The 61,322-nt window shown below is 44.4% G+C and overlaps 1 protein-coding gene across 3 annotated transcripts; it reads left to right on the top strand.

Moving 5' to 3' along the window:
• The first annotated feature begins 11,004 nt into the window (after positions 1–11,004).
• Positions 11,005–21,734, top strand: LOC307182182 (C2 calcium-dependent domain-containing protein 4A-like). 3 transcript variants are annotated; one of them, XM_079913409.1, is made up of 2 exons: positions 11,005–11,079; positions 11,263–12,619. In XM_079913409.1, the coding sequence occupies exon 2, from the start codon at positions 11,303–11,305 to the stop codon at positions 12,413–12,415; it is 1,113 nt and encodes a 370-aa protein (XP_079769535.1). In that variant the 5' UTR covers positions 11,005–11,079; positions 11,263–11,302; the 3' UTR covers positions 12,416–12,619. The 3 variants fall into 3 exon arrangements, 1 of the variants encoding a protein (XP_079769535.1); XR_013827141.1 differs by lacking the exon at positions 11,263–12,619 and adding an exon at positions 20,385–21,734 and having other exon boundaries at positions 11,018–11,079; XR_013827142.1 differs by lacking the exons at positions 11,005–11,079; positions 11,263–12,619 and adding exons at positions 17,887–18,295; positions 20,385–21,734.
• Positions 21,735–61,322: the final 39,588 nt, after the last annotated feature.

Raw genomic sequence — 61,322 nt, forward strand, 5'->3', positions numbered from 1 at the left:
ATCTCTCAAGAGATGTATCTACTTCTTGAGGGGGAGGGATTCTACTGTAGAAGTAATACATCTTCATTTTGATAAATCTAGAAAATACAGACCAGCAGATAGAGAAAGATTAGAATCGTCTGTAATCCAACCATCCAGAGTCAACTTCCTGGAAACATTTTAGTGGATATCCCCACAGTGTTTGCCATATATACATTTTTCTTTTTCAGAAATGAGATCATTTCGTACAATTCTGTCTTAGAGACATTTTTCTTTTAATTTTTCTGAGCTTATACTCTTCTACGACATTGATTTTTAATGGTCTCTCACATAAGTGTGCTTTAATTTATTAGCAAATCTTCTGTTGTCCACAGGTCCCATTCCAGGAGGATTTTCATGCGGCAGGTGAATGGACACCAACTGGGGACTAGAGACACTGAGAACAAGGGCCCCCTGATACGATGTTTGGCTGTCTCCTGAGTGGGAGGGCAAGTGTGCTTTTGTGGTCAAGTATGGGATATTTGGGTTCTGTCATGTGAGGTTTCTTTGAAACTGTGCATTTCCACTCATGAAACAAACGGTGCCATAGTATGCCCAGCACCAAAGTATGTACATGTCTTATTGAAACCTGCTTGAGGTATGTGGTGTCTCACAACGTAAATACTTCAAAGTGATGCTAGAGCATTATTAGAAAGTAGACTTTTGATGACATATGATCTGACGAAGCATTTATTTGTGTGAAACACCTTTCAAAAATGACACAAACTGAATAATACTTAGTACTTTATGTATTAGATGAGGTTTTTTTCATACTATTTAGGTTACAAAAATGTCATATAATTTGAAGCCCTCGCTTGTAAAGGGCAGCAAGAAGTGTTATGTATTAACCATTGGAGGGTCCCTCAGTATTTAGACTGTACCAAGACCCAAAGTCTTAAATTTGAGAAAATAGGGGAACGTGGGCAGCTTTGTTCTTTAGTCCACTGGTTTGCTTTGAAGATGCCTGAACTCCACTGACCCTGGGCTGGGCTGCCTACAGTGAACTTACTTCACTGCAGCTCTCAAAAGTTATGCTCATGGTATACAGCCTCCGATGGGGCCGTTATGTTTTCTCCCTTCCCACATGCCTCTGCTTCAGGGATGCCAAATGTGAGTAGAGTGATGATATTAGCCACGATCAAAACTGGAAAGCCCAGCTACCTCAGTGGATCCAGAATCCATCTTTTCTTCAACTTGGACAGTTCATCCTTATAGCCTTGTTGGATCTCTGTCATCCAATCAAACAAAGTGGTGAAGAAGTTGGGGCGGGGGGTGTTCCTTCAAGCTGGCTGGAAACATGCACATGGTTTCATTTCAACTGTGAGCCAGAAAATATGACTCAAGACAAATGTCAGACTGCACTTCTGTAGAGAGAGAGCCTTTCAACTCTTCTTTTATTAAAACACCCCAGTCATCTGTCTTAAAAAAGATCGCCTTTACAGCACACGGAACTTTAAAGAGTAGAAGGCACAAGGGACATGGCAGATTATACTAACCGTAATTGAATAAATTGTATTTAAGGGAAATGCTAATTGCAGAGAACATCTGACATTTTAAGAGGAAAAATTTCTCTAAGATGAACCAACTTTTATCCTTTATAACATTTATTGTGGAGAAGGAAAAATATTTTCATAGCCCTTTAAATTTCCTTAAGGAGCAACTGCTGTTCTTTAGCAAATTTGGGAAAGCTTCAGGGATGAGGGCCCTGGGAAAATTGGTGAGCTTTCATGTTTCCCTAGGGAAAGAAATAGATTTGCATAGCTTTCTCCAAAAGCAGAGATGTAGAGGCGATCTCTGGTTGCTCTGCAGTGGACAGTTGATTCGGTTCCTATGACAATTCCTGTCTGTGTCCCAGCACTGAAGCAACCCCATCTTCTCAAGTTGACTCGAATGGATATTGCTGACAGTAGTAATAGCAACAGGAATAATGTCCCACTTTTGTTTGCTGTGTGACTGAACCTGGCTGTTGTCATGTATCTCTAAAGTCCCAGGTCAAATATGACTCTTTCCTGTAGTGTTTTCTGTCTTCCCAAACAAAACTGGCCCTCTTTGGGTTTCCCAAAACGCTTGTCTTATACCTCCAATGCCTTGACTCAATAGTCCTGTTTTCTCTCTGAAACTAAGCTTTTTGACAGCAGAAACTAAAACTCATCTCTGATTTTGCAGTACCTGGTGGCATGTTGTGAACTAAATTGTTGATGTGACATCTGTCTTTAGGGGTTGTCACCCAAGTTTCTCAAGGACTACCCTTTACCTCGTGCTTTGTCCCTGAAATGCCTGTGACCGTCTGCTCCTAGATTCTTCACTCTTGGGCAAGGCTTCTCAGGCTTCCTCTGGAGACATCAGAAATAGCAAACATTTGCTAGCTTATACCTTTCAAGATCTGGAGATTTGGTGCAATCTGAAACTTCTTGGAGTTTCATATTTCCCCTGAAAAATCCATCTACATTTTATGTTTTGTGTGTTCCATTACATGTGAGAAGTTTTCTCATAAAACTTATAGAAAATGTACATAATTCCATCATTCCGGAGAGAGTAGTTTGAGAAGCATGGTGCTAAATAGTAACTGATTACAGTGTACTGTGAGCACTTTCCTAGTAAGGCATCAGATGGCACTCTGTGAGGAGGAATTTCTGAAACCTGGAATCAAGGGGGATTTGCAGAGCAGTACCCAGGCAGCAATCACCTTATTAGTTGTATCTTATTCTAATAAAAAGTTGCTACTGACAGAGACTTTGGAATTAGTTCTGAGCCCAAGATTCACTCTTTTGTTAATTGCTGATGGAAAAAAATACCTCATAGACAGCTGAGAAAGTGAAATGATAATTGAGATGTATTTAGTGTTCTCTGAAAGTTCTATAAACATTACCTAATATTATAAGAGTTTACCCAGGTTTAGACTGTTTCGTATGAATTTTAAACTAGTTTGTGCTTTTCCATATAAACATCTCAACTTGGGGTAACCATTGACTGCATCTTAATTTTGGACACTGACCAGTATTAAAAATCAAGAAATAAATTAACCAAAGACAAAACTATACATGTCATTAAGAGTAAACCATTCCTTGGACTTGAGGACACAGGGAGTGGGAAGGGTAAGCTGGGATGAGGTGAGAGAGTGGCATGGACATGTATACACTGCCAAATGTAAAATAGCTAGCTAGTGGGAAACAGCCGCATAGCACAGGGAGATCAGTTCATGCTTTGTGACCACCTAGAGGGGTGGGATAGGGAGGATGGGGGGGAGATGCAAGAGGTAGGAGATATGGGGATATATGTATACATATAGCTGATTCACTTTGTTATAAAGCAGAAATTAACACACCATTGTAAAGCAATTATACTCTAATAAAGATGTTAAAAACAAAAATAAGAGTAAACCACTCTTCCTTAAAGGTGATTTCCCAAGTCATTGATCTTTATCCTTGGGAATGAGTCAGAATCCTTCCATCAGATGCTCAGTTCAGCTCAAGTCAACATCTGGTATGTAGGTGCAGTGGGCAGTTCCCGTGCAGCACCCCATGACAGGCATGAGGGCTTTTCCTAGGGGAAGACGTTAATGGCTGTCTGCAACGACATGGTGTTTCCTTAACTTTCCCTGACATGTAATCTCTTCAATTACATAGATTGACATACACACAATTAAGTGGTTGTATTTTTTTTTTTTTTTTTTTTTTTTGCGGTACGCAGGCCTCTCTCTGTTGTGGCCTCTCCTGTTGCGGAGCACAGGCTCTGGACGCGCAGGCTCAGCGGCCATGGCTCACGGGCCTAGCTGCTCTGCGGCATGTGGGATCTTCCCGGACCGGGGCACGAACCCGTGTCCCCTGCATCAGCAGGCGGACTCTCAACCACTGCGCCACCAGGGAAGCCCTAAGTGGTTGTGTTTAAGTAGCACCCAGAGCTCATTTGATGTGCTCATTTTTCAACCAATTCCCCTTTTCTGTGGTAGTCCTATGAAAGCACCAAGTAAAACTGCAAGGTTAGTGGGTATCCTGTGAGACAATTACTTCTTCAAATTGTTTGTACTTTGGGGAAGTATTTCGGAGAATTTATGCTTCCCGCCAAAGTCTAGACCAGCACTGTACAAAAGAAACAGGAGAAATTATATTTAATATTTTATTTTATTTTACCCAATAGATCCAAATTGTTAACATCTCAAGATGTAATATTAAAAATTATTAATGAGATATTTTACATTCTTTAATACTAAAGCTTTGAAATCTTGTATTTTACACTCATAGCACATCTTAGTACGAACCAGCCACATTTCAAGTACTCAGTAGCCACATGTGGCTGATAGCCTCTGTTTTGAGCAGCACAGGTCTAGACCTTCTTCTCTTACTCAGACTTGTCCTCTCCTAAATTTCCCAGACTCTGAAGTGGTCACTATTAATATACAAATTCCATTTACAGTCCTGTTCCTGATTTCTGCCCCTGGTGATTTAACAAATCACTATTTGATTAACGTGGTCACAAGGCCTACTCCTCACAAGGTGTATCTACTCTTTAGAGGAGAAACAATTTTTTCCCTATTACAAAAGTAACACGTTTATTGGGTTGATCCAGAAAAAAATACATTTAAGCAAAAGGAGAAAAATTAGAAAAATCTATAATCCTACTGTCCAAATATAACAACACATTCTGTTTTAGTGGCCATTCTGATAATTTTTTTTCCATAGGTATATCTTTCCCCAGAAATGGGATCATATGGTGCACACTGTTTTATTTTCTTATAATTATTGTGTTCTATAACTTCAGTTTTAATGATCTAACATATGGATGTGCCTCAGTTTATTTAACCAGTCTGCCCACAGGTTACCAGACCTAAGAACTTGCCCTAGACAAGGAGTGACTATCACCTGGATATACCCTAAGAGCAGCCCCACAGAGTAATGCTCACTTGTCTTCAGCTGGGAAGGGCACAAGTGCATATGTGATTAGATGAGTGGTGGGTAGATTGTGTTAAGTGGAGGAGTCTTTGGGATTAGATATTTCTGCTAATGGAGTGGAAGACGCCAGCCTGTGCTGAGGGGCCATGGTGTGTATTGAATGTATCAACCCCTCCGGTAGTGCCACCCCCTGTCACTCCAGAGTGAGAGCACCGTCACGTTGGAGGCTGTGGTGTGCTGCCCATACCACCCCCCACCCCCGGCTTCAGTTCCTAGGCACTCATTCTCCTAGCTGCTAACAAGTCACAGATAAATTCTTCTCCAGGAACTGTCTTAGTTAAGGGACCACCGTGATCAAGGTCATGTCCCCTTCCCTGGGAGAGCTCTCAGTCAATGACTGATCAATGGGTGGGGGCGGGGTGTGGTGGTGGCTATAATCGCCTGCCTCCTTATCCCTCCCTGAGACAACTCTTCACGGCTCTCCCAATTCCAGAGCTCTTTGTGGAATCTGCAGAGGCCTGTGTTGGGACTGCGTTGCAACTCTTCTCCCTCTGCCCAATCCTGCTTTCTTCTCTTCATCCCCTACAGGCGTATCTCTCGAGAGCATCTTCCAATAACCTCCTTATGTGCACATCTGTAGTTCAGTCTGCTTCTCAGGAAACCCAATCTGTGACAGACACTAAAATAAAATTTACTGATCTGACAAAGAGTTTATATGTATGATATATCTTACAGAGACAAGTTAAATAATATTTAGTTCTAATTGTAATAGTTACAGATTTCTCCACAATACTGGTGTTGCTAGAAATGTAACATTTCCCTTGTAAGGTAAATCAGATCTGGCTTAGACTTCCTGCTTGAGAAGTCAACCAAAAGTGTTCTGTATTTGTCCTTCTCTATGGCTCTTTCCTCATCATTTGGGCTGTGCCAAGATCCCAGGTCTCTGGTCTGAGAAAAAGGTTCTGGGGAGGTGGGGAGGCCCTGCTGAGGCCTTCGCAGTCTTCTCCCAGGCAGGCCATTCCCCTTGTGGCACCCCTCGCCCTGCGCTGGCCTGGGATCCTCCATGCTCCATTCTGTACTGGTGTGGCTCCACAGCACCCCATGTGGAGGAAAACTACTTCTACAACCTATTTCCTTCCTGGAAATTCCAGGCTTCTTTCATCCATTTGCTTGTTCATAATGAGAGGATTTTATTCTTTAAACAGCAACTCTTGGCTGGCAGCCAGACTGGAGCAGCCTCAGGAAAGTGGCAGAGCTTTGAGTTGGCTAACTTTCATATTTCCCCTAGAGAGGAAACAATTATAAATTTCTCTACCCAAGAAGCAGAGGTGTAGAAGTGACCTCTGGTTCCTGTGCTGGGAATAATGGGTGGTTCAATTTTTATGAGGATTCCTAAATTTTTTCCTGCTCTAGGTCCTGAAATTACTGCCCGCCTCCACCATATTAAGTTGGGAAGCCATTGCTGACAGATGGATCAGACAAGATATGATTCAGTCATTGTTATGGGCTGAATTGTTTCCCCAAAAAAGATTTGTTGAAGATCTAACCCCCGGTACCTCAGAATGTGACCTTAGTTAGAAAAATAGCATCTTACAGATGTAATTAGTTAAGATGAGGTCATACTGGAGTAGGGTAGGCCCTTAGTCCAATAAGACTTGTCTTTTTAAGAAGAGGAGAGACACAGAGGCACAGACACAGGAGGGAGAGTGCCATGCAATGAGGCAGGCAGAGACTGAAGTGTTGGCAGCTGCAAGCCAAGGAGCTCCAGAGGTTTCCAGCAAGCAACCAGAAGCCAGGAGGAGGCAAGGAAGGGTTCTCCCTTACAGGTTTCAGAGGCAGCATTTGAGGAAGTTTTCAGCTCTGCTGACACCTTCATTTTAGACTTCTCACCTCCAGAGTTATAAGACAATAAGTTTCTGTTTTCTATTTCTCAAAAGACATCATAAAAATACGAAAAACAAGTCACAGGGAGATATTTACATACTTAAAAATGACCAAGAAGTAGTGTTCAATGTGTGTATATACATACAAAAGAAGGAAGCAACACAATGAAAATATCTTTCTAAAAAATCTAAAAGAATTTTATAGAAGAAAGCTGAATGGCTAATTGGCAAAATTGCTAAACCTCAATTATCAACAGTAGAAATGCAAATTAAAATTATAATAATTTACCATTTTTATACTAAGGTTTTTTGTTTTTTTGCGGTACACGGGCCCCTCACTGTTGTGGCCTCTCCCGTTGCGGAACACAGGCTCTGGACGTGCAGACTCAGCGCCCATGGCTCACGGGTCCAGCCACTCTGCGGCATGTGGGATCTTCCTGGCCCGGGGCACGAACCCGTATCCCCTGCATCAGCAGGTGGACTCTCAACCACTGCGCCACCAGGGAAGCCCAATAATTTACCATTTTTAACCCACTGTGTTAGTTTGCTAGGGCTGCCATAACAAGGAGCTACAGGTCAGGGGGCTTAAATAACAGAAATTTATTTCTGCATAGATCTAGGACTCCAAATCCAGGTTTTGGCAGGGTTGACTTCTTCTAAGGGACTCTCTCCTTGGCTTGTAGATGGCCATCTTCTTCATATTGTCTTCCCTCCATGCATGTCTGTTCTAATCTAATCTCTTCTTATAAGTACGCCACAATGAAGATCCTGCATGCCACAACTAAAGCCGGCCCAGACGAATAAATAAATAAATGTTTTAAAAAAGAATATACATAAATAATATATATATATACATATATCTGAATCACTTTGCTGTACTCCTGAAACTAACACAACATTGTAAAACAACTATTTTTCAATTGAAAAAACAATACTATTCCCAGCCTTCCCACTGCATCTTCTTCAATGTCTCCCACACCTTGTTCTTCTCATCCTGGGGGCATAGGTATTGGTATGTGTCAATTTGTGACCTCACTCAGGGTCCTTTACTTAGCTAAGTGCACTTCTTTTCCATCTTCACCGTGTCAGGCTCTAGCTGACAATAAATTCCCCGAGTCTTTATTATGTAAGTCACCTCAAGTCCTGTTTTGGAACAAGGTATGGTATAAATAAAGAGAATCAATACACTTCCTGAGAGGACAAAGATTCTGTCTACAAACAGTACAGCACTACTATGCATAACCAGTAATTTCCTGCTTATGACAATTGCATGCTTTAATCATTTAGGTGCTGGTATAATCAATAAGGTGTACAGTTTCAATTCAAGGCCTTGCACCAAAGGTCTCTTTTTCTTTTATCTAACCACTTAGAGAGGAGATGGAGTCAGGAGAAATAGCTTTGAGGCAGGCACTGTGGGGAAGTGTTTATAAGCACACAGAATAATGAGCCAGATGGATATGGGTTTGAGTCCCAGCTCTGGTCTCTCTGGATGGGAGACTTTGGACAAGTTGTTTATTCTCTGAGCTTCACTTTCTACATCTCTACCTTCTTTAGGGAGTTGTTTAGAGATTAAATAAGACCCCAGTATATAGTGAGGGATCACTAAACGTTATTAATGGTGTAGTTTCTTTAAAATAACAGTTTCAGAGCTTGAATACAAACGAGATGATAGTGAACCTTTTGTGGTCATAAGGCACAAAATAATGAAACAACTGGTATGTTCAGAGTTTCCACTGAGGGGGTTGTTTTTCACTTTTTCCTATTGTGATTTAAGAATCAGGAGGGACACCAGGCCTCTGACGGCGGTTACAGCCTGCAGCTATGGGTTTAGATGAATGAATGACTGGAGTGTATCCCTGCGTAAGTAAGTTAAGTTCCCTGTATCTTATTTCTCTTCTGTAGAATATTGATCCATGGAAAACTAATAGTTTTGGAAAACCCTCTGCATAGAGATTGCATTTATAGCCATGCTTATGGTCTTCTGTGAACATGGATGTGGTGGTAGCACAGTTTCTCAAATCCCATGTCCTGCTTCCAGTGGATTTACTCACTGCTGAAATGTTTGTGTGTTCATGTCACGAAGGCCCTTTTCACTGAGGTCTCGTTGGAAGCGGGCTGGCACATAAGCAGGCTATAATGCTAGTTGCTCTGCTTCAGAGAAGACCATTGGCTCACGGATTTGCAGACCGGCCTGCAGAAGCAATAGGAAAGGATCCAGTCCGAGATCCCCTGGGGACTCCTCCGCTTGCAGGTGTGGCTGCAGCGGGTCTGGTTGCTGCTCTCCGGCTGCGTAGGGATTCATGCTTGCCGTATCAGAAAGCACACAACAGAGGGCAGCAGTGATCAACTTAAAAAGAAAGTATTACTTATCCATGGAAAACACTCACTCTCCTTACCTTTAAATGTTTGGAAATGATGGTACTTATTCCAAAGCAGAGATAATGGAAAATACTTAGCACACTGAGTTGCTTTAAGAATTAACATTCTGGGTGTCAAGTGCAATACAAACCATGAACACGTGCCCTGACACACAGTGAACTCAGTGAATGATATTGAACTGAGTGGATGGTTGGAGTGAGGAAGGCAGGAAAGAGAGAAGGAAGAAATTAGCAAAAAGCTAGGACTTACAATACATGGGCTGTGACTCATAATTTGAACGACCTTAGACAAGTCTCTTAACCTGAGCCTCAGTTTCTTATATCGTAAACAGAAGCAATGTCCACTGCACTGGTTTGTTGTGAGAAAGACATTGAATAAAGCAGTTAGACAGATATGTGGTTAAAAGCACATGACAGTCATAAGACCTGGATTGTAGATCAGGCTGAATTCAACACGGTATAATTCATCAAATATTTACTGAGCAATTACTATTTGCCTGGCACTGCATCTCCAGATGCTGAAACTGGAGGAGTTGAATAAGACAACCAGGCTTGTCCCTTAGGTCTGCTTTGGGATGGAGGCAGACCCAGGTTCTGGATCACAGCACTTCTATTTATTTTACATGTATTCATAGTAGGTCCACCAGACTCCTCTCCGGTTGCATTACTGCAGTCCTTGCCCTCAAGAAACTCACAGTCTAGTAGGGGAGACAAACCTGTAAACCAAAAATTCCAAAGCAGCCTGCTAAATGCAGCAATGTGGTCCATAGAATGTGCATGAAGCGGCTGAGAACTGTAGTGGGGGAGTTGAGTAAATGTTCTGAAGGGGATGATGTCTGGCTGAACTAAAAAAAAGGAGTTCCTATAGAGAAAAAAAGCAGAGGAGGGCATTTCAGATAGCAGGAAGCATCACATACAAAGCCAAATAGACAGGAAATTGCTAGTTCCAGTTTCTGCCATTTACTAGCTCCACTGAACTTTTATGGAATTTCCTCAAGTCCCACTGGACTTCAGTATTCTCATCTTGGAAAATGAAGGTTGGGGGCGGGGTGGGGAGAGAGGCCATCTGGGTTTTCTGTGAAGTGCTTTCTAGCTGGATACCTCCATGCTGGAGCAGAGAGAAAGGGGTAGCTTTGGAAATACCAAGTGTCATTTTTAGGGCGTGAGCCGGAAACCCCACCTTTTGTGACCATCAAGATGATAGGCAGAGCCTGTAGTCATTCAGAAATTTTTGCATACATTAATTCACCCACTCCACCAATATATATGGCACTGACTGAGCCAGGCCCTATACTACTAAGAAGGCCACTGTCTAACGGAGGGGGACAGACGCATAAATAAGTACACGAGTACCATGGGAACTATATGTGTCTACACACTGCAGGTTCGTGGGGGCAGTAAAACGGAAGATGCTAGTACGTGTAGGTCACCTCCGGGGGGCCGGGGGGGGGGCAGGATTTAGCTCCCAGCAAAAGGGAAATTCTTGTTTCCGTATCCAGCTGCACCTTCTCCAAGAAACCTCCAACATTTTCAGCCGCCGATTCTCCCTTGGCAGGCCGACTAGGCAGCCTTCCTCCACCGGCAACCTTTCACGGGCGGTTCCCTGCACGCACAGCGGATGTAGGTCCCAGGGCTGAGCAGAGGGTGCCGGCTCTCGCCACAGCTTCGCTCCCAGGAGAGCCCCCGCGACAGGGCCTGGTGCTGGCGAGAAGGGGCGGCCGGGAGGGCGGGCCGTCCAGCGACTCCAAGGGTTGGGCTCCGGGCCAGCTGGGCGGGGCTCAGCCTCCGATATAAGTGAGGAGCGCCCACCTCGCGGCCACAGTGCTGAAGCTGGCGCGCCTGCCTGGACCGCAAGGGGACGGGCACTGAACTTGCAACTCAGGAACCAGAGGGACTGAAGAAGAGGCAAAGGTCTGATTTCTACTTCTTCGTTTATTTAGTAACAATGAATGGAAGGCGGGTGGCTTTGTGGGCGCGCGAGAGCTCGGCCCGGACTGGCAGGAGCATTGGCACTCCCAGAGGGCTCCGGGGAGGGGTCCAGGCACTGCCGAGAGGCCCCGGGCGTCCAAACTTAGTAGCTTCTCTCCCTCGCAGGAGCGTTTCTTCCCCCCACTCCCAGGCCCAGCCTCGGAGGATGCGGCTCCTCGGGAAACTCCGCGCCTCGGCCGCGGGCCGCGCGGCTCTGGAGCCTGCCTTCTCCAACGTGCTCACCCCGGACCGCATCCCCGAGTTCTGCATCCCACCGCGGCTGCCCGCGCCCTGCGCGCCAGTGTCCTCGCCCCAGGCCGCCGCCCTGCCCCGGCGGTGCGCTGCAGAGCCGGACCTTTGGTTTCGAGGAGCCTACGACGGCGCGGGCCGCACAGACTGGGACCCACGCTCGCAGGCCGCGCTCTCGCTGCCGCACCTGCCCCGTGCGCGCACCGCCTACGGCTTCTGCGCGCTACTCGAGAGCCCGCACACCCGCCGCAAGGAGTCGCTCTTCCTTGGGGGCTCGGGCACCGCCCCGCTCCTGCCCGCGCCCCGCCCCCGGGCCCGCACCTTCGGCGGCGGCGGCGGCGGCGACCCCCTCGCGCCCCCGGGAAGAGTCCCTGCTGCGCCTCCCGTGGCCCCCGCCCGCCCCCTCCCGCCGGTTGCGCTCGCCCCGCGGCCCCACGGCCGCCGCCTCCTGCGCGCTCCCGAGGGGCTGCTGCGCCGCGCACTGCGGGCCGGGAGGAGCCGAGGCCTGGCCCGCGCCCGCTCAGTCTCCAGCGGGGACGGGGATGACGACGACGACGACGGGCGCCGCTCCGGCTCCTGGTCCCCGGCCCGGGCCCCCGCCACGTCCCCTCCGCGGCCCCCCGACCCTCGGCCCGAGCGCCTGGAGGCTGAGGGCACCGTGACTCTGGACCGCGCCGGCGGCGCCCTGCGCCTGGCCGTCGAGTACAGTCGGGACAGCGGGCGCCTCCGCGTCCGGCTGCTCCGCGCCGAGGACCCGGCCGGAGGGGCCGCCGAGCCCCGCGTCCCCGTCGGCTGCCGCGTCAGCTTCGTTCTGCAGCCGCCGGGCCAGACGCGCCGGCCGCGGGGCGCCGTGGTCCGGCTGAGCCGCCGGGCGGTCTTGGAGCAGGACTTGTGCTTGGACGGGCTCTCGGAGGACGAGGTGCGTCGCCTGGCCGTGCGCGTCAAGGCCGAGAACCGGGGCCGCGGGCTGGAGCGGGGCCGCCTGCTGGGCCAGGGCGAGCTGCTGCTGGGCCCCCTCCTGCTCCTGTGAGGGCGCGCCCTGCCCCTGGGGCCTCTCGGACACCGCCAGCCGCTTTGTACCAAATAAATGTTATTTATTCATTTTTCTAATCATGTTCTCGCTTTGTTGCCGTTTTAGTTCTTAGGAATCTGCTTTTGTCATCGTTTATTGGTAGGGAAGGATAAAATAATGACCCCTTCCTCTATTCAAAACAATCCTTTTTTCCAGAACATTTTTTACATAAAAAGGTTGTCTTGTATCTGAAAGAAGAAAGAAGTACACCCCATCTGCGTTGTTTTCCCATTCCTGATTTATATCAATGCCAAACGGCTTATGGGTTTTAAAAAATGTCATTCCTTCAGGATCATGCCCAACGCTAAGATGCGTATAGACGGCTTTCCATATTTGATGTGGTGTGGATTCATATCCTCATTTGTGCACACGCACATCAGGGTGGGAACCTTCCTGTAACACGGATACCTTGATGGGAAAAGAATTCCTTTTCCATGAAGAAAGAACAAAATTCTTTTGAAAGTGAAGTCTTCAGAAATTGCGGAGGAAAAAGAAAACAAAGGAAGTGAAGGATCTTCCAATGGATTGTACGTGGGGAGTATATTCCTGGCCTATCCCTCTACCTTCTCCAGAAGGAGCCCTGGGAAATCTTGCTATTTCAGAAAGGAAATCATTCCTATCTCTGTAAACAAGGTGATACTTTTTGTGGCTTTATTTCTACCCAGCTATGTATATGTACATAGTAATTAATGACTCTGCAATAGGATTTCCCAGATGAGTTGAAACGTAAACTGTCAGTTTTTTGAACACGGGGTTATGAGAGAGTGTTTCTTAATCCAACTTATTTTCATTTGTTGATTCAACAAATAGACCTGAGTCCACTGGAAACTGATTATACCCAAGGGGGTATGCCCTTTATTAGAGGCATCTATGATGTGGTGGAGAGCACAAGGAGGGTGGGGGGAGATGTAGATTCCAACCTTTTATCTGCCACTTGTCACTTGTCTGAACCATGGCAAATCAGTTCATCTCCCTGAACCTCATTTCCTACATCAGTGAAAAGGGGGGTATTAATACCCACCTCACCCGGTTTTGTGAAGATATGCCTTAATACCCAAATAACCCTTAAATACATGTGAAATAGCATCCCTGAAAAGGCTTGAACTGGGCTAGTGAGCAGGTGCTCAATAATGTTCCAGAAAATGAACTCCTTCACTTATTCTCCTTCCTTTCCAACTGTTTCTCCCTGGTCTTGGAGGCCAACAGAATGGATGGCTACCTGAGACTGAGGACTTCCGGTGGCCCAGAGTGGGATTACAGACCCTCCAGGATCTCTGTGGCGAACTTCCCCAGAAGCAGTAGTTTGAGCGCATGCTACTTCAAAAATCCCTTCAGCATTGTTATTACCAGAATGAAGTTCTGGGTACAAATTTGGTTAGAGTAAATACATAAAAATCCTGGATTTTAAACATACTTTCAAAGTGGACAAATTAACCCTTAGAAATCATCTAATCAAACGACTTCTGAAACTGAGAAAATACCACAGAAGTGACTGGTCCGAAGCCACATATCTAGTTACTGGCTGGGCTCAGACAAGAACGAGGTTGTCCTGACTTCTCCAGAGGACTGACCTACCCTTTGCTTTTTCATTCAACAATTAGTTGTTGAGTTCTTCCATTGTGACAAGCACAGTACTAAGGCCTGGGAATAAAGCTATGAATAAGGCAGACCACATTCCTGTTCCCCCCAGGACTTAACCTTTGTGAGAGTAGCCAAACAATAGCCAGGTTCTGTTATTACAGATTGAGGTGACTATAATGAAGACAATAAACTAAGGAAGGTGCTAGAGATTCTGTGGGCTAGGGAGGTGGCCGGTAGGATGTTCTCAGAGACAGAGTGGTCAGGAAAGGTCTCTCTAAGACCTGAGGAAGGAATCATCCACACCAGGAACTTAATCTATCCAAATAACCACTTAATGTGTCCCTATGACCTATCGATGCATCCAAACCAGAATTCTTGATTTTCCCCTCCCAAATCCCTTCCTCCCCTAGGCTTCCGTATTTCAATAAATGGTACCATCATTCTTTCTTTCACTGAAACAAAAAACCTGCAGTCATCTTTAACTTTTCTCTCTCACACTCCACTTTCCTCAGATGTAAATGTTACCTCCTTATCACATCCTCCCCTGGCCATCTTATTTTTAAAAAGCATCATTGTCACTGGCACTGCTTTATTCTTCTCCCTATCACTTATCACTACTGGACATTATATTATACACTTATTGCTGTTTTTGGTTTATTTTCTCTTCCACTAGAATATATGCTTTATAAAGGCAGGGATTTGTTTGTTTATTCATTTCTCTATTTCCAGTGCCTAGAACAGAGTCTGGCATATAGTAGATACTCGATAAGTATTGATTTAGTGTTGAATGAATATAGGAAGAGATGGAGTAAGTAGAGGAGAGTAGAGGACCTAGGACAAAGCCTTGAGACAGTCCAACATTTAGAAATTTAATAGAGGAGGAAAAGTCAGTCTAGGGGACAGAGAAGCAGCAGCCAGTGAGGTAGTGGAGAGGCCAGGGTAGTGTGGAGTCCTGGAAGCCAAGATAGAATGTATTCCAAGAAAGAGGGGATGTTCAACTCATTTACATCCTGCTGGAAAGTCTAGATAAATGAAAACAGAGAAATGCCCATTGGCTTTGGGAAGGTGAATGTCAGTGATGAACTTGACAGGAACACGTCTAGGAGAAGACTGACGTCAGGAACCAGACTAGAATGGGTTAAAACATGAGTGGGAGGTGAGAGAGTACAGAGTTTTGGAAGAGGGAAGGAGAGAAAAAGGGCTGTAGCGGGAAGAGAATACAGAGTCAAAGGATAATCATTTTGTTTTAATATGAAAGAATCCAACACATGTTTGGAATATCCAGAATGGAGGGAGACATTGATAATAAAGCGAAAGAAAACCAGCAATAATTATAGGAGCACAGTCTTTGGAAAAGCAAGAGACGGTCTAGAACACAAGTGAGTAGAAGCAGGATAAAGAACCCACATTCCTGATGCATACCTTTTTTCCATCGCTCCACCTATGCATCATTCCATTCTGGGATGGCTCACACTTGTAGTCCTAGGATGTCCTACCCCTACAGTTTCTCATCAGAGACCAGGCTGGAGAGAAGACCTTGCTTCTACAAACATTCCCATAAGACCGAGAAAGAATTTCCCTGAAAAACCCCCAGCGAACTTCTCCATGTATTTTATTAGCGCAAATTGCATCTGTAGCTGAGTGTGAGGTCAGCGTCTGCTGAGGCTCATGCTTCTTCCTGTTAGGAAGTAAGATGGGAAATGATGTGGAGTATAAGAAGCAGGAGAAAGTCTGACGCCGGAAAGACGTAGCTTCAAATCTTGGCTCTGCTGCCAACTAATTGTATGATCTTGGGGCAAATGTTTAACTTCTTTGAGCTGAGGTTTTGTCTTTTCTAAAATATCGGGTGTGAAGATGGCCAGGGTTAAATATGAGAATTGCATTTTGTCCCAGCAAGCTTCATATTAACGTGAGGTGCCCTTCTGTTTTCAAATATGATGTGAACACCCTTCTTTAGTGCATGCAGATGAATATCATTTTGCCGAATGGCTTTATGCTCACCTGTGTTTCTAGTCTTAAGTCTGTACAAAGGGCAGGCTACTGAGAACTTGTCTGGGTGGCTGCACTAAAGGACACAAACACAAAGAATTGCATCTTTCCATCTGCCGTGTTCCTGAGAGGGGAACTGCAGCTCAGCTGATGTGTGCTTCTAAAGTCCAGCCATTACCATGAGGAGGTTTTCATCATCTGTGAACATCAAGGCCTTGATAAATATCCCCGGGTGATCAGACAGTAGTGTTTGTGCTGACAGGGAAAATCCATACTTTACTTGGCAAAAAGAATATGATTTATTTTGCAGATTGATAACAACTCGATGTAGAAAAGAACCAGTGTCTCCTGTCTTCACCTGTCTGTCAGGAGACGGTGCCTTGATTGTCAGCACTGTCCTCACAGCACTCAGGACCCTTGTCTGTTCCTCCTCCCAGTCCCCGGGCTGGAGCCACCCTATCTTCACCTGCGTACGCTGCTCTACACTGCCTCTTCACCATCATCAAATTTTTAATTTGAAATAATTTCACATTTACAGAACAGTTGCAAAAATAGTACTAAGAATTCCCATATACCCTTCACTCAGATTCTCGAAGTGTTAACATTCTCCATATTTTTTATCATTATCTATATCTATATATTTATATATCTACGTATCCATCTGTTTATCTTTTTTTTTTTCATGAAGGATTTGGGAATAAGTTGCACATATGTGCCCTTTTTCCCTAAAAGCTATTGTAAGGGCATAATATGCTGAAAGCTAAGCACTGAGGAGGCTCCCACGCAGCCCCTCTGTGTACAGAACCCATGTTCTTTCCTGAGAACCTCTGACACCTGGACCAATGCCAGGCACCAGTGACAGTGCTTACAGTTCATGTTGGTAAAACTTTATTTCTTGCTTTTAAGATGAAAATATAAACAAGTGTATTGATATCTTCTTCCCTGCAATGGATTATCATGCCCCTAGGGCAGGGGTCCCCAACCCCTGGGTCACAGACGGATGGATACCAACCTGCCTGTTAGGAACCGGGCCTCACGGCAGGAGGTGAGTGGCGAGCGAGCGAGCAAAGCTTCATCTGCCGCTCCCCACCGCTCTCATTACCGCCTGAACCATCCCCAACCTCCCCCCACCCCTCGGCCCGGTCCGTGGAAATATAGTCTTCCAGGAAACCAGTCCCTGGTGCCAAAAATTGGGGGACCGCTGCCCTAGGGTGCATAGAATACATTTTGAAGACCAGTACTCTAGATTTTCAATTATCAAGGAGACCAAGTACTGTCATTAGGGAGATAAATCTATCTATTCCTTGAAAGAAATGAATTTGATCTTTAATAGAGAAATTGAAGAATTCGAATACAAGCAGATGAATTCCTAGAGAATGAGCAGATACTTAGTGTAAATGTTGGCCCTTTTTGAGGCTGCTAAACATGGTAATTGTATGAGACCTTGTACTTGTGACTTGTCTGACAAGTGGTCCCTGGCCATTCTCTTCTAATGAGCACTCTGTCCCTTATTTGAATCAGTAATGGATATTTACTGGTCTTGATCACCTGGTAAGTAAGTACTCCTTGAAGCAGCAACATCTTGATTTTCTTAAGTGGAATCACTCAATCAGTTCTCTCAGTTGATACGTTTCAGATGATAGCGATTCCGTATCGTTTCAGGGACGGGTCTAACTCAGGCCTGGCCAATGAGAATATTTCATACTCTTGGCCGCAGTGATTGGTTCAAGGATGTAATTGTGATCCAGTGAGATTCACGTTCGGCTCAGTGAGATTCACGTTCGGCTCAGTGAGATTCACGTTCGGCACAGTGAGATTCACGTTCGGCACAGTGAGATTCACGTTCGGCTCAGCGAGATTCACGTTCGGCTCAGTGAGATTCAGATCCAGTAGTTGTATTGAGAAAGAGAAAAACTTTTCTGCTGAATTTGAACCTGACGGGGACAGTCCTGGAGCTCTTGTTTGCTATCTTGCCAGTACATGGAACCCAAGGAACCAAAGCCAACATGGAGAAGAGCGGAGTGATAAATGGAGAGACTCTGTCCCAGAGACATCACTTGCGTTCTGAAGCTGTGACTGTAGTCGGGTTACCCTAATCTCTTTTCAGTTGAGCTGGGTTTGAATTGGACTTTCTGTCACCGAATCAAAAAAGAGCCTTGACTAGACCCTTCACGAGAACCTGAGCTCACCTTATTTCCTGTCTCCTACCCATTGTGGACGACACTCGTATCCTTGATTTCTAACCCAGGAAATCAGCAATGGAGTGAGGTGAGGGATAGAGCAAGACTCAAGGACGGGGTAAATATGTATATTTCATGCATTGATTGGTCACTAAAAAAAACGTCTAGAAGCTTAAAGGTTTGTTTTGTGGGCCAGGTCAAAACATGCCCACATCAAGATGGCTGTCAAAATAGCAAATACTTTTCAGGTAAGACTGCACCTGGCAGCAGCTTACCTGAATTGCATGCATCACATCTTGTAGGAAACAGGTCTCTGAAAGTATAATCTTGGAAAATTCGACTTGCAAAGTGACAGAAACCTGAGAGGTGCTGTTTTGAGTTGTGAAAACATTTTGTATGAATAATAATAATAATTTTCTGAATATCACTTTCTGGTCTGTAAAGTGCTTTCACAGAATCAATTCCTTTTTTTTTTTTTTGCGGTATGCGGGCCTCTCACTGTTGTGACCTCTCCTGTTGCGGAGCACAGGCTCCGGACGTGCAGGCTCAGCGGCCATGGCTCACGGGCCCAGCCGCTCCGCGGCATGTGGGATCTTCCCGGACCGGGGCACGAACCCGTGCCTCCTGCATCGGCAGGCAGACTCTCAACCACTGCGCCACCAGGGAAGCCCAGAATTTATTCCTTTTGATCTGAACAGCAACCCTTTAAGTCAGGTGTAGGTACTATTATTATTATTGCTATTTGCCCTATTTTACAAATAAAGAATTGTAATAAATTACTCTTGAAGACCCAGTGAGTAAGTGAGGGAGCCAGGAATCAGTCCCAGGTCATCTTATTATTACCACTGTGTCGCAGTGGAATTGTAAGTTCCTTGAATCAGGGTCCACTTCTTATACGTCTTTATATGTTCCTACCAACGCCTGCCAACCCAGCTGTATGTGCAGGAGGTAAGCCTGCAATGAGTACAGATGAAATGTTTCAGTGCTGGGCATTTGGTGACTAAATCAAAGAAGGCTAGAATGGAGAAAGATCACATGGAGCTTCAGGTAAACAACAAAACTACCCAAAAAACAAACCCCACCCCCCCACCAAGAAAACCAGACTTGATATGCTTGGTTAATAATACAGGGGAAAAAAGAAAGAAAGAGAACTAAAGCTCATATTTTAACTTTGGTTTTGAGTTACTGAATACATTAATAAATATATCACTGGATTATGTGCTTACATAATTTTAGCAGTTCACATAGAGCCTTTGGCTACAGTGTAGTTCAGATTAAAAAAATAATGGCTCAGGGACTTCCCTGGTGGCGCAGTGGTTAAGAATCCACCTGCCAATATAGGGGACACGGGTTTGATCCCTGGTCCGGGAAGATCCCACATGCCGTGGAACTACTAAGCCTGTGCGCCACAACTACTGAGCCTGTGCTCTAGAGCCCGCGTTCTACAACTACTGAGCCCGTGTGCTTAGAGCCCATGCTCTGCAACAAGAGAAGCCACCGCAATGAGAAGCTGGCGTACCAGAACAAAGAGTAGTCCCCACTCGCCGCAACTAGAGAAAGCCCATGCGCAGCAACAAAGACGCAACGCAGCCAAAAATAAACAAATAAATTTATCTTAAAAAAATGGCTCAGAGATATTGATCCTAGGGTACAACTTTCAGTTATAAGATGAATAAATTCTGAAATCCTAATGTACAGCATGGTGACTGTAGTTAGCAGTAATATATTACACACTAGAAATTTGGGAAGAGAGTAGATCTCAAGTGGTTTCACCACACACACACACAAACACACACACACAATAACTGTGGGAGGCGATAGGTATGTTAATTAGTTTGATTGTGGTAATTATTGCACAATGCATACATGCATCAAAACATCACCTTATAGGGAATTCCCTGGTGGTCTAGTGGTTAGGACTTTGGGCTTTCAGTGCTGGGGCCCGGGTTCGATCACTGGTCAGGGAACTAAGATCCTGCCTGCCACACGGTGCGGCCAAATTAAAAAAAAAAAATCACCGTATATACCTTAGATATATACAATTCTTATTTGTCAAAAAATAAATTAATTAAAATACTTTTAAAATTAATGGCTCAAAGAGACTGATTTGTATCTAAAGGGCCGCTTGCTTGATTCAATTATGTATCCATGTTTGATTATATATTTTTTTCTCTCAGGGTCAAACTGGAGTCATTCTGGATTTATTCCATGGTCACACTAGAATCCTCAGGGAGTCTTTCTGGGCCAACCCAACACTGCGGTGAGCAGGGCTCTCAGCTGCTCCACGGAGACAGTGAATCAGGAGAAAAGCCAGTCTTTGCAGAGATGGACAAAACTTGGTGAGTAATGCATAACATGAATATCACTGATATTAGGAAAGTGGCATTGTGGTCATGCTGTTCTTTATTCATAATACTTTTTCAAAGCTGAGCTTATAATTAAAAAACAATTAAATCAACTATACGTCCACAAAAAAATAAAATTATTAATAAAAAACAATTAAAGCACTCCACTCGATTTTAGAGATCTGTCTTAGAACCTGAAAGAATGATCTTGAGCAACGTACTTTTAATCTTGCTAAGCTTCAGCTCTACTTACGTTCATAATAGCCTGAAAACTAAGGTGGAGGCAGCCTGGGAGTAACTGAGCTGTCAGAGGCCTACCTTAGTGCAGGGAAACAGGCAAACCTGGCAACATGGACCTCTGGGCATTTGGCACTTAGTAATAGTAATGATGATGGTGGTGTTGATAGCTCACATTGGTTGTGTTTACCAGTAAGGCATCATGCTGAGGACTCTACATGCTGAGATTTATTTAATTCTCACAACAAACTATGAAGTATGGGTGTGAAGAGAAAACTAAGCCTCAGAAATAAAAGCGTAGATTTTCAAGCCAGGCAACTGCAGGGCTGGGCCTCTGAGGCAGGTTGTACAAGGTAGTGGTTAAGAGCATGGATTTTGGATTTCAACCCTCTCTCTTCTACTTATAAGCCATGTGACCTGCAGAGATTTAGTTTTTTCCCTGTGCCTCGGTTTCCTCGTTTTGAAACAGAGATGTAATATCACCTCCTCTGGAGACTTCTTGGGAGGATTATATCAATTAAAATGTAAAGTACTCGCCTATTCCGAGCACCTGTCAGATGGTTCCCGTTACACCAGGGCTGAAATGAAAGGACGTCTGCAGACTGAGAGTCCCAGTGGGCCCTCCTTCTTAGCTGGAAGTCTAGAAGCCAGCTCTGCTGGCTGACTCTGCCCACGGTGGACTTGTGTTTTGGCGCCCAGCCCTGTCCTGATGTATCCCCCCATCCTCTGACTCTGGTACCTCTGCTGTGGAGATGCTGAGGCTGACTTTGCATATCCTATCAAGTCCCTGCCCCTGGAGTGATCACCAGGGACTACAGGTGTCAATCACGTGGGTGCATGTGCCTGCCTTTGGGAGAACAGAGTGTGGGGAGAGAACCCCTGTGTGCTCCCCACACCATCTGCATCAGGACCTCAGGCACTGGATGGGGATGGGAAACAATGCCGGGAGAAGAGACGCTGTTACTGGACAAAACGCTGAGCTGGGTGCGGGGTAGATTTTCATCTATGGAGGGGTATGATGAAAAGGTAGAGAACATTTTCCCCTTTGGGGTGGCCTGGGCTGTGCCCTCCTCAAAGCCAGGAGAAAAAAATCAGTGATGAGGGATCTCATGCACTGGGACGACCTAGTTTCTCCCCAGCATCTGAGCAAGGAGGTCTTGGACTCTGTCCCACTTTGCAAAGGCCAAAACTTTTACCTCTGGAAGTGAGGTTCTCTGAGTAGGAGAAAAAGGGCAGTGCTGGGGAATCTCTCAGACTCCCAGAGCAGAACCAACCTTGGCTTCACAGGATCAGGCTTCCAGCTTACCTCACTCCCCTCTGCCAGCTAGCAAGCCTGTCCTGAGGTCTTATCAACCCCCCTGGGGATGAAAGCCTTCTGTGGTGGGTACCTTTTGGGATGGGCTGCAAGCTTCCTGGTGAGCCTGGCAGGAGAGGCCCAGCTGTGGCTGGTGCGTGTAGCCCTTACCCAGAGCTGCCTGGGAGCAAAGAAAGACAAGGGAGCGAGGGAGCCGAGGGCAGTAGCAAAGGAGTGGGTGGTGCCAGTGCACAGGGACGTGAAAAGGGGAGGGTTGATGGGCAGAATACAGCAGCCCTGGAGCCGCTGTGTCCTTCTCCAGCTGCCAGAGCGTGATTGGAGGAAGGGTGAGAAAGGAAGGAGAGGAAAGTGTGATCAGGGGTGGGAAGATCTCTGTCGAGATGGACAATTCTTGGCACTGCTTTGAGAGGTTTTATTTGGGTGGAGGGCCACAGTTTTTAAAAGTAGTATTATTTATCAACTCATTCAGAGTACAAGGCATTGCTCTAGGTGCTTGAAATTTATTCAGATATTTCATGCTCGTTGGCAACCTATTATTGTTCCTGCTTTGCAGATGAGCAGACTGAGTGACAGTGGAATCTAGTAACTTGCCCAAGGTCACACGACTAGGAAGGGGTAGAGCTTGGCTTTGAACCCAGGCAGGCTGGTATGAGAGGTCAAGCTCTTAACCCTAGCTCCTCTCTATGGAAGACTCCAGACGTGGGCTAGGTTGCCTGCTGCCGGCAGGGACAGTGGTTTGGCAAAGGAGAGAGCATTTGAAAACAAACTTGACCCACCTCCCAACTTTCTTCCAGGCACTAACCTGAAAAAGTAAATCCTGCAGAAATCAAGGCTTAGAGAGAAAGTCCTAACGCAATTTACCCTGAGATATTAGTGCTATGACTACACCAGGAATCAAACACATGTCCACATTCCAGAAATTTTTTCTGAAGATGGATATCCTAAGGATGCTTTAAAAAAAATAAAAGGAGATACATTCTTTTAAAGGGGGACAAATAAAAATTATTAGTAAAATAACTAACGTGCAGAAGAAGAGGCTAAAAAACTTAAAGAGGTGTGAATGGAACATTTGATGTGGATTTGTTTCCATGTACATCATGTGACAGTAAACTCCAAACAGTTTAATCAGTTCTGTTCTTTGTGTTTCCATTCACTGTAATGTGGTCATGGTCACAATGTCATTTCTGTTCCAAGGAACAGAAATCCAGAAAGGGAAAGGATCAGGTGAGGAAAAGAGGAGAGGGTGAGGGCAGAGAAGAGGGAGGTTTCCTGACGCTCTGAGCTTACCCTAAAGTGCCTTAGTGTGAACTGAGTTTTCCTTTGACAATAGGCCACCGTTGGTTCCTCCTTTTCTAAAGAGGAGAGCATGTTTATGGAACCTTAGAGGTTTATGGAGCACTTCCTCCGAGCTGCCTTCAAGAAACTTATAATCTTATGGAAGAGAAGGCATGTCTACAAGGCAAGACAAAGTGAGAGTCCAACAGGGGCAGAGGCCAAGATGCTAAAGGGCTGATTAGCTCCAAGGCTCCCTCAGGGGCAGGACTGGTCTATGCTCTTACCTTCTGCTTTCTCCCTCGGGGCTTCACAAGTGGGAACACAGCACCCAGGACTGGGCCCAGTGGAGTTTAACTCAGTTCCCAGGGTACTTTCCTTGCACACACTGGAGGGCACCACAAAGGAAGGGAATACAGGTGGAGAGTTTGATTTTCATAGAGCTTAACCCAGGACATGGGGAGGCTTGGGCTAGTGAAATAGCCTGGGGTAACCTGCATGTGCCTGGGGGGCTGAGACCAGGGCCAAGACCAAGGATGCAGGGACAGAGGTTGCCATCTTTTTGGGACGCTGACTTCCTGGGGGCTGGAGAGGGCACGCTCAGTTTTTGGGGTGTGAGGAACAAGGGAAGAGAGCATGGTGTGGACAAGGGTTGTGAGGTAAGGCCTGGTGCAGGATCTATGACCACACAAAGGATGCCCTGGGTGAGCTTTCTTATCTCCTCTCCCACCTCCTCAAGATCTGGTCCCAGAAACTTATATGGGAACTGAATATTTGCAAAATGGATTCTATTTTTACACCTTCCTGTATTATGCTTCCTAAGATGTTTTACCATTTCTGTTTCATCCTCAGTTGTCAGTGTTTCCACAAACTCCAGCTTTAACAAACTTTATTTCATCCTCTCCTCTCCAAGCCAAACTTCTCCCTAATTCTTCCAGTTCACATGTACACACTGTAAAATACAAAGGCACGGTATTGTTTAAAGGAACACTCCCAGAATTCCTACTTAGAATTTTGCCTTTCTTTTTATGCATTTCCCTCCTATTTGTATGGAGGCAGAGCGATGTCAGACCATCTGAGTCCCATTAAGCCTCATCCACTTAATACCTGAGTGACCTCAGGTAATTTACTTAACTTGTATCAGCCTCAGTTTTCTCATTTGCAAAGTGGTGCTACTAATAATAACAACACCCACTTAATTTAGGATTGCACTGAGAATTAGAGATGATACATGCAAAGACCCTGGCATCGTGCCTGGTACGTAGCAAGCAGTCAGTAATGGATAACTATGTTATCTCAAAAGAGGTCATTTCTGCACTTTTAATACCTTGGTAGATAATCCACAGCACAGTCCTGGGAATTTGTAACTCTTACATCGTGAGAATTGCTCAGAGCTTACAGAGCTTTTAGGCATGTCCTGTTTGGGGGGAAGTTTAATATTTCATGGGTTGTTTAGAGGTAAGAATTAAAACAAGTTCTGTTTTCACTGTGAAATGAGATCCTGTTTATTGTCTATCTTGACACATTAGAATCTAATTTCCATGAGATCAGGATTTTTGTCTTGTCTTGATTATTACTGTATCCCTGGTACCTAGAATAGTCCTTGGCACACAGTAGGCACTCAAAATATTAGCTGATAGATGCATGTCAGGCTATTTCCAGGAAACTGTTTAGGGGAGCAAGGAGACGTGTCTATATCTGTACATCTATATGGCCTTCCTTTTTGGATCTCTGACAACATCAGTCATCACTTTAAATGTTACTAGATGAATGCCTCATCTTGGGGCCTGCTTGGGAGGACGGCAGAGGCTGAGGGAGGAGTGCCAGCCTGTGGAGTTGGGGAAAGCTCACTACGTGTGAAAAGGCACAAGAAAACACATAGAATTCCCCAGGGCACCCAAAGAGGGGCTCAGCAGTGACTGAGGGCCATCCAGTCTACCCAGAAAGGCCTGGTATTGGAACCAGGAAGAAGGAGAGTGAGTGGGCCCAGTGAGCAGAGGCCATGGTGAGGCATGACCATCTATAGAGAGGCCAGTTCATAAAAACAAGGACCAGCTGAGGACCACGAAGCCACCACTCAGCACAGCCAGCCACCCCTGACAACAATTCTTGGTGCAGATACCTCCCTGTTGGAAAGAGGAATGAAGGGTAGAGAAAGGTGGGAAATTTTGAACTGACGGAGTTTAAACTCTGAATTCACCATGTTTAAACATGGAATTGTGGAGTTATCTTCAGCCCAACACATATGTACACGCACTATGCAGGAATCCCACCAGACAAAAAGCTTTCATGGTATCTAAAGTCAAGTGTTTAAAATCATGTGATTTTGAAAATGACAGGGGTAACAAAAGAAAATCTCAAAACACGAGCTTTCTAAAATCCTTGCGAATTGGTTGGGCCTGGCAGGTGTGAGGGTCACAGTTAATTTGATAACTAATTATTTATTGGAAATGCAGCTGCTTTTGGGAATTATAAACTGTTTGAACTTTGGTCTGAGTTGGCAGTTTCTGAAGAAACAGGTGGCTGAGGTGAAAACCTAGGGTTGGGTTACACAAGCCAGTGTCTGGCTTTACTCTCTCTTTTTTTTAATTGAAGTATAGTTGATTTACAATATTGTGTTAGTGTCAGGTGCACAGCAAAGTGATTCAGATATCACTTTGTGATATATATATATATATATATATATATAGACACACAATATATTTGTGTATATATATACCTTTTTTCAGATTCTTTTCCATTATAGGTTATTACAAAATATTCAATATAGTTCCCTGTGCTGTACAGTAAATCTTTGTCGTTTATCAATTTTATGTATAGTAGTTTGTATTTGTTAATCCCATACTCTTAATTTATCTCTCCCCCATCCCTTTCCCCTTTGGTAACCATGTTTGTTTTCTATGTCTGTGAGTCTGTTTCTGTTTTGTATATAGATTCATTTGCATTATTTTTTAGATTCCATTATAAGTGGTATCATATAATATTTGTCTTTCTCTGACTTACTTCACTTAGTATGATAATCTCTAGGCCCATCCAAGTTGCTGCAAACGGCATTATTTTGTTATTTTTTATGGCTGAGTAGTATTCCATCGTATACATGTACCTCATCATTTTTATCCATTCATCTGTCAATGGACATTTAGGTTGCTTCCATGTCTTGGCTATTGTAAACAGTGCTGCAATGAACATTGAGGTGCATGTATCCTTTTGAACCATGGTTTTCTCAGGGTATATGCCCAGGAGTGGGATTGTGGCACCCTATGGTAGCTCTATTTTTAGTTTTTTAAGGAACCTCCATACGTTTTCCATAGGTTTTCCATAGTGGCTACACCAATTTAAATTCCCCCGAACAGTGTAGGAGGGTTCCTTTTTCTCTACTCCCTTTCCAGCATTTATTATTTTTAGACTTTTGATGATTGGCTTTACTTTCAGTGGAATATTATGACTCTGAGGGCAATGCCCTGCAGCTCTGCAGGTATTATGATGCTCACATGGGTGACATGAGACCCTTTAATTTCAATAGCTACTGTATCTTATCATTTTGTTGTTCTTGCTTTTCCACAAGAGCCCCACAAAATTCATTGTTCAGCTGTAGATAAAACATGTGGACTGGGAATCTGGGTTGGGGGACACTCAGGAGGTCACAAGGACAAGTGGATGGCATGAATAGGAGCCTGGAAATGGAGGAAACTTCCATGCCTTAGAGTAGAATGGGAAATACACAAGAAATGAGGGCTGAGTAAGAATTGGGGTGTTCCAAAAGGGGACTGGTTAACACCAACAGTAACCCAGTTATCAAACCTGGGGCTAAACTAGTTGCCAAGAAGACTTGGTGCTGAACTCCACAACGTGTGGCTGGTCTGATTAAATCTTTCTGCCTTGGATCGAGATAGGGCCCGGGATCTGGGAGGAAGGGTGACCCTGCTGGTGCAGATCCTACAGCTTTGGCCAGGCAACAAGCTGTGTCCAAGAGTCTGTGCCAGCACCTGCTGCCTTGAATTGCAGTGTAACAATGTGATAAGAGTCCCGCAGGCCTGTGTCCTGTCACCCCAGCTAGACTGGAAGGCAGTGACCATGCTGCATACTTCTTTCCATGAAGCCCACCACTCATCTTGTCGTTGATGCTCAGTGAATGTGTGCTATGGATTGATGGGTCTTGGTTCCTTCAAGTCACAAAAAAAGATTGAAAAATCACCTTCTAGGTAGCTTGGCTCTGGTTAAAGAAGTCGTTTTCCCGGCTTGCTGCACGGCAAATGACGAGACAATAATCATGGAGCTGGAAGCAGGGTCTAGGAGGCCTCCCTGGGGAGGGGATGTATGTGAGGTGGCGAGGCTCACAGTCAAGTCAGGGACACTTTGGAGATGCTCTTAGTGTTCCCTGCCACAGACTCCCATGGGCTGCATTCCTCTGGAAGTTGGATCTAAAGCCCCTGCTGGACTTCAGACTCTGCCTCACTTCTCAAGTCTCCAACATGTACAGTCTTGGCACATGTGCCTTTCATTTTAGGTTTTGCTCACCAAATACTTCATGTCCCCTGTCTCCCAGAATCCTCATGCTCAAGGACCCTCCCTCCTCCCCTGAAACTTCTGGATCCCACCAGTTTGAGTGCGTAGAACAAGGCCCAGGCGTCCTTGATTCCCCATGATTGTCATTGTAAGGGAGGTCTAAACTTGGGCTTGGTGTGATTCAGAGATAATGGGAGAGAAGGCAAGATTCTCCATCCAGGCCCAGCAAGTCCAAAGAACTTGGTGCTGCCCTCTCCTCTGAAGCCCCTTGAAGGGGCCACAGCCAGAAATTCCAGAGCAGGGTTGGGGAGGCCAAGAGAAGCTCATGGGCCCTGAAGAGCTGGAGGCAGAAGGAATCAGGGAATGGATGTGGGTCTTAGGGAGAGCCTGAGGTCAGACCAAAATCGGGACAAGGGCTGGAAAGGAGGGTGGAGTTGGTCAGGTGGGTTGGCTTGATTCAAAGGCAAAGGTCCAAAGAGACACCAAAGCTCTGACAAGATCACGGTTGACTTTTGAAACACTTCTGTCCTTGGAAGGTGGAAAGAAACTATATGAAAGTCCCAGTGGAGAATATATAGAAATAGTTGAGATTTACACCTGCATCGATTCTTTTACTGTTTGTAGCCTCCATGTTATTGCCATGATAATGCCTAACTATGCCCAGTGTGGCAGTGTGGAAACAGTCCTAGCCAGGTTTTGGGGGGCCTGGTCTCTTTAACAGAAAGCCACTTACCTTTCTGAGCCTCAGTCTACTTATCTGTAAAATAGGACAATAATAATGCTTTCAATGTGCTGTCAGAATTGGAGGTAATTAAAGTTATTTCTTAAGAAACCCAAGGGCCAATACCGTTGTAAGAGAAAGAGTTTTAATTATTTATTACCCCAGCTATGGAAAGATGTGGATTGAGAGGGGCTGTTATGCATGGAGATCATGGACAAAATACTAAAATTTTAAATTTATTTCACATGTTTGGTTTTTCTTTTTTGTGTCAGATACTAGTTGGGGCCTCTGAGGCCAAATTTTAAAAGGTAGAGAAGGACATCAATAAAATGTCTGATAGGCTGTGAGCACAGCCCAGTCTCCTGATAAGATATTTACATTTCCACTGGATATTAATGGACATGTGTTTTAACAGAAAAAAAAAAAAGCACTTTTCCAGGTCTTAATAACAGGCTACTTGAACCGTATTTCTTAACCAACTGTATTTCTGCTTGCCCAGAGGAACAAGATCTCTTTTCTTGTTGGTTGTTATTGATTTTTTGCTAACTTTGTTGATAATCCTGTTACAATTTCACCTCTTTTTAATATTTTGTAAATAGTATCTTTATGGCATATTTTACACTACAAAGGTTTCAAAGAATTCTGATGACATCATTGTGCAGCCAGGGTTTACAGTGTGGACCTGTATCAAAATGAGGATTTGTGATGGAATACAGGGTTTAGGGTCTTAATCATAAATTGTCAAAATGCAAAAGAGAGTGAAAGAAATTGTCTATTAATTAAAATAAAAATAGTTCTTAAAGAGCTGATTTAATCCTAATGAGAAAAAATTTTAATGTGACACCAGGGGGAGATCTGGTAAAAACACGAGGAATCCTAGTAAAAATTTGAAGAATTAAGAGAGCAAGAGTGGAAATGATGCCCAGTAGAAAAGCTTACGAAATGGGATCAGAAGTTTCAAGGCCCCCAGCTGTAAATAATATGCCTTTGTCTGTACTGTTTTATCACAAGTAACTTATTGAAATTATTTTAATTTGAAGGCTGGACTAACATTTCAGGAAGTTGGAAAACAAAGAGGTGCTATCAGCCACAATTCTACCACCTTATCACAACAGAACGTTTTCATATTTCCTTCCCTCTCTATTTGCTTACAACAAAATTACAGTTGTACACTTCCTACAGTGTTGTACATTTCCACATTTTACAGTCTTCATAATTATAGTTTTCGTGGGCATGTTTTGCTTTTTTTGTTTTCTTCACTGTTTTTTTTCCTTGTCCCACAAACATATTCAGATTTCTTTTTTGTTGTTGTTGAAGTATAGTTGATTTACAATGTTGTGTTAGTTTCTGGTATACAGCAAAGTGATTCAGTTATACATACATATATATATATATATTCTTTTTCATATTCTTTTCCATTATGGTTTATTATAATGGTTTATTACATATAGTTCCCTGTGCTATCCTCAGATTTGTTCATTGTAAAAAGAAAAAAAACAGGTATTCCTTAACTCTTTACTTTAAATAGAAAGATTCAACATACAGTATATTGCCAGGTGAAAAAAAGCAAAGCTCAGGGAAAAAAAATGTGTAAGGAATGCTCCTTGCCCCTTAGAAGTAAGACATCCTCTTTGATTATAGCCAGTATTGATTTTTGAGATTCCTCTAGATAGGAAGGGTTATAATTCTACCAACAGCAAAGCTTTTATGCTCTTTTTAGCAATTCTTTGGCAGCTTTCTCTTCTCCCTAGGAATTCCTATGTTTCCCATATTGCTTCTTAATTTAACGAAGTATTATTTCCATGTTCTACCTGGGGAGCCAGATCCATAAAGTCACAGCCTCAACTTCCTGATTCAACATCTAGTAGGTGCCCATTGTTAAAAGATAAAGTGAGGCATATTAAAAATTTGAAGAGTGTATTTGAGCAAAAGTCTATTCCAATTGGGCAGTGCCAGACTGGACGTGGTTAGGAACCCTCTACCGACAGGAGCTCAGGGGGAGGATTTTACAGAGAAAAGGCGGAAGCAAAGTAAGGAAATCATTGATCGGCTCTAACTGAAAGCCTCCGTGGCTGTTTGTGATTGGTTGTCCTTAGGTTTCAATTTTGTAACCTGGAGACGTTCACCAGCGTAGACTTCGGTTTGCTTACATAGGCTGCCATGGCATTAGAGCCACCTCAGTCTGATGGTCTCCCAGTTTAATTGGCTTAACACCATTTAGAGGACCCAAGGGATATAAACCCCTTAGACCTGAGCCCAGAACTTCACCTTAGTACGGTACTTCTGTGTACTAAATTGCTTCCAGACTGCAGTCATTGCTCTGCCCGAGTCCCTTTAAGCCTCAGAATTACTCTCTACAAACGTCTAAGGCATGACAATACTTTGCATTTTAATTTCTGTATCCTATTAGTACGTATACTTAGGCCAACATTTCTTTCTTTTTTTTTAACATCTTTATTGGAGTATAATTGCTTTACAATGGCGTGTTAGTTTCTGCTTTATAACAAGGTGAATCAGCTATACATAGGCCAAAATTTCTTGAAAAGCAGAAATGAGCCAAGTATTTTAGTGAGATACCCCCACCAGTTAGATCAAGTATCATCAGTACTTGATAGAATCAACCAGGTATGGCTTCACTTTTCTGAACCATTTTTCCAGTTCTAGAACCTACTCCTTTAGAACAGCCAAAGCCCTTGCTCTCTCCTGCCTTCCCCTCTATTTAGCAATGCGTATTTCAGCACTCTGAACGCTGCCTGGGACAGAGTAAGTATTTACCAAATTTATCAAGTGAGAGAATGAAAAGTATGAATTCTTACAAAGCGCTTACTGAGGTGCTATACAGTGTTTCACATCAGACCTCCTTTAAGTCCTGTAATCTTGTAAAATAGGTATTATTATCCCCATTTACAGAGGAAAAAATGATTCAGAAAATAAATTAACTTTTTTCAAGTTCACTGCTTGTGGTAGGCTGGATAAGGGCCCCTCAGAGATGTCCACATCCCAATTCCTGGAACCTATGAATATGTTCAGGGGTCTCCAACCCCCCGGGCCACAGACCGATATTGGTCTGTGTCCTGTTAGGAACCGGGCCGCACAGCAGGAGGTGAGCGGTGGGGCTGAGCGAGCGAAGCTTCATCTGTATTTACAGCCGCTCCGCATTGCTCGCATTACCGCCTGAGCTCCGCCTCCTGTCAGATCAGCGGTGGCACTAGATTCTCATAGGAGCGCCAACCCCACTGTGAACTGCGCATGTGAGGGATCTAGGCTTCTCGCTCCTTATGAGAATCTAATGCCACCGCTGATCTGACAGGAGGCGGAGCTCAGGCGGTGATGCTAGCGCTGGGGAGTGGCTGCAAATACAGATTTATCATTAGCAGACAGGTTTGACTGCACAGAGACCATAATGAATCAACTGCTTGTAGACTCATATCAAAACCCTATCAGTGAGTGGCAAGTGAAAACACGCTCAGGGCTCCCACTGATTCTGCATTATGGTGAGTTGTATAATTACTTCATTATATATTACAATGTAATAATAATAGAGATAGGGACTTCCCTGGTGGCGCAGTGGTTAAGAATCCGCCTGCCAAAGCAGGGGACACGGGTTCGAGCCCTGGTCCGGGAAGATCCCTCATGCCACGGAGCAACTAACCCCGTGCGCCACAACTACTGAGCCTGTACTCTAGAGCCTGTGAGCCACAACTACTGAGCCCACGTGCCACAACTACTGAAGCCCGCGCGCCTAGAGTCCGTGCTCTGCAACAAAAGAAGCCACCGCAATGAGAAGCCCGTGCACCGCAACAAAGAGTAGCCCCCACTCACCGTAATGAAGACCCAGCACAGCCAAAAATTTAAAAATGTAAAAAAAAAATAATAGAAATAAAGTGAGCAATAAACATAATACGCTTGAATCATCCCAAAACCATCCCCCCACCCCCGGTCCATGGAAAAATTGTCTTCCACGAAACTGGTCCCTGGTGCCAAAAAGTTTGGGGGCTGCTGAATATGTTACCTTACAAGGTAAAGGAGACTTTGCAGAAGATTTACATGAAGGGTATTGAGATGGGGAGATTATCCTGGATTATTTGGAGGGTCAGTGGAATCACAGGGTCCTTTTAAGAGGGAGGCAGGAGGGCCAGCTAGATGGAAGGCAACATAATGATGGAAGCAGAGAAAGAACCAGAAGCGGTGATCTGATTTGAGACCACGAGCCAAGGAATGTGGGCAGCCTCTAGAAGCCGGAAAGGGTAAGCAGACAGATTCCCTAGAACCTCCAGAAGGAACATGGCCTTGAGTTTAGCTTGTAAAACCCACTTTGGACTTCCAGTGTCCAGAATGGTAAGATAATACATTTGTGTTGTTTTAAGACACTAAGTTTGCAGTCATCTGTTACAGCAGTCGTAGGAAGTTAGCACACTGCTGTATCTGGTCATCAAAACGGCAGAACTCATAAGAACAATGCTACAGCAACTTAGTCTTTTCTCACCACACATGAGATAAATCTCATGCCAGTGCCATAACTTCTCCTTTGTAATAAAAGTCCCCAGTCACCTTAGCCCTTTAAATGGTCTCAGATAATAATTAAAATGTCCAGTGCTATGTAATTTAATTATTAAAACACAAACCCTAAACTTTGAACATGAATCTTCTCCCTCTCCCCAGCCAGGACCTACGGTGGGAGCAAAGCCTGCTGTGGACGCTGGCTGTCCTGACGTCACGCTTCTTCCCGCATCAGACTTGCTCCAAGTTCTGATGGCTGCAGAGTTGCAGTGGCGAGAAGAAGGAAAGGCAAAGGACAGGAAGGGTCTTATTTGACCAGCACTTGTCTGATCTCAGTTTCCTCTGACCTGGCAAGTGTTTAAGGATGATTTTCTCTTTGGTGGATTTCTTGGAGATAGGCTTCCAGGCTGAAAATCCTTTCCCTGCCATTCCCTTGTTGGCACTGGATATGTCTCTTCTGGCTGGTCGCTTAGTAACTCTTCCCTCCACCCCTCTGTTGCTCAGTGCAACTTTGGCCTTCGTTCTTCCAAGGTGAACCCCTGGGGTGGAACCCCAAGGTCTCCAGGCAAGGTCTTTCTGCCAGGGCCCCCATCTGATCCTGGGCAGATGCCAACACATCTGGGGCCTCCAGGAGTGCACTGACACCATAACAGCAGCCCCTTCTGCTGCCCCAGGCTGCTTTCAACACCTTTCCTCTTTCGCTGTCTGTCTCCCTGGCAAATGCAGCCCTCTGAGCAAGGCCGTCAAGCCCCCCTCCCCTCCGCCGTCACACACATACCCCTTCCTCTTTGGCGTGAGGGCTGGGACTCACAGCACACTGGCATTTCTCCAAAGAGCTGCTCCAATCTCCAAGTTCCCTCCAGCTCTCCCATGTTAACTTTTTGGTTTTGCAAGTGGTAACAGAGTTTGAGCTACCTCCTGTAAAAGCAATATTGACACTTTGCCCTGCTGCCTTAAGTAGTGTGTACCTCATTTTTTCCACAACCCAGGAGGGAAAAAAGTACAAATCAGGTTGCACTGGGAGATAAAACAAAAATAAATAGATCACCACCAGTTCTGCTCCCCTAAATAAAAGAAGCCTTGACCTTCTCCAGGAAAGACAGGTTTCCAGCCTCTGTAATCCCTTCCTCTCCCAACAGAGGTAGGGCTGTCATTTGATTCTTACCTGACTTGAACAAAAACTTTACTCTGCTGACATCTGACCATAAGCTATGACTTTTGAGGATATGACAATCACGTGAGAAAGTTGCTGCTTTTCTATCATGACAGCTAATGTAAACTAGGTAACTTTGCTGATACTGAGGGGTTTTTTTCTCCTTAACTATATGTATTTTTTTTTAAGTTTTTATTTTTGCCAGCCTGTCCTTCTGAAGCCTGACTCCCTTGAATTCTTTTTAAAATAAACTTCTTTTCTTTCTTAAATGCTTTTGTCTCTGAATTTTTTCTCAAATCCTGCATAGACTGTCTATGCAGCTTATGTGATGGGCACCTATTCACTTGGACAAAATGTCTTGTCTTAACCGGAACTGAGACTGACATTATTGCACTGTTAAATCGGCCCACGAGTCAGGTGCAAGCCTGGGGTTCATAGCTGGGTCATCTGAAGCCAGTCCATTTTCTCCCACACTTTGGTCTCCTGGGCATCATGGAGAGCACGTGCCCAACTCTGTCTCCTCAGTCTAATTGTGTTGAGACTTTCATCCCTCCTGGTGCTGGATAAGGTGAGCTGTTGTCACCAATGCCTCCATTTCCCTTAGGTGACCTAATAGCTTCATCGGAAACACACATTTGCTTTTCGAGCTGTGGGCTGAAGGGGGCAAGGCAACTTCGGGATGATGTGCAGTAAGAACGGACCAGAGAGAACCCTCCCCTGATGAAGGGTCATCCATTGGACCTTAGTGAACGCAGGCAGAATGCCTGGCATGGTGTCTTCCAGGTGCTGTCACACCACTGCCCTCTCAGCGTTGCCCATCAGTGCTGCCATCGTGCAGTTTGGGCCTCTGCCCTGTGTCTTCCAAGACGTCTCCTGTTGAATTTCCTGTCTCAGGACTGGCTTTGCCCCCGGCCTGCCTCCCCACCCTTCGCTTGGCACCCAGTCCCCCGATGCCCCTGGTGCTCTTCGCTATGTCTCTGCTCACCTGCTCAACGCACCTCCATCATACTGGCCTGACCTGAGGGGCTGTGAGTGTGTTGTTAACTGAGCAGCATTAGCATTAGCACAATAGCCTGAGCAAGGTGACCGAAGTGGCAGTTTATCTGTCCTCATGCCTTTCATTCTCATAACTTTTTTTTTTTTTTTTTTTTTTTTTGCGGTACGCGGGCCTCTCACTGTTGTGGCCTCTCCCGTTGCGGAGCACAGGCTCCGGCCTCACAGGCTCAGCGGCCATGGCTCACGGGCCCAGCCACTCCGCGGCATGTGCGATCTTCCCGGACCAGGTCAGGAACCCACGTCCCCTGCATCGGCAGGCAGACTGTGAACCACTGCGCCACCAGGGAAGCCTTTTATTTTATTTTTTTTTAATATGTTTTTAGAATCAGTGGTGTGCTGAGAACTATGGAGACCTGAGTAGCTCACAGCCTGGTGAGGGGAGCTGACCTGCAGACAGATAACTGCCATTCAGTGTGATAAAATACTGTCAAGTTCATTTGTAAAAACTGATGGTGATCTTAGGGTGGTCTCCTTCCCAGATGAAGGCACTGTGCTCAGTTCTTTGGCTCATTCAATATGAGGTTCTTTTTTTTTTTTTTAAAGATTTTTTTTTCTTTTGTTTGATGTGGACCACCCTTAAAGTCTTTATTGAATTCGCCACAACATTGCTTCTGTTTCATGCCTTGGTCCCTTGGCTGCGAGGCATGTGGTATCCCAGCTCCCCGACCAGGGATCGGACCTGCACCCCTGCACTGGAAGGCGAAGTCTCAACCACTGGACCACCAGGGAAGTCCCCAGTATGAGGTCCTTAAAGTGGAACAGGTGCCATGATAGTTGTGAGAGTGTGTGTGTGTGTGTGTGTGTGTGTGTGTGTGTGTGTGCGCGCTACACGTCTCCTGGGGCTTCTCAAAGCCCTCCATCCTCTCTGTGATGCCAAGGGTAGGGCAACGCCCACAGGATTTAGGCAAAAGTCATAAATGCAGGTCATCTGCATTTAGCCAGATGACCTGGGGAAAGCCATTTAAACACTCTGAGTTTCGGTTTCCTCACCTTTGAAACAAAATTCGGATCCTGCCTCGCAGGGTTGTTGTGAGGATAAAGAGAGGTGATGTATATGACAAGAGCTTTGTAAACTCTGAAGCGTTGAACGCATACGACTTGCAGTGACTCCAGCCAAGGTTGGAAGTGTTTATTTAGAGTAGGCCGCAGGCTGGCTCCCCAGGCCGGCCTTGTAAATAAATGCCTCTGGCTCTTGGAGAGCTGGGAAGAGCCCTGCTATGCCCGCCAGGTTGTCTCCTCCCACACGCCTCGTCCTGCACACACCTGGGTAGAACCCGCCTGCTTTGCTGCTCAAGTTGCCAGGGATGTTGGCCGCTGCTGGGAAACTGAAGTGAAGAAGAGGCAGCAGGCCAGGGAGAATAGGAAGTTGGTGCATTTGAACAATGATGGAGATTTCTTTTTGGGGGGCTGGGAGATAAGGGTGTTTTTGTTAGTTTAAGAGGGGCTGGGGGCTCGTGGACATCATGTGAACAGAATTTGTTTGTGATGGCTCTAGGCTCCAGAGCTGGCAAGTGCTGGCACCAAGTGAAACTGAAGTGTTTTGAACCCAGAGGAAAACCCCCGAAGTCTCCTGATTATTGCTATAGCACCGAAGTCTGCAGAGGGCACCAACACTCAGGACAGGTTATACCCACTGCGGAGGTCGCAGAGATGCTGCAGAGGCCCTGGCACTTGTGTTGGGCTTTTGCTAAGATGAAACCAGGAGTTGTGGGGAGCCTGGAGAGTGTCAGGGTTGAGGCCTCTCCTCTCTCTAGTCTGCAGTGAATGAGCTGTAGTAGCTAACTGGGGGACCAGGTAAGAATTTCCCGACGCCCCAAGGCTTCAAGGGTGAATTCCTAGACACAGGTACCCCTTTGCTGACTAGCTCTGCAGTCTAGGGTCACAGCCCTCTGGGAGCTGGCACAGTCTAGCCCACGCTCAACCTCACATCGGCCCTCTCAGCTACATACCCTTCACTCTGAAATTCCCTGATCTCGCACGTGCCCTTCTGTATCCCCATAACTTTGCCCCTGCTTGACACCCCCTCCCACCTCTCCTGAGCCTGTTGACTTTCTCATTTGCAGCCCAGAGGGGCTGTGAAGCCTTCGTGTTCTCAGGCGGAGCTGATACTCCCTACTGGGTTCCCGTGGGGCCTTGTGCAAACCTGCTCTATAGCCTTTGCTGCAGCCCACACATAGGCATCTGTCTCTCCCAGTGAGGCTGAAGACACAGCCTGTGTCCCCTTATTTTTCTATTATTTCTCCAATAAATTAAATCTCTGGTACATTAAACCTCTAAAGTATCCTTATAAACAGTTAGAGATATGGATAGAATTTTATCTTTTTTCCATATGGCTGTCCAGTTACCCCCAGTAATAGAATATTAACAAGCCCAGCTCATCCTCACTGACTTGGTATGCCTCTCTGCCAATTTCAAAAGGATATTTAATTAACAAACAGATTCTAACGTTTACATGAAAGAGAAAATGTGTACACTAGTTTCCCCCTCCCAAGAATTTTTGCCAGAAAAGAACAACAAAGGAGGACTTACTAAATATCAAAATGAAATGAAAAATTGTAGCACGTAAAACCGTATGATATTGATATTGGACTAGAATTAGAGATCAAAGAATCTAAAAATGAAACAGTCCTGCATAGTTGAAAATTACGTGTTTTTTTTTTTTTAATAATTTTTTAATTTTTGGCTGTGTTGGGTCTTCGTTGCTGTGCGCAGGCTTTCTCTAGTTGCTGTGAGCGGGGGCTACTCTTTGTTGCGGTGCGCGGGCTTCTCATTGCGGTGGCTTCTCTTGTTGCGGAGCACAGGCTCTAGGCACGCGGGCTTCAGTAGTTGTGGCACGCGGGCTCAATAGTTGTGGCTCGTGGGCTCTAGAGCGCGGGCTCAGTAGTTGTGGCTCACAGGCTTAGCTGCTCCACAGCATGTGGGATCTTCCCGGACCAGGGATCAAACCCATGTCCCCTTCCTTGACAGGTGGATTCTTAACCACTGCACCACCAGGGAAACCCTGAAAAGGAGGTTTTTGATGAAGGTAATATTTTAAATCTTTGGGAGAAGGATGGGTAACATTTATTAAATTTTGTCAGGACAACTGGCTATCCTTTTTCTTTTTTTTCATTTTTATTGGGGTATAGTTGATTTACAGTGTTGTGTTAGTTTCAGGTGTACAGCAAAGTGAATCTGTTATACATATACATATATCCACCCTTTTTAAGATTCTTTTCCCATAGAGGCCATTACAGAGTATTGAGTAGGGTTCCCTGTGCTATACAGGAGGTCCTTATTAGTTATCTATTTTATATAGTAGAGTGTATGTGTCAATCCCAATCTTCCAATCTATCCCTCTACCCCCTTACACGCCGGTAACCATGAGTTTATTTTCTATTTCTGTAACTCTACTTCTGTTTTGTAGATTAGTAACCTTTTTTAAGATTCCACATATAAGCAATATCTCATGATATTTATCTTTCTCTGTCTGACTTAACTTCACTTAGTATGATAATCTCGAGGTCCATCCATGTTGCTTCAAATGGCATTATTTTGTTCTTTTTTATGGCTGAGTAATATTCCATTGTATATATGTACCACGTCTTCTTTATCCATTCCTCTGTTGATGGACATTTAGGTTGCTTCCATGCCCTGCCTATTGTAAATAGTGCTGCAGTGAACACTGGGATGCATGTATCCTTTCAAATTACGGTTTTCTCCAGATATATGCCCAGGAGGGGGATTGCCAGATCATATGGTAGCTCTATTTTTAGTTTCTTTAAGGAACTTCCAGACCATTCTCCATAGTGGCTGTACCAGTTTACATTACCATCAACATTGTAGGAAGGTTCCCTTTTCTCCACACCCTCTCTAGCATTTATTGTTTGCAGATTTTTTGATGATGGCCATTCTGAACGGTGTGAGGTGATACTCATTGTAGTTTTGATTTGCATTTCTCTAATAATTAGTGATGCTGAGCATCTTTTCCTGTGCTTTTTAACCATCTGTATGTCTTCTTTTGATGCACCTCCCAGAGTAATGAAAATAAAAACAAAAATAAACAAATGGGACCAAATTAAACTTAAAAGCTTTTGCACACCAAAGGAAACCACAAACAAAATGAAAAGACAACTTTCAGAATGGGAGAAAACATTTGAAAACAAAGCAACCAACAAGGGATTAATCCCCAAAATATACAAACAGCTCATGCAGCTCAATGTCAAAAAAACAAACAACCCAATCAAAAAATGGGTGGAAGGTCTAAGTAGACATTTCTGGCTATTCTTTTATAAAGAGAATTTCTTTCTGATTTTTTCTGTGTACATATATAATGATACAATGAGAGGAGATTTGGGGCCTTCCCTTTTGGTCCAGGGACTTACTGGATTAATGTGGCATATTGAGACTCCTTTTAGAGGGTCACCAGAATAAATGAGAAGGATATTAGGCTTAAAAATACAAACAATTTTTTATGATGGTATATGATGTAAGAGTGAACACATAAGTATGATTGATTGACCAGGATGGAGTAGAGAAGTGAGCTTGCTGGGCACGGCTGGTAGTAATCACAGTTATACCCTGATAAGCTCTTGACAAAACAAGTGCTTACCTTGGCAATGACCAGCTCTCTAGCTGAGCTGAGTGCTTGGGGGAGCATTGCCCATCCCGGGAGCTCCAGACATGAATGGTCCATGTCCCCCTGGCAGGGAGGAGCTGCTCCTTACATTTAGGGGGCCCTAAATTGGTCTAGCTGGGACCACAGCGGAATGGGTATAACTGTACAGGTGGCTTCTAGTTTCCTTGCTCCTACTCGCAGCTCTCTGGATCAAGGGTAGTAGAAGGCAACAATAAAATACGCTTGGGTTTTTATTGACACTCTTTGTGTAAATGTGTGCTCTTTGTGTTAGGTCTAACCCACATAAACAAAAGCAAGACACATTGTAGTGGAACTGCAGAAGTTAGAGGATACAGAGAAAACCTTAAAAGGAGTGGATGGGAGGACAGGAAGGAAAGAGGCAGTTGATAACTGGAGAAAGATTTAGGAAAAGGTGAGATTTTTTTGGCCTGTTTTCTTGATTTTGTTTCTGAAGGTGAGAGTGGTTTTGTTTCTGAAGATGAGGCTATTTATGCTGAGGGGAAGAAACTGTTTTTAAAAGGGTTTAAGATAGAGGAGAAAATTCTCTCCAGAATCTCATCGATGGTCATGTCTTCAATGACCACTTAAGCTATTATTCCCATTCCCCTCCTTCAAAATCCATGTTCTCAACTACCTACCTGACTTTAGCCTTATCTGTAATATCTTAATTTCTTTTTTTTACATCTTTATTGGAGTATAATTGCTTTACAATGGTGTGTTAGTTTCTGCTTTATAACAAAGTAAATCAGTTATACATATACATATGTTCCCATCTCTCTTCCTTCTTGCGTCTCCCTCCCTCCCATCCTCCCTATCCCAACCTTCCAGGCGGTCACAAAGCATGAGCTGATCTCCCTGTGCTATGCGGCTGCTTCCCACTAGCTATCTACCTTATGTTTGCTAGTGTATATATGTCCATGCCTCTCTCTCGCTTTGTCACTGTTTACCCTTCCCCCTCCCCATATCCTCAAGTCCATTCTCTAGTAGGTCTGTGTCTTTATTCCTGTCTTACCCCTAGGTTCTTCATGACATTTTTTTTCTAAATTCCATATATATGTGTTAGCATACGGTATTTGTCTTTCTCTTTCTCACTTACTTCACTCTGTGTGACAGACTGTAGGTCCATCCACCTCATTACAAATAGCTCAATTTCGTTACTTTTTATGGCTGAGTAATATTCCATTGTATATTTGTGCCACATCTTCTTTATCCATTCATCTGATGATGGACACTTAGGTTGTTTCCATCTCCTGGCTATTGTAAATAGAGCTGCAATGAACATTTTGATACATGGCTCTTTTTGAATTATGGTTTTCTCAGGGTATATGCCCAGTAGTGGGATTGCTGGGTCATATGGTAGTTCTATTTGTAATTTTTTAAGGAACCTCCATACTGTTCTCCACAGTGGCTGTATCAATTTACATTCCCACCAACAGTGCAAGAGGGTTCCCTTTTCTCCACACCCTCTCCAGCATTTATTGTTTCTAGATTTTTTGATGATGGCCATTCTGACTGGTGTGAGATGATATCTCATTGTAGTTTTGATTTGCATTTCTCTAATGATTAATGATGTTGAGCATTCTTTCATGTGTTTGTTGGCAGTCTGTATATCTTCTTTGGAGAAATGTCTCTTTAGGTCTTCTGCCCATTTTTGGATTGGGTTGTTTGTTTTTTTGTTATTGAGCTGCATGAGCTGCTTGTAACTTTTGGAAATTAATCCTTTGTCAGTTGCTTCATTTGCAAATATTTTCTCCCATTCTGAGGGTTGTCTTTTGGTCTTGTTTATGGTTTCCTTTGCTGTGCAAAAGCTCTGAAGTTTCATTAGGTCCCATTTGTTTACTTTTGTTTTTATTTCCATTTCTCTAGGAGGTGGGTCAAAAAGGATCTTGCTGTGATTTATGTCATAGAGTGTTCTGCCTATGTTTTCCTCTAAGAGTTTGATAGTTTCTGGCCTTACATTTAGGTCTTTGGTCCATTTTGAGCTTATTTTTGTGTATGGTGTTAGGGAGTGATCTAATCTCATACTTTTACATGTACCTGTCCAATTTTCCCAGCACCACTTATTGAAGAGGCTGTCCTTTCTCCACTGTACATTCCTGCCTCCTTTGTCAAAGATAAGGTGACCATATGTGCGTGGGTTTATCTCTGGGCTTTCTATCCTGTTCCATGGATATATCTTTCTGTTTTTGTGCCAGTACCATACTGTCTTGATTACTGTAGCTTTGTAGTATAGTCTGAAGTCAGGGAACCTGATTCCTCCAGCTCCGTTTTTTGTTCTCAAGATTGCTTTGGCTATTCGGGGTCTTTTGTGTTTCCATACAAATTGTGAAATTTTTTGTTCTAGTTCTGTGAAAAATGCCAGTGGTAGTTTGATAGGAATTGCACTGAATCTGTAGATTGCTTTGGGTAGTAGAGTCATTTTCACAATGTTGATTCTTCCAATCCGAGAACATGGTATATCTCTCCATCTATTTGTATCATCTTTAATTTCTTTTATCAGTGTCATAATTTTCTGCATACAGGTCTTTTGTCTCCTTAGGTAGGTTTATTCCTAGATATTTTATTCTTTTTGTTGCAATGGTAAATGGGAGTGTTTTCTTGATTTCACTTTCAGATTTTTCATCATTAGTGTATAGAAATGCCAGAGATTTCTGTGCATTAATTTCGTATCCTGCTACTTTACCAAATTCATTGATTAGCTCTAGTAGTTTTCTGGTAGCATCTTTAGGATTCTCTATGTATAGTATCATGTCATCTGCAAACAGTGACAGCTTTACTTCTTCTTTTCCGATTTGGATTCCTTTTATTTCCTTTCCTTCTCTGATTGCTGTGGCTAAAACTTCCAAAACTATGTTGAATAAGAGTGGTGAGAGTGGGCAACCTTGTCTTGTTCCTGATCTTAGTGGAAATGCTTTCAGTTTTTCACCATTGAGGACGATGTTGGCTGTGGGTTTGTCATATATGGCCTTTATTATGTTGAGGAAAGTTCCCTCTATGTCTACGTTCTACAGGGTTTTTATCATAAATGGGTGTTGAATTTTGTCAAAAGCTTTCTCTGCATCTATTGAGATGATCATATGGTTTTTCTCCTTCAATTTGTTAATATGGTGTATCACATTGATTGATTTGCGTATATTGAAGAATCCTTGCATTCCTGGAATAAACCCCACTTGACCATGGTGTATGATCCGTTTAATGTGATGTTGGATTCTGTTTGCTAGTATTTTGTTGAGGATTTTTGCATCTGTGTTCATCGGTGATATTGGCCTGTAGTTTTCTTTCTTTGTGATATCCTTGTCTGGTTTTGGTATCAGGGTGGTGGCGGCCTCGTAGAATGAGTTTGGTAGTGTTCCTCCCTCTGCTATATTTTGGAAGAGTTTTAGAAGCATAGGTGTTAGCTCTTCTCTAAATGTTTGATAGAATTCTCCTGTGAAGCCATCTGGTCCTGGGCTTTTGTTTGTTGGAAGATTTTTTTTTTTTTTTTTTTTTTTTTTTTTGCGGTATGCGGGCCTCTCACTGCTGTGGCCTCTCCCGTTGTGGAGCACAGACTCTGGACGTGCAGGCTTAGCACCCATGGCTCACGGGCCCAGCCCCTCTGCGACACGTGGGATCTTCCCGGACCGGGGCACGAACCCGTGTCCCCTGCATCGGCAGGCGGACTCTCAACCACTGCACCACCAGGGATGCCCTGTTGGAAGATTTTTAAATCACAGTTTCAATTTCAGTGCTTGTGATTGGCCTGTTCATATTTTCTTTTTCTTCCTGATTCAGTCTTGGCAGGTTGTGCATTTCTAAGAATTTGTCCTTTTCTTCCATGTTGTCCATCTTATTGGCATAGGGTTGCTTGTAGTAATCTCTCGTGATCTTTTGTATTTCTGCAGTGTCAGTTGTTACTTCTCCTTTTTCATTTCTAATTCTATTGATTTGAGTTCTCCCTTTTTTTCTTGATGAGTCTGGTTTATCAATTTTGGTTTATCTTCTGGTTTATCAATTTTGTATATCTTCTCAAAGAACCAGCTTTTAGTTTTATTGATCTTTGCTATCGTTTCCTTCATTTCTTTTTCATTTATTTCTGATCTGATTTTTATGGTTTCTTTCCTTCTGCTAACTTTGGGGGGTTTTTTGTGTTCTTCTTTCTCTAGTTGCTTTAGGTGCAAAGTTAGGTTGTTTATTCGAGATGTTTCCTGTTTCTTAAGGTAGGATTGTATTGCTATAAACTTCCCTTTTAGAACTGCTTTTGCTGCATCCCATAGGGTTTGGGTTGTCGTGTTTCCATTGTCATTTTTTTCTAGGTATTTTTTTATTTCCTCTTTGATTTCTTCAGTGATCACTTCGTTATTAAGTAGTGTATTGTTTAGCCTTCATGTGTTTGTATTTTTTTACAGATCTTTTCGTGTAATTGATATCTACTCTCATAGCGTTGTGGTTGGAGAAGATACTTGATGCAATTTCAATTTTCTTAAATTTACCAAGGCTTGATTTGTGACCCAAGATATGATCTATCCTGGGGAATGTTCCATGAGCACTTGAGAAAAATGTGTATTCTGTTGTTTTTGGATGGAATGTCCTATAAATATCAATTAAGTCCATCTTGTTTAATGTATCATTTAAAGCTTGTGTTTCCTTATTTATTTCATTTTGGATGGTCTGTCCATTGGTGAAAGTGGGGTGTTAAAGTCCCCTACTATGAATGTGTTACTGTCGATTTCCCCTTTTATGACTGTTAGTATTTGCCTTATGTATTGAGGTGCTCCTATGTTGGGTACATAAATATTTACAATTGTTATATCTTCTTCCTAGATCGATCCCTTGATCATTATGTAGTGTCCTTCTTTGTCTCTTCTAATAGTCTTTATTTTAAAGTCTATTTTGTCTGATATGAGAATTGCTACTCCAGCTTTCTTTTGGTTTCCATTTGCATGAAATACCTTTTTCCATCCCCTTACTTTCAGTCTGTATGTGTCTCTAGGTCTGAAGTGGGTCTCTTGTAGACAGCAAATATATGGGTCTTGTTTTTGTATCCATTCAGCCAATCTGTGTCTTTTGGTGGGAGCATTTAGTCCATTTACATTTAAGGTAATTATTGATATGTATGTTCCTATTCCCGTTTTCTTAATTGTTTTGGGTTTGTTATTGTAGGTCTTTTCCTTCTCTTGTGTTTCTTGCCTAGAGAAGTTCCTTTAGCAGTTGTTGTAAAGCTGGTTTGGTGGTGCTGAACTCTCTCAGCTTTTGCTTGTCTGTAAAGGTTTTAATTTCTCCATCAAATCTGAATGAGATCCTTGCTGGATAGAGTAATCTTGGTTGCAGGTTTTTCTCCTCCATCACTTCAAATATGTCCTGCCAGTCCCTTCTGATTTGCAGAGTTTCTGCTGAAAGATCAGCTGTTAACCTTATGGGGATTCCCTTGTGTGTTATTTGTTGTTTTTCCCTTGCTGCATTTAATATGTTTTCTTTGTATTTAATTTTTGACAGTTTGATTAATATGTGTCTTGGTGTATTTCTCCTTGGATTTATCCTGTATGGGACTCTCTGTGCTTCCTGGACTTGATTAACTATTTCCTTTCCCATATTAGGGAAGTTTTCAAGTATAATCTCTTCAAATATTTTCTCAGTCCCTTTCTTTTTCTCTTCTTCTTCTGGAACCCCTATAATTCGAATGTTGGTGTGTTTGATGTTGTCCCAGAGGTCTCTGAGACTGTCCTCAGTTCTTTTCATTCTTTTTTCTTTATTCTGCTCTGCAGTAGTTATTTCCACTATTTTATCTTCCAGGTCACTTATCTGTTCTTCTGCCTCAGTTATTCTGCTATTGATCCCATCTAGAGTATTTTTCATTTCATTTATTGTGTTGTTCACCATTGTTTGTTTCATCTTTAGTTCTTCTAGGTCCTTGTTAAATGTTTCTTGCATTTTGTCTATTCTATTTCCAAGATTTTGGATCATCTTTACTATCATTATTCTGAATTCCTTTTCGGGTAGACTGCCTATTTCCTCTTCATTTGTTAGGTCTGGTGGGTTTTTATCTTGCTCCTTCATCTGCTGTGTGTTTTTCTGTCTTCTCATTTTGCTTATCTTACTGTGTTTGGGGTCTCCTTTTTGCAGGCTGCAGGTTCGTAGTTCTTGTTGTTTTTTGTGTCTGTCCCCAGTGGCTAAGGTTGGTTCAGTGGGTTGTGTAGGCTTCCTGGTGGAGGGTACTAGTGCCTGTGTTGTGGTGGATGAGGCTGGATCTTGTCTTTCTGGTGGGCAGGTCCACGTCTGGTGGTGTGTTTTGGGGTGTCTGTGGACTTGTTATGATTTTGGGTAGCCTCTCTGCTAAAGGGTTGGGCTGTGTTCCTGTCTTGCTAGTTTTTTGGCATAGGATGCCCAGCACTGTAGCTTCCTGGTCATTGAGGGAAGCTGGGTGCTGGTGTTGAGACGAGATCTTTGGGAGATTTTCGCCGTTTGATATTATGTGGAGCTGGAAGGTCTCTTGTGGACCAGTGTCCTGAAGTTGGCTCTCCCACCTCAGAGGCACAGCACTGACTCCTGGCTGCAGCACCAAGAGCCTTTCATCCACATGGCTCCTTAATTTAGGATGATTTGTTGTCTATTCATGTATTCCACAGATTCAGGGTACATCAAGTTGATTGTGGAGCTTTAATCCGCTGCACCTGAGGCTGCTGGGAGAGATTTCCCTTTCTCTTCTTTGTTCTCACAGCTCCCAGGGGCTCAGCTTTGGATTTGGCTCCGCCTCTGCGTGTAGGTCACCGGAGGGCGTCTGTTCGTCGCTCAGACAGGACGGGGTTAAAGGAGCCGCTGTTTCGGGGGCTCTGGCTCACTCAGGCCGGGGAGAGGGAGGGGCACGTAGTGCGTGGCGAGCCTGCGGCGGCAGAGGCTGGCATAACGTTGCACCAGCCTGAGGCGTGCCTTGCGTTCTCCCGGGGAGTTGTCCCTGGATCCTGGGACCCTGGCAGTGCCGGGCTGCACAGGCTCCCCAGAAGGGAGGTATGGAGAGTGACCTGTGCTGGCACACAGGCTTCTTGGTGGCGGCAGCAGCAGCCTTAGCGTCTCATGCCCGTCTCTGTGGTCCGCGCTTTTAGCCGCGGCTCGCACCGGTCTCTGGAGCTCCTTTAAGCAGCGTTCTTAATCCCCTCTCCTCATGCACCAGGAAACAAAGAGGGAAGAAAAAGTCTCTTGCCTCTTCGGCAGGTCCAGACTTTTCCCCGGACTCCCTCCCAGCTAGCCAGCCGTGGCACACTAACCCCCTGCAGGCTGTGTTCACGCCACCAACCCCAGTCCTCTCCCTGCGCTCCGACCGAAGCCCGAGCCTCAGCTCCAGGCCCCGCCCGCCCCGGCGGGTGAGCCGACAAGCCTCTCGGACTGGTGAGTGCCGGTTGGCCCTGATCCTCTGTGCGGGAATGTCTCCGCTTTGCTCTCCGCACCCCTGTTGCTGTGCTCTCCTCTGCAGCTCTGAAGCTTCCCCCCTCCGCCACCCGCAGTCTACGCCCGCGAAGGGGCTTTCTATTGTGTGGAAACCTTTCCTCCTGCACAGCTCCCTCCCACTGGTGCGGGTCCAGTCCCTATTCTTTTGTCTCTGTTGTTTCTTTTTTCTTTTACCCTACCCAGGTACGTGGGGGGTTTCTTGCCTTTTGAGAGGTCTGAGGTCTTCTGCCAGCGTTCAGTAGGTGTTCTGTAGGAGTTGTTCCACGTGTAGATGTATTTCTGGTGTATCTGTGGGGAGGAAGGTGATCTCTGCGTCTTACTCTTCTGCCATCTTCCCGGAAGCCTCCTCTTAATTTCTTAAATGGAGAATCCATTAGTGTAGTTAATGAATAATTGGAAATTAATTAAAACCCCCCAATTCAGGAGAGAGGTAAGTTCTTTTAAAGGATGAGATCCAGAGCATAGGGGACACAAAGTGTAGTCTTGGATAGAGAGGAGTGAATGCAGTATTGATGAATAAAGATAGAAGAAAACTGACATACAAAATACAACAAAAGATAGCATCTTTCTGTGGGAAGCAATATGCACCTCCTTTCACACGCTGGGCACCAGTGGGAATGCCTTTTTCTAACCTTGGCAGGTTGAGAGAGTGTGCTTCTCAGGTTTCCATGAAAGGAAATGTGACCGGGTCCCCTGTCCCACCTATTGGTCAGTTGAATTTGGGGAAACTGGTCCTTTATAGCCATCTCTGGTAATTCATTGTGCTAAATGGTGTGAAGCCTCTTCTGAGCTGAGCTGAGAGAAGATGCTAGCAGGTGAGACTTGCCTTGATGGACTGACTGACAGGGTCGTAATACATGGGTGAGTCTACTTGGCCTAAAGGACTAGGAACAAAGTGAGCAAATTACAGTGGGAATCATCTGCTGAGAGTCAGGGAGTGTGGAACAGAGAGGGGCTGAGGATGGTGTGTCAAGGAAGTTGCTAAAAGAATTGCCTAATAGCATCAAGGTGCCAAGTGAAGTTCTTAACCCTTCTCTCCATATGTAAAAGGAAGATAAGGAATGATTTCCTGTTTCATTTTACCTAAAATATCACCACTTCTTTCACTCACTAGTACTACTGCAAAATGATTATGTGTCTGAATTTTCCCAGGGACTCATGCATTTCAAACAGCTGGCCTGTAATATCAGGGATTCAGGAACAGTCAATATTTGTACAGCCTTGTGTTACTTAAGGTTGCAAATCATTGCCTCTCAGTAGAATACAAGCAGTTTCCTAATCTCTGAACGGGCTTATTTTTTTCTTATTGCAGACTTTATCTTAGCCTTTTGTTGAGAAAGAAGCTAAAGTGGAAAGGCCCCCTTGACTTAGTGATTAAGAACCCAGTTTCTGGAGAGAGACTCTTGGAGTGTGAATCCTGATTTCACTATTATAGCCCTGGGATCTTGCAAGCCACTCAACTTCTTTGGGTCTCAGTTTCCTCATCGTGCATAATGTGAATAATAATAGCATGGGCCCCATCACATTGTTGTGGGAATAAAATGACATAATCTAGACAAAGTGCCTTGCACAGTACCAGGATCTAGTAAACACTGAATGCATCCTGGCTGTATGTAACATGTGTATTATTAATTTTAAAAGATGCTGGGTAGTCTATGAATTACTAAAAAATAAATCAGAAGTTTAGAGCTTGAGAGAAGAGATGCTTGAGATCATTTATATGAGGATGGTAAATATCTAGCCTATTCTCCACCGGCAACACACGGCAGATATCACTAATCAATCCTGAAATTCTTTCCTGCAGAACTCAATTAGGAGTTCAGAATCCTCCAACATGATATTTTATGTGATCGCTACCAACTGATTAGAGTTGACCCTTAAAATGAAACCCATTTGCCACCCCTAGTTGTACTCAACAGGCGAGGAAGTGACCTTCCTAGTGTGACCCAGGTGTTTAGTGTCAGAGCCTGGACAAAAATAGAGCCTCTTCTTGCATTGTTCACTATAGCCATCACTGTATAATTTGCAGCTTTATATAATACAAAATCTTAAAAGGATCTAAAAAACCTCTTTGAAGGAAAAGGGCAGTTGGAAGAAAATTTGGGGGCTGAAGGAAATGGGAAATGGGAAGTTATTATTTTCTATACTTGAACTTTTTTCAAACTTCATTATTGGTTGCAGTTTGGATAATGCAAAAAATTAAGGTGACTGCAGAAACCATACATTCTGCACCATTCCAAGAAACTTTGTTTACTAATTCAACAAACATATATTTGGTAGAAATGAGATTGCATGGAGAAAGAGGTTTCTCTCTATCCTAGACAGAGAGAAAGAGAAAGAATTCCTACAAGAGAGATACGGGCAAAACTGGGTACATCAGTAATGTTCATTTCAGTAAAGGCATGTACAGGGTACCATGCAGAACAAAGTGGTCAGTTCTACTCAGGGGAATGGGAATCAGGAAGACTGTTTGACCTGAAACTTCAAGGAAAAAATAACCTCATAACCAAGAGATCCTGGAAAATGTTAGCAACATTGTTACTGGCAAGAAGGAAGTTACATTTTTAGGTGATGAAATATTTGTGGACTTCAATTTACTTTGTTAAAAGTTACTCATAATAGTCTGTGTGGTTTTGTTAAGGAGAGGCCATAGTGAATGCTGCTGCCTGCCGTAAGACTAATATCACAAAGCAATGTTTGCCACACTCACATCTTCAGGAGCAGATTTTTTTGCATATTTGCCTGAGGGGCAAATACACTTCCTAGTCTAACTGACTCTCCTTGCGTGTCTGTAGGGCTGATGTCAAGGAGTTTACAATCTGACACATCATGGTGTAAGGGTTCACATAGGTTTGAACTCTGTAGGCTCAAACCTATGTGAACCCTGTAGCTCAAACCTGCAAGACCAAACTGTTTGGTCTTTACCCTGTTTGACGTCATGGTCTTAAAATCAAATTTGCTTACCCTCATTCTTTGATTGTTAAACACTCTCTGGTTATTGTTCTGCTGTTTAGGTAAGGGAAGAAGGTAAAGAGCCTCTATCCTGAAAATCCTGGTCTATAAACAAACTCATGGTGGCTGCAGACCAGCCATCCAGATGCCCTTGGTCAACTGGTGGACAATGAAACCTAGTGCCAAGTAGGTTACCCAACCTGTTAAGGCTAAAATTGTTGGACTGACTTCTAAAATTGTTTTTCCATTCTCTTTACCAGGGATAAGGGGAAATGCATTCATTTAGAGAGGTCGAGAAAATCAAGCTTGCCTAGAGCTTCATGGCTAATGAAAGGCTCTACCCCAATGTGGACCATGGCAAAATATCATTGACCCAAATCCTATGCTGAATCAACACCACTGAGGGATGCTGACCTAGCTTCCACGTGGCCTTTGCTTTCTCCTTTTACATTTGGATTTAGGTTGCTGCAGATGCCAAGAGACAAAGGTTCCTCTGGGTCAAAGACTTGGTGTGAAATGTGCAATCACTCCATTAGGAGCCATTGACATGAAATTTGAGGCTGAGCCTGGGATGCCCTTGGATAATATCAGATGTAGATTGGACTCTTTCAGAGGAAATTTAGCTAAGACAAGTGTCAGTCTTACCCAGTGGTAGCTCTTAGTGCTTGAGACCACCATGGGGTTGGGGGTAAGATTGGAAGTTAAGATAGATTAGGAGGAATGGCGCATTTCAGGGTACAGTATGAGGGAGGGGGCAGGAGTGGACAGAGGTGCATGGATACCATGGATACCATGGGCAGGATAACAGTCTAGAGTCCCTTCAAATGTTGTTGAACACTTACTTGGAGGAACAGCCTGCCTCAGGCAAGAGCAATGAGGCAGGTCTGTCACCACCAAGAGCCTCTCCTCTCTGGTCTGGGCAACTCGGATGTGCATCCAAATTTGTAGACCCCTCTCAGCAAAGCAAAACTCTGAGGCAACCGAGGTATTTACTGCCTGTTGTTACCAGAGCACACCTCTTGGGGCTCCACATCCTACATCAAGCAGTTTATAACGACATACAGTACAATGCTGCAGTAACTATAATGTTCTCCGCATCACTGCGTTTCTGGTGGGCCTTCAGTACCTTGTATAGAGGGCTGCCCTGGGGGGAATGACTGGCTGGCAATTCCTATTAGAGAGAACCAGTAGTGCCCGGGAAGAAAAGCCAGGATGCCTGCTCTGAGCCCGCACGCTGGCCCAGCTGCCAGAGAGGAGGGGTCTCTGAGGCCCCTTTCATCCAGCTGAGCATGGGTGGGCAGGGTTGAGAGCAGAGTCCTGAGAACAGAAGAGCAGCCAGGAGGCTGAAGCAGCCAACCTGGCTGCAGGGCTGGGCTCACCAAACGATGGTCCTATTGTGCTAAGTGTCCTGAAGTAGAACATCTTAAAATGTGATAAAAATATAATTTTTAAAGAAATATGAGTCTCAGTATTCAGAGCTTTTCATATTAGTGACAAACTCTTCTGTGTTCCATTTTGGCCTTTGACCTCATGCCACTTTTCTGTTTTCCTGACTCTCTCTCCTCTGTTTATTCAACACATTCATACAGCATCTAATTTGTTTAGGCACAGTTCTAGGCACTGGAGGTGAGACCAACTCTCCGCTTTCTTGGATACTATGTTCTAGTGGAGGAACAGACAAAAACAAAGACATAAGTATATACTACATAGATTATATTACACCATATCACATCACACCATATCGTATCGTATCACACCACATCACATCATATCATATCATATACACATTTTTTAAAAAGGTGGTGCTGAGTCTCTCCTCCCCCCGGGGAGGAGAGAAGGAGGGGTCAGAGAGAGGTGTCTCTTGCACATTGCACCTTCTCTGGCCTAGAGCGTGAATTTCCTCCTATGGATGAAAACTTGGGCTGGGGAATAAGTGTTCCCTTCAATAGGAGCAACACAGGAGGCAGGAAATGTGGGTGAGTCCCGCGAGTGATACTTCTGCCCTAGGCAAGGGGCACCGCCGTGTTTATATTCTCTGAGGCTGACTTGACGGATGCTGGAGACTCCATCTCTTGAGTGTGGTTGGGTGGCAGAGAACCATGCCAGTAGTCAGCGCCAGCTCATGCTCTGGGCTTCCCATCCCACTCTGACTGCTTCTCTATGTGTTCACGTGGATACCAGTTGTAGCAAGGAGGTGGAGGTTCTCTGCCATCAGGGATGACATTGTGCTGGACAGCAGAGCCATCCTTACGGTTAGTGAAATGACAGTGATCCTGGCCCTGTGCTCAGCCAGAGGGACTTCATCCCTGGTGACCTGGCTGGTGATGACGGGGGGGATTCGGGGGCAGAGGGCCAGAGAGAGAAGGTGAGAGGTGTGAGCAAGTCTAGGTGTTGTCGGGACACAGTAAAGGGCATGGGGAGTGACTACTAATGGGTGTGCAGTTACTTTTGGGGATGAGAAAATGGTCTGGAATTAGAGAGGGCTGTTGGTTGGATGTATTAAAAACCATCCATAAAGGGTGAATTTCATGGTGTGTGAACTATATCTAATTTTTTTTACATTTTATTTTATTTATTTTTAAAAATTTGATTGGAGTATAGTTGATTTACGATTTTGTGTTAGTTTCAGGTGTACAGCAAAGAGATTCAGTTATACGTATAGTGTGACTGTTTCTTAATTAAAAAAAAAAAATTCACATTCAGTAGAAAGAGGGGAGGAGACTTGGTCTCCTGACTTCAGCTTTTATATTCTTCCCATCACGCCGCAGCCACCTCTTAATTATATTATTACGTTACCTTATTTTCCATCAAAGGAAAACATCATAAATCCAAAACCATCTGACCAATTCTGCCCCAGGGTTTCCAGGGACTTTCGGTTCCACTTTTGCTATAAGCGAAGTCATTTGATCCCAGTTCAGGCAAAAATAAAAGCCGTGCACTAACAGGAAGTCACAGCCAACGCCTGTACAGGACAGCACAAGCATGAATTACCATAAGAACAGCACGTTTCTGAATCACTGGTGTGATGAGTAAGTGGAAAAAAGGCAAATGGGGTCACAGTATTGCTGGAGGTGAGGGCTGAATTACGTTTCCAAAACTGTTGAATTCTGGAGAGGCCTGGGATGGGGCTATGATTAAAATCAGTAACCCCGTATTCTAAACACGAACTGACAGCACCAGCTTGACAGGAGACAGAAAGGTAGCACACTGTGCAGAAGGTGAAAGCTTTTGGGGGAGAACGAAAGGGTCTTCCCACTGCTTCCTACAACCATAGTAACACCTAGAATCCAGTGAGGGTGGGGAGCCTCACAACCATCACCCCTCGACTTACTGGGAAATTCAGCAAAGGAATATCCTGCTTGTGCCACTTACACCTGTAAGACCTAAGGGATGTCACATGCCCTTCCTGAGCCTCAGTTTCCTTATCTGTAGAGTGGGGATATTAATTGTTCATCCCTGGTAAGGTTGATATGAGGGTTAAATGAGATACTGTCTGTGCCCCCTGCCTGCACACAGTAAGATGTCCAAAATAAGGTAGCTCTTCTCGGCTAGGAGGTAGCTGGGGAGGTATTGTGGCCTGATTTAACAGACAGAGAAACTGCAGCCAGAAAGAGTGATTCACAGCTTTTCAGAGACAGAACTGAATAAATTCCTGTTTTATGGCCTAGCCTAACAAGACTGCTGACGTTATCTTAAAGATAACATACAAAAAAGGTATAGCAGAAGCAAAGCAGAACATGGAGCCTTCCAGAGCCACTCGCCAGAGAACTCATGTTGCAAACTGTCTCCTACCTTGTCTTTTGAAATCACAAGTCAGCTCAAGACGTACTACCCAGAAGGTTCACAAATCAAGTTAGTTCCCTTCTCCTTTCAGGAGAAATTCTAGGCTCCCTTCTGGGACATTTGAGGGGCTTCAGAGATGGGCCCAGTTCCACTGCCTGGCCTTCCCTCGGGCTGCTCCTTCCCTGGGTCAGCTCTTGGCATTTCCGTGCCATGTGGGTTACCCTACATGCCTTAGCACCGGCCAGGGCCTCTGCCCAGATCAGCCCTTCATCTCCCGCTCACCCGTGAAGGTCCATTTTGAATGCTGCTGCCACGAGAAACTTCTTCATTCACTGGGCTCTCATCGTTTCCTCCAACTCCCGTGCCCACATGGCTTCGATGCATCAGTGACTCCTTACACTCAAGGACTAGGGCCTGAAACCCCTGGGATGGGATAGGATGGGACAGTTTTGCTGTTAAATAACTTAAGGCCTTAAGTGAAACGTAGAATTGGAGACACTGAGGTCACAGATCTATATGACACCCTTAATTTTTATGGTTAACTAACCAAAATAACAAGAACTAATATTATTACTAGACCATCGGTAATATTTTTGTACATATTAAGTAATAATTCCTTAGAAATGTTTCAGAATCTACCTCTATTGCAGTTTCAGTGAGAAGCTTGTGTATGCATTTACTTTACATGCATGTTTTTCTTGTCTGATTTTATGACTTGAAACTGGTGATTCTTGCCATCCACCAGAAGAAATCCACTCAATGCCTGCTTTAACTCTCTTCCTTCTCACGAATGGGGGAATGTGGTTTAAATGCTAGAGTTTACTTTCCTTGTCATTCTTAATCTCTCCCCAGGAGGCATTGTAAATACCTTTGCTCCTGCCCTGCCATATGGACTATACTTCTTTTTTTCTCCAGCAACCTTTTTTCCCTCTAATTATATCCATAGGAGTGACATGTGATATTCTGGGTGCTGAGAAAGTGTGTAGAAGCAAATAATGCAAATACCAAAATTTGGCAAAAGGAGAATGTGTCACTAGGATGTAATTACTTTAACTATCTTACTTGAGGGCAAGATATAGATTTCCTAATAAAAGTTCATCCAATGGATGAATGAATGAATAAATTTGTAAAGATAGAGACAGGACGAATAAAGTGCAGGGTAAACTTTGGCTTGAAGAACTAGAATAATGACTGTTTTTATTTGGTTCAGAGCAGGAAGAACTACGAAGGCATGAGCCTATTGTTTGGGGTAGATGATGTCATGTTTACAGATGACAAAGAAAATGCAACTGTTTTTTAACTTTGCCATTGTATCAAGGTTAATGATCAACACAGTGAAAAACATGGAGACCAGGAAATGGAAGCCCAAGATAGGGGAAGGAATGGGGAAAAAAAAAAACCTAACTGTTTTGAATAAGTTCCTATCCTCCTTCAGGCAAATTGCGGGTAAATGGACTAGAATGCCTGTCAGTCATCTCTGAGGAATTATGGAAAACAGGAAAGTACTAAAAGACTGAAGGTAAGAAAACAGTGCCCTAATTGTCAAAAAAGGAAAGAAGGTGGAATCTAGAAAGTCTCTAGGTAATTGTTAAATGAATGTTCTGTGAATTCTTGGTAGAAATTCACCAAGAGACAGCAGTGGCTCGCTGTAAATCATGCCCAGTGATCATTTCCCCTTTCAAAAGAACTACTGGCCAGTCAAATTGGGGGTGTGCAACAGGTATGGTATATCTGGATTGTAAGGAGGCATTAAATGGACAAGATGAAGAAATGCTGATTGAGTTATGAGAGAGTTAATCTGTGACTTTTTTGAAAGATGGAACCTAAGGCATTATTGATTGAAGAATGAGTGACAGACTGGAAGAAGGTTTCTAAATACACTCTGTAGAGCTTTGATCTCGAACAGTCATGTTCAATGTTCATATCAATGACTCGGGTGCACACAGTATGTCTTATCAAATTTGAGGTTTATATAAAGATCAATGATAGTGAGTTTAACGGTAGAATTAGGACCCAAAATAATCTCAGCAAGGTGGAACAGCAGCCTGACGTCAACAAGGAGGAATGTCATGGATGGAAATGTAAAGTTTTGCACTGATTGATGAGTGGCTCTGTGAGAGCCAGCAGTATGTTCCGGATACCAGAAGACTGAATACAAGCCTTGGAATCTTGTTGGAAGTATTTGTATCCAATAACCAGAAAATAATCGATAATATATTTTTTTAAAAATAGGAGTATGGTGTTTGGATGAAAAATATTCCATCCTTCGTTTGCAGGGCAAACAACGTCTGGACACAGGGTTCAGTTTTGGGTGCTGAAAGTTAAAAAAGGGACTTCGATACACTGCAGGATATCTCAGAACAGACACTGGGATGTCCTGGTGCCCTGAAAACACCCTACGAGGGGATACTGAAGGTCCCGGGAATGCTTAGCTTCTAAAGGAGAAGACCTACGGGAAAATGAAGAGTCATTTTCATAGATCTAGGTAAGAAGGTCAGGACTACAGATGAGTGAGAACGTTGGTGTGGTCGTTCTGATGGTGAGAGTTGTCTGGCAGTGGAAAGAGGTAGTAAGCTCCCTGTCACTGGAGCTATCAGATCAACAAGGCTGAAGAACCCCTTACAGATGATATGGCAAAGTGATTTCCTGGACTGAATAGGAGTTGTGCTCTGTGGCCTCTAAGGGGCGCCAGGGCCAGGCTCTATAGACAGGGGGTCCTCTCCCACACAGGCTGAGTGGGCCCCAGCCATGTGGGAGGAAGTCAGCAGAGGAAGCTGGGAAGACAGACTTCTTGGGCTCCAGGCCCTCTCCTCACTGTAGGTGCTGTCCCGCCATGGGCGTGCCTCTTAGTTCCCACGGATTTCTGGGATGCTGACAATTTTGTTCACTGTGTATTTCTTGTCCCTTTAGCTGTCTTCTTTGGCTATCGGGAGTCCAGTGGAGGTGGGACCAGAGCAAAATTGAATGGGAGCAGGAGGTCCTGGGGTTGGCCTGGGTCATCTTATGGGTGGAATGGATGGGCTGCGCAGGTGGTGTGGTGGCCTAAAGGACCAATAGTGGGGCAGCCATCGGCAGGGGGTGACTGCTGACCATGGGCTGGCAGAGCCTGATCTGTGTTGCCGTGTGAGGGTGATCGTAATGGAAAGAATGAGACGTGAGGGAATTGCAAGGTCTCCTGGACAGCCAGACAAGAAAAATGAGATAATCCCCAGGAGTGGGGACAGTGATGAGTGTTCACGAGCTTTAAAGTCAGAGAGCCTCAGGGTGGAATCCTGGCACTGCCACTAGTCAACTGTGTGTCCCTGGGCAAGTCATTTGACTCCTTGAGCCTCTCTTTCCTCTCTGGTCTGAAGGGCAGAGTAATACCAACTCCCATGTTGTCCAGACAGTAGTGGATTCTCAGGTGCCCGATGGGAAGCATGTGCCTGTCACAAAGGGAGTCTTGAAAGGAAGTTCATCTACGCTCTTCTCCTTTCCCTGGCTTCTTTGTTCTCCTTTTCTTTTCTTTTTCATTTACTTTTCTTAACAATGATAGGCTGGCCAAAGCCAGATGCAGTGCCCCATTTCTAAGCAGGGTTGGGGCAAACACTCCTGTGAAAACCTGACAAAGAGGGTGGGTCCAAGGTTGACAGCTCCATGGCTGGCGGGTCAAGGCCACCAGTTGTCCTTCCAGGGCCATTACTTCAATAGAATATTCCCTTGTGCAAGAGATGAAATACCATCTCCAGCAACATGGTGGTTGTACCTAACAAGCCCCCTACCCCTCAAGGAAACCACCTGGAGCTCCAGGGGTGTTAGTTCAAGTGAGATGTGTCCGTCTTTCCTATTCACATGGCAAGTCGTGCTTAGACACTAGCCATCTTCTTTGTGGCGGCAACCATTTAAGCCAAATTTCTTGCTCTTCCCAGGTCCCCTTTCTTTTCAAACTACCCCCGTATCCCTCGCCCATCAGACATCTAGGCAACTACTCCACTCTCCTCCACTCATGAACATTCTCCATTTATATTGTTAGTAGTATCTTGGAAAAATGCACCCATCTTTTGAAGAAACAAAACCTGCAATCCAAATGTGCACATGGGGTATCCCTCCAAGCATGAGGGAACACACCACAACAGCACTGGTGTGTGCTGCATTAATGATGGAAAGCTTCCTTTTCATCCTATAGCAGCCTTAGGTCTTCCATTTTGGGGGCAGTCATAGAGCAAGACTACTTGTACATGAAGTCATAAAATTGCCCCCCAAAATGAGCAGGACATGGCAAGCTATTAAGAAACAATTGAGAAAAGTAAAGAGAGAAGCTAACTGGATTCTAGGCAGTTTGGGGGTTTCTGGGGACCAGAGTGTAGCCACACTCTAACCCTGGGGAGCACTGAAACATCAATAGGCCTGGCCCTGAGTGTCTGATGGTGAGCTTGGGGCCTGACTGAGGGTAGGCCCTGAAGTGCTGGTGGGTGGACGTAGGTACATTGTATATCACTGTTTGACCACCTTCTCTACAAGCCACAGGTTTGACCATTGGCATGTCAGTTGTTAGACAGTATTTTGGTTTTGGTGTTGTTTTTGGTCTTTTTTTAACACAAACTTCTGCAACAGATTTTCTTTTCCTTTTAAGTAATGGGTTTTGAAGAGAAAAAAACGTGTGTCAGAAAAGTATAGAATAGAAAATAAATACAAATGTAAGCTGTTTTGTTAATTGCTTTATAACCACAGCAAATTAGTACAGAGAATGCCTTGTACAAAGCAACACAATAGGGACTTCCATGGTGGTCCAGTGGTAAAGAATCTGCCTTCCAATGCAGCGGACACAGGTTCGATCGTTGGTCAGGGAACTAAGGTCCCACATGCCATGGGGCAACTAAGCTCACACGCCATAACTCCTGAGCCCACGCACCTCAACTAGAGAGCCCACGTGCCGCAAACTACAGAGCCCACACGCCCTGGAGCCTGCGCGCCACAACTAGAGAGAGAAAACCCACACGCCACAACTAGAGAGAAGCCTGTGCACCACAACGAAACATCCCACATGCCTCAACGAAGATCCCGTGTGCCGCAACTAAGACCCGATGCAGCCAAATAAATTAAAAAAAAAAACCAAACCAAACCACAATAAAGGTTCGAGGATCGAGCTGTTCTCTTAGGCAAAGCTGAAGATTTCAGTCTCTGGTATTTGGAATTTAGGCTGCAGTCCTTGTGTTTGGATGGATCACTGGGTGTGTGGCACAGTCCATGCTTTTAACCAGATTTGAACAGAAGAATGGCCACATGGCACAGGTAGAAGTAGATGAAGTGTTGATTTCACGTGTCACATAACTACCTCCCCATGATGCAGTGCCAGGTGGGGTTGTACTTCTTGTCAAACTCTTTCTTGATATCACACTTTTTCCTCTAACCTTCCAACACAAGCTCAGTGACCCTCCTACCAACATGTCTCCTTAAATTGTTGAAAATGTACCTCTTTAGAGAAGGACCTCTTGCTCCCCCAGGTATGCCCTGTCTTCTCATGAGCTCAGCTTCCTGAGAGAACTCCAGTTTCCTTCCAACACAGTCCCTGGTTTTTGTTGAGCTAGTTGGAGAGGGTTTCTGTTCTTTTTGCCTGAAGGAAGGAGAGTCTGAACAAAGTGGAAGATGCCCAGTTGCTTCCTGAGCCTGGGGCAGTGAGAAGATGCCTGTGTGTAGGAGGGAAAATTGGCTTCGCTGAGGCAGCACTAGAAAGGCCTTTGAAATAGTTGAGGTGTGGACAGAGGTGGAATTTCTTTATTAATTCCAAGTTTGGTCATCGTTCCTTTGTTCCATGATTAGAAAATGTAGGTTGACCCTTTAACCACAGGGCTTCATAATCATTGTTGGAAACACTTTGCATTTTATTCTCATGTTTATCATGTCTCAGCTCAGCCGAGAGAAACCAGAGCCCATTGGTGACATTCATATTCACATGGTCAAAGAGACACATGAATAATGTTTGGCTCCAGGAGAGAACGTACAATAATGATGAGAGAGATGTGAGTAAATTATTCTGACAGTGACTTAGTCATTCTGCTGCCCCACATGAATCACTTGTAGAGGCCAAACAAGTATTAATACAGAGATGTGTCCCAAACAGAGGGACAAATGTGACATTCTGTAATAGCTCTCTTTGTCATTTATGGTCCAAAACAGATGAGCTTTGGAACATGTTATTTTATTGCTGAAATCAATCAAGGCTGGCCTCAGGCCAGTGCTTAGAATAGCTGTTGCAACTGTCTGGCAGATGGAGAGATTGCTGCCCCAGGCCTCCTGGGCTTGCCCTTCTGTTGGCCCAAACTCAAAGCCCGCCCCCACCCCCCACCTTCCGCGCCAGTCCACAGTGGTTGCATCCCCTCCCCACATTTACTGAGGGGCCCAGCGCAGACCCAGCATGACCACACCTTGGCGTGATGTTGCTTGGCTCCCTCTCATTCTCAAAAACTAAACCAGGGCTTCTCTGGTGGCGCAGTGGTTGAGAGTCCGCCCGCCGATGTAGGGAACACGGGTTCGTGCCCCGGTCCGGGAAGATCCCACATGCCGCGGAGCAGCTGTACCCGTGAGCCACGGCTACTGAGCCTGCGCGTCTGGAGCCTGTGCTCCGCAACGGGAGAGGCCACAGCAGTGAGAGGCCCGCGTACCGCAAAAAAAAAAAAAAAAACCAAACAAACCATGCTTTTTCCAATACTCCACAGCACAGGCTGAGTCATAAAAGCCACTGGTCATTTCGAGAATTTTCTCTCCCCTGTGGGAAAGGATTTCACGCTTGGCTATATGCTGTTGTCTACCGCTGGCCTTACTGTGGGACACAGGGAGCCTCCCAGGACTCTGGTGTCGTGCTAAGAGCACTGACCACCAAGGAGGCTGAAATTTCAGGTTCTCGTCGTAGTTGTGCCACTAATGGGCTGTGTGAGCCGGGCAACACCCTGTGCTTCTCTGGGCCTGGTTCCTCCAACTGTATTGGGCTCAGCTTGGGCCGGGATTGGGGTCCTGCAGAGATGCTTCTGCAAACTCTTGAGTCAAATTTCATTAAAAAATTAAAGTGCCTTTAAACAGTAATAAAAGACAACAATCAAACAGATTTATTGTAATTTTAACCATAGGAGGTATGAGCACATTAATTTATAGTTCCATGTGAACTTCTTCTGTGGCCTTGGAAAAATCTTGTTGGAACATCTCCGCTGTGCATATATTTTTATATATACATATATATATATATATTTTTTTTTTTTTGGCTG

Source organism: Stenella coeruleoalba, assembly GCF_951394435.1.
Source record: "Stenella coeruleoalba genome assembly, chromosome: 2".
Classification (NCBI taxonomy): Eukaryota; Metazoa; Chordata; class Mammalia; order Artiodactyla; family Delphinidae; genus Stenella; species Stenella coeruleoalba.

Excerpts from the sequence above, each read along its gene's own strand:
- LOC307182182 (XM_079913409.1), top strand. The coding sequence starts at position 11,303 with ATGCGGCTCCTCGGGAAACTCCGCGCCTCGGCCGCGGGCCGCGCGGCT.